A 52,936-nucleotide genomic window follows, 5' to 3' on the forward strand; every position below is an offset into this window, starting at 1 on the left:
GTATTCTTGATAGATTTTCTCAACAGACACAGGATGATCATGGGGGCTTATTATGAAGGAGTCTGAAGAAAACTGAAAACTGTAGTGATGATAAAAAGGCCGGGAAAGTTGCAGTGGGGAATTTTTCCATTACGACAGTGCACCTACTCCTATGAGAATTCCATTGGGCACCCTTAACCCATCCTACAGCCCTGATCTTGTCCCTTCAGAATTGCTAAACAACAAAAAAATTATTTTTAAAAAACATGTAAAATTCACTGAGATTGATCACATTCTTTGAGCTGTACCACACTTCTCATTTTTCTGAGTTGCTTAGCCTTTTTTTTTTTTGACACAAAAGCTTAGTTTAATAGAAATTTTGCTTGTAGTTCTTACATTCTCTGGATTCTACTGCCCCATACAGAAGTGAGTCAGTTCTGGGAGCAGGGGAGAAAGGGATCGGAGGTGGCAGAGCTCAGGTACTAAGAGCCCCATTCTTCCTCAGTGCTGTGGGACTAGGATGTTACCCACTATTCCAGAAAGTAGAGCAGATGGAATCTCAGGCCTGGGCTTCTCTACAGCCCCTGCCCCCAAGCTTTAAAGGAATTAAAGGTTTCAGGGAGAGAAGAGGACAGAGAACAGCGGAAGGAAAAGATGTTGATCACTAAAGATGAGAGACAAGGATGAGGGCTGAAGGACAAAAAATCAAAGACAAAACACCAGTTTAAAAAAAAAGGGGGGGGGGGAGGGTCTTAAATAGGGAAAGACAAATCTGAACCTGCCTGGGAAAAAAAGGAGGAGGCCGAGCAGCAGCGGGAACAGGTAGCAGCATGGCGGGCCGAGGGGCCGGCAGTGCACAGGCCCTTTACGTCAGTTCTCCTGCAGCGGCTCTGCAGTGGGGACTGAGCCATGTTTTTAAATTGCTTTGTGTGTATGTGAAAGCTGGACAGCCAAAAAGGAAGACAGAAGAACTGATACACTTGATTGAATTGGAGTGTTGGCAAAGACTATGGAATACAGCCTGGACTGCCAGAAAAGGAGCAAATTAATCTTCTTCTTCTTGTTTGCCGTGGAGTTGGTTCCGACTCATAGTGACCCCGTACAGGGTTTCCGAGGCTGTAAATCTTTACCGGAGCAGAAAGCCTCATCTTTCTCCCGTGGAACATCTGGTAGTTTCATACTGCTGACCGAGAGATTAGCAACCCAATTCATAACCAGAGGAGAAATAAAACCAAAATGCTCCTTAGAAGTGACGACGGTGACAAGACTTGAGCTAGTTTTCTTGTGCGCTGTTTTGTTCACGGCTTTGTCATATATCTGTTTTTCTGTCACCGATTGTAAACCCTAAGCTGCATGTTAGGGTTTACTTCCTACTTCTGTAGGAAGTGCATTAAGAGCCATGCTTTACTCCTAAATTATTCTGCATTTTTCTAAGAACAGAGACATTCTTAGATAACCAAAGCAAAAATCATTAAATCCAGGAAATCTAACATTGATGAAATACTCAGCTCTCCTTACTCAAAATTTCCCAACTGTTTTTATAACAATTGTCTTTCCAATCCAGGATTATACATTGTGTATATGGGTCGGAACCGACTTGACGGCACTTTAACAACAACAACAACATAGCTGTGTCAAGGACCAGTCCCTGGAGAAGGACATCATGCTTGGTAAAGTAGAGGGTCAGTGAATAAGAGGAAGACTCCCAGTGAGATGGCCTGACACAGTGGCAGCAACAATGGGCTCAATTGTAGCAAAAATTGTGAGGCTGGCACAGGACCGGACAGTGCTTCATTCTGTTGTGCCTAGGGTCCTATGAATTGGGACCAATTCAACGGCACCTAACAACACCAACAAAATGTGTCTTTCTTAAAACAGCTTGATAACCTGGTTTGACCATTTGGTTTTTACTGTCCTATTAAAATCCTCTTTGTAGGTCTCTAAAACCTTTCCCAAATTCAGGTGTCTTGGCTAGTCTAGCCAAAGTGGGAGAACCCTAGGAACATTGCTTGGGGAGGACCAAGTCCTGGAGGGTCACCATTCTTTACCCAACCTTCTGCCCTGTAGGAGAGGCAGTACAGGCAATCGATTTGCCCTTGTAGGATAAGCACTGCACTGCTACCCTCAAGGATGGCAGTTCAAACCCACCAGCTGCTCCTAGGGAAACCTACACTATGAGTTCGAATCAACTTAACAGCAGTTAACAACAGCAACATGCAATTAAAGGAGAGTTGTGGGTCTCTATGATAAGCATTGGACTGCAAACCACAAAGTTGATGGTTTGAGGCCATCATCTGCTCTGTGGAAGAAAGATGAGGCTTTCTGCTCCTATACAGGGTCCCTGTGAGTCAGAACTGACTTGATGGCAGTTAACAACAACACACTAAATTAGGAGCGCCTTTGTGGTGAGGTGGTTATGCATCGGGCCATTAACTAGAGGGCTGGTGGTTTAAATCCAATTGCTGTCGAGCAGGATAAAGGTGAATCTTTCTACTCCCACAGAGATTTATGGTCTCTATGAATCAAAACCGACTCTACTGCCCACAACAACATACTAAATTAGGAGTTTGGGTGTGGTGGAAAAAACACTGGACTGGTAACCAGTGACTGAAGGTTGGTCACTGAAACCCACCAGGCGCTCTCGAGAACCCTATTTTGAGTGGAGTGGGAACGGACTCGATGGCACACACCAACAATACACTAAATGAAGGAGTTCTGGGGTGCTATAGGATAAGAACTGTAACTGTGAAGTCCATTTGAGCCCACCAGCTGCTCCACGGAGGGAAAAGAAGGCTTTCTTCTGTCAAAGTTGGCAGCCTCAGAAACCCCATACCACATGACACTGTGATTCGGAATGGACTGGATGGCAGTGGGTTTTGTTTGTTTGTTGTACTAAATTAAGAACTTGGGGCAAGGCCAAAGCTCAAGTTACCAGAGAATGGGACTGGTTGTAGCTCTGGAAGCATGGAGAAAAGATGGTCCTCGTAACCGTGCCTGCAAGCTATTTTAAGAGTGGGCTGAGGATTTGGGTGTAGGTGTCCTTGGAGCATGTTTCATTGCCAGGGACCTTTTTCTTGAGAGTTGTCATGGAATCATGGGATGGATGGCTCACCTCAAGCTGCAACCTGTGCCTGGAGTTCTGGTGCACACATGGGTTTGATGAGACAACACCCAGAGGCCACTCTGCTGGCTTTATTTAGTATCATGATGCCTGGGTGTCCTTTGGAGCGAGGCCAGCTCCTGCACATTGTGCAGGTAGATATTTTAGGCTTATCTTGAGGTGCCCAACTCTCACATTTACAGTTTTCCTTCAGTTCAGCAGCAGCAGGTATGGACTGGCAGCCTGCTTCCACAGCACTGATGGTGGGAAGAGAATCAGCTCTGCACTGTCCGGTTCCAGATTTTACACAGCAGGGTCACTGAGTGGATGTTACCTAGCAATCTGACCTTCACAACAGCACATAAACTGTCAGGAGTCAAATGGATATAATGCTTTCCCTGCCTGCCTCCCAGCTCATTCATCTGCTCAATAGTTATTAACAAGTATTAACCAAAAGTTTGTTAATTTGATCCTCCCCAGAGGTTCCTTTGAAGAAAGATCTGGTGATCTGCTCCTAAAAGGTCACAGCTTTGAAAACCCTATGGTGTAGTTCTACACTGCACATATGAAGGAGACATAAGTTGGAATCAGCTTGACACAGCTAACAATTATGTGCTAGATGGCGGGATTGCAAAAAGACATATGAATCTCACAGAATGTCAAACTGGAAAACAGTGTCTAATTCAAATTTTAACCCGAGACAAAGAAACCAAGGCCCAAACTGAGGCTCAGAGAAGTAAAATAGCTACCCAGGCACTGACCCAGTAGGTACTAGGATCCTTGTAAGGACCTTCTTACTCATTTCCCTAGTCCGAAATCTTTCCTCTTCATCACTGGCTTTGGGCTAAGCATTAACACACTCACTCAACCAGACCCGGATTTTTACCTGGGACTCCATCAGAGAAGGATTGACCTCCAAGGCACTTCGTTTGTAGCAGAATTCAGATGTTTGAGGTTGTAGGACTGAAGACTTCATTTCGTACTGCATCAGCTGAGGCCATCTTCAGTTCCTCATGGCCACTTACAGTCCTTTGCCATGTGCAAGAGCCCAACATGGTCACTTCCTGAAAACCAACAAAGGGAGATGAGATGGCAGTAAGACCTGGGCAGTGATGTAATGGAATCATATAATCTTGTAATCCACGGTCACACCTGTAGTCATGTACGTCTTATCACGTGGCTTTCTTCTCTTGTTAGATGTAAGTGACAGGTCCTACTCACACTCAAAGGAAAGGGATCTCTCAAGTGTGTGAGCACCAGGAGGCAGGGATCCTGGGAACAGTAAGAGTCTGCCACCACCCATCATTTCTGCTGCCACTCTTTTACTTTGTTCCTTTGAAAGTTATGTCTGTTTTTTTTCCTGTGGCTGCTTTGAAGACTTTTCTCTTTTGCTGGAGCACTTAGAAGTCTTACTTTGATGTACTACGTATGTTTTTCTTTGCACTTCTCTTAATTGGGGTTCATAGAATTTCTTGTATTAGTGTCTTAAAATATTTCATCTGTTTGGAAAAATTCCACCATATCTCTTCAATTATTACTTCTGCTCTATTCTCTTTCTCTTCCCTTTCTAGTTTAACTTGAAAAATACCCACAAAGAAAAATAAGCACATAGAAAAGTTACTGTATAAAAGGTAGGGTTTGGGATTGGGTTCAGGTTCAAGTTAGAGTGCATTACTTTATAATATTGTGAACATGAGAATTGTACTATGTGCCTAATTTTCTGTGTGGGCATTTTTCCATGTGGGTATTTTTCTGTGAGTGCACATTTGGGGTGGGGGGCACATTTATGACTGGGGTGTTTTCTGTTCACAATTTTCGTGTGGGATTTTTCTGTTGGACATTTTCTCATACCCCAATTACCTAGATGTTACGCTTTCTCACTGTGCCTCCATATCTCTTCCAGTTGTTTCTGTATTTTCATTGTTTTTTCTCTATATACTTCAATCAGGTTATTGTCCCCAACCTTCTTGCAGATCATTAATCTTGTTCTAGTTGATCTGTTAAGTTCACATTTGTATTTTTAAGTTTATAATTTCCATATGATTAAAAAAAATTATAAATTCCAGTTCTCTGGTGAAATTATCCAACTTGTCCTCTCTTTTCTTAAAACATTCATCATATTTGTGGCTAACAACTCCAACAACTGTCACCGGGGGCCTGTTGCTGTTTTCATTTTGCTCTTGGCCCTGTCTCATGCCTGCTAATTTCTTGACAGAATATGAAACACTAGTGAGTCTCTAGAGCAGTGGTTCTGAAGGAATGGCATCAGTACCACCCCATCCCCAACCCCGGAACTTAGTAAAAATGCAGATTTTTGGTCCTATCCCAGGCTTACTGAATCACTCTATGTTTAACAAGCCCTCCAGGTGATTCTGATACACGCTAAATTTTGAGAAGCTCTGCACTAGAGTATTATGTGTGACATTATCTTCCTCCACATAAGCCATTTCTTTTTTTTTACTTTTTATTGTGAACTGGGTGAAGGTTTACATAGGCTATTTCTTAAACTCTGGCAGGCAGTTTGAATAGCTGAAGTGAGGCTGGTATTTTGTGAGGTCTGTTTTATTTCCAGTTCACCCTTATTGCTAGCGTCTTTGTCATTCAGGGCTTCCTCCACACGACCCCTCCACCTGAACGCCAATGTTTATGTCCCCAGCACGATGAGACTACTGATACCTCAACTCCTCCACATCTTGGACTGTGCCACTTCCAAGCGGAAGACTGCCTTAAGGAGGAAACACAATTCAGACGGTTGGGTTCATTTTCTGAGCTTCCTTACTGTCTGGTATTCTGGCATCTCACTACTAACTGCTTTGGTTTTCCAGAGCGCCTGATTTTTACTCTGCAGAGTCCCTGCAACTTTTAAGAAGGTCCTGGTGTGTCACTGTGGGTTAATGCACTGGACTGTGAAGTAAGTTTGAACCGCAAAGTCGGAGGTTCATGCTTACCAGCCGCTCCTCAGAAACACTATACAGGATTGCTATGGGCTGGAACCGACTTGACCGCACTTATCAGCAGCAAGAGCATGAGTTGCAGTTATGAGCCAGCATGTTCCTCATGAGGGATGAGGCCTGTCTCCATGAGTGTCTCTTCTCTCTGAATATTGGCTCCACACAATGTTGGCTCCACATGTACTCACTGCCTGGGGTGCTCTCTGATGCCTTTAGACAGGTCCCCATGTTTCCTAAAACAGCTTTCTTAACTGTTTTCACCAAAAGTATCAGTCAATGACAAGGGCTCACATTTATGCTGCCACGTAGATTTCTTGATATCATGCCTCCTGGTCCGAAGTTAATAGCCACAGTTCTCAAACTTTCTATAGGATGATACTGGAGTTCTGGGTGACACTGTGGGATCACTGGACTGCTAGCCACAAAGTTAGTGGTTCAAACTCACCAGCTGCTCCTTGGAAACCGTATATAGGGTCTCTGAGTCAGAACCAACTTCACAACACTTAAAACAACAGCAATGATGGTGGTTGTGCGCCATCCAGTTGGATCCAACTCAGCGACCCTGTATAGAGTTCCAAGGCTGTAAATCTTTATAAGAGCAGAAAGTCTCATTGTTCTCTCTCAGAGTGGTTGGTGGATTCAAACTGACCTTGCAGTAAGCCCAACACATAACCCCCACTGTGGTACCTTGAATTTACCTGACATGACTTTTCTATCAAATGTCGTCTTAATTCCCACCACATGATTGGGGTGGGGGTATTATGCAAATAAGGTATATATACAGGACTGTAAGGCCGCAACTGGTTAGTTTTGCCATCCAGCTAGGTTTAAAAGCAGCTGTCTCAGAAGCAGGAACTGACTATCCCAGGACCCTCAAAAAGGAAGAGCATGGAGGGAGTGTGAGATCCTTAGAAAAACAGTGACTGCAGAGGTGGAGAAACAGAGCAGCTCTGCGCTCTAAGCCTATGGACTGAGTAAAGCTGAGTGCCTATTGGCAGGAGACTGACTTGCAAAATGTGCCCTTTGGGCATTCACAGACTGGCTAAAAGAGCTTTGTAATATTTGCCCAAGCAGAGCAGAGCAGAGGCCAAGGATCCTTCCATATGACTGAGAAGTTGTGTCTGCCATTTGGCAGAGGAGAGGCATTTCTGACTGGAGACTGCTTTGTCCTGAGGGGTTTTCTTTTATCAAGAAAACCATTTAAAATTTTTTTGCAACATTGGTGGTATATAACATTTGTCCTTTTGTGGTTGACTAATTTCACTAAGTAATATCCTTCAGGTTTAGCCATGTTGTGAGGTGTTTCACAGATTCATTATTCTTCTTCAACATTTTATAGTATTCCATTGTGTGTACGTACCAAAGTTTAATTATTCTTCTGTTGATGGGCATTTAGGCTGTCTTCATCTTTTTGATATATCTCCTGTAGGCAGCATATTGAAGGATCCTATTTTCTTATCCATTCTGCTATGTCTTTTGACTGATACATTTAATCCATTTACATTCAATTCAGCATAATTATCAATAGGTCTGAATTGATTGTTGTCATTTTTCTGTGTGGTTTTTTTTTTTGGGTGTGTGTGTGTGTGTGTGTGTGTATGTGGTGCTGCTGGATTCTTTGTTCCATTAATTTTTTATGTTGAGTTCATTTTGTTTGTGGGTTTCCTTTTCATTTTCATTTCTATTATATTAATGTTTACTAAATATTTCTGATTATTCTTTTTATTTTGATGTGAAGGTATATTCATTTTCTTTGAGGTTACCCTGTAACTTATTCATTTTGTTCCCTGCTTAAAACAGTGTTTTATCTTGAAATCTACTTGACTTTCTTGCAGTTTGGAAGAATTGGTATCCTTCTTCTTACTATAGTTTGCTTCATTATTAATGGATACCTCGGGTTCTCTATTTTCAGTCTTGTAGGTTTGTTTTACCTTAAATATTTGTATATATGGATTGAGTTCTGGCTGGTGTTGCCATGTATGGTAATCTCAGAATTATTGTCGGTTACTGGTTCTCAGTCCAAAGAACATCCTTCAGCATTTTTTGTAAAATTAGTCTGGTCATTACAAATTCCTTGAATTTCTGTGTATCAGGAAACATCCTGATTTCACCATTGTGTTTGAGGGACAGCTCCTGCTGGGTGTATGATTTTTGATTGGCAACTTTGTTTTGTATATGTCATCCCATTGCCGTCTCACCTGCATGGTTTCTGCTGAGAAATCAGAGTTTAGTCTTATTGGTTCTCCTTTATAGGTAACTTTCTGATTTTCCCAAGTTGCTCTCAGGATTCTTTCTTTGTCCTTGGTTTTGGAAAGTTTGATTATGATATGTCTTGGTGATTTTTTTTTTTTTTTAATCTGTCCTGTTTGGGGTCTGTTCAGTGTCATGTATGTTTATCTTCTTATTGTTCATGATGTTAGGGAAGTTTTCTTCTAACAACTCTTTGACAATTTTCTCTGTGCTTGTCTCTTCCTGTTCTGGAATTCTGATCACTAGTAAGTTATTCCTCTTCATGGCATCCCACATAACTCTTTAGCTTTCTTCAGATGTTTTCATTCTTTTTCTGATTGTGCTAGCATACTAGCACTAAGAGATTTCTCTTCAAGAGCACTAATTCGGGCTTCTATTGCTTTGCATCTACTTTTTTGTCCTTTCAATGTATTGTCCATTTCTGAGATCTTCATATTAAACTTCTGGCTTTCTAATAGCAGGTTTTGTATTGTTTCAACATTTGCTTTGATTTTGTCTGTTTGTTCTTATAGTGTTTTCCTGAATTCTTCTGAAGTTTTATTGTGTTTCCCTTTCTTTCCTCGATCTTTTTTTCCATCCCTTGAAGGTACCTAATTATCATTCTTTTGAATTATTTTTCAGTTCGTTCCATTACCTTCTCTTCTTCAGAAACATTTTCTGGCTCTGCATCTTGGTCATTTGTTTGAGCCATTCTCTCTTGCTTCTTCATGTGAACAAAAATTGTCTGTTGTCTCTAGGGCATTGTGGGATTGTCTTATTTGTAAAAACAAACAGTGTACTAGTTGTACCCGAAGTAGAGCAATTTCTGGTGAGCTCCTGCATTCAAGGAGCTCACGAGGTGGTTGTGGGATGGATGTGACAACAGAGTTCCTGATCCCGGATGGAGTTCTTATTGGCCTTGGTGTTATCTATGTTTAAGGCCCTGAATCTAGAAGTTGTTCAAGGGGGCCCTTGATGGAAGTGGCTTCAGTGTCTGTTAGGACCACAGGAAAGCTGAAGGCAGGGTGATTGGTTAAATGCTGGTGTGTGAGGCACGATTGGATTATATCTTGAATTTCTCTCTTTTGAGATATAAAAGGAAAGAGATGTGAGCTGCTCTCCATGGGACCTACTACCAAGATAAAAGGGCTGAGAGTGGAGTGCATCCTTTGGAATGGGGTCCTACACTTTAAAGCTCTTAGATCCTGGGAAAGATTGATGCTAAGACATGAAGAGCTCCAAGGAATGCTGGGCCTATAGATGCTGAAAGGAGACAAGGATTTTTCCCAGAGCTGAGAAAGAGAAAGCCTTCTCCAAGAGTCCAAGAGTTAGCACTATGAATTTGAACTGCTGGTCTCCTAAACTAGACCAATAAACAATATCCATATAAATGGAGAAAAGTGTGACAACCACCCCAAAACTTAGTGACATAAAACAATCTCAGATTCTTTGGATAAGAATTTGGTCAAGGCATAGTAGAGATGACTTAGCTTTGCTTCTTAATGTCTGGGGCCTGAAGTTGGGAAGAATCAAAGCTCATGACCCAATAACTGAGGGATAGAATCATCTGGAGATGGCTTCACTTCTAGGTTTGGCAGGTTTTGCTGGCTGTTTGTTGGGACCTCAAACAGAGGCTGTCAGCCTCTGGCTGAAACATTTGTTCATCTTATGAGGAGTCTCTCCACAATGGTTAGTTTAGACTTCTTCACACCTAGGTTCTAAGAGTGAACATCTCAACAAAACAAGGAGGAGGCACATATCATTTCTATGATCTAACCTTGGAAGAGTGTGTCGTTATTGCTGCCAAGTGCTGTTGAGTTGATTCCGACTCATAAAGACTCTGTCTAGGGTTTCCAAAAGGAGCTCTGGTAGTGTAGTGGTAACAAATCGGGCTGCGAACCTCATGGTCAGCAGTTTGAAACTACCAGCTGTTCTACGGACTCCTGTAAAATTTATAGCCTCGGAAACCCTGTGCAGGTGCTCTCTGAGATGGAACTGACTCCACGGCACATAACAACAACAGAGTTTAGGTCTGAACTGCAGACCTTGTAGTTAGCAGTTCAGTGCTAATTCTACAACAGTGTACCAGGACTCCAAAGTGTGTAGGGTGGGAAATATTATTGTGGCTGTCTGCCAAAGTCAATAAAATTGTTGTGTTCTTGAGTTCGCTAGAAACTTCCACTGAAGGGCATTTCTTCTCGAAGGGTTCAAATGTATTTATTCATGATGTCAAAGGAATTTATTGATTTCAGTTTTATTGAGTTATTTAAAAAAATAAATAATGGATGGTGATTTTTTTTTCGAATGCCTTTTCAGCACCTATCACACACCCATCAAGAGGCAGCAAAATAAGGTAAAAATGAATGAATTGTGGTTGCTTCCTTTGAGGCGTGCCTGTCGTTCATTCAATAGAATTATTATTGAGCACTTATGTTGAGCCAGGAACCAACCCTTCAGGTCATGAATAAGTGTTTCAGCACTAATAAGATAAAATGCTGACTGAACCCCAAAAAATAAGTGGTTCCCCATCCTCATAAAGTTTACACTCAAAATAAGCCAAGTCCAATTAATGACCTGATGTCTAATTTTTATGCCAACAAACACATAAAGAGGTATTCATTCCCACCCATCTTCCCATCCCCAGTGTTGCTCCAACTCTATAACTGAATACTGCTCATTCCTGAGACACGGAGTGGTCACATACATAATTTTAGCCACCAGAGGGCAGTCATATTTCCCAAGTATGCTCAAAGGCAAAGTAAAAAGACAAACTCATTTCTTGAAAGGCTATTCCTGGGATCCCCCAGAATAAAGTTAAATCACAAGGTGGGATCTACTTCAACAGGAACACAAGCCCAGTACCCAAACCACTCTCCGGCTGTAGTCCTGGGGATCACACTAATTTATCATGCAACCATAGTCCCTTCAGTAGAGGACTAGTGTGTGTCATAATGAAATAGATCAAAGGGTTTCCCTAACCAAACTCTTCAGAAGAAGTTAACTGTAAGAAACCCCCAAATGGAAAGGCACCCATGGACTAACACCTTTCACTCTGGAGGGCCAGTCAACGAGCCTTTTTTGAAACATATCTACTTAAAAACCATTCTGTATTTGGATGGGGGGGAAATACTTGTCAGGATACAAAGAGAAGTCTAGCTTGCATAACATAATAAGAAAATAATAGACAGCCCAGAGCCAAACGGCATCTTCTGGTCACAATGACCCTTCCCTCCACCCCAGGGGACGCACACTGAGAGGCCACCCAGGACTGCATCTTCTAGAGAGAAGAACCTGCCCAGGAGTGCTTCCAGAAGCTCCCAGCCCTGCTCCTATCTCTCCCTAGCAAAGAGAGACATTCAGGCTGCTCACCTTCCTCCCTGTCCACATCACTGAATGCAGAGCCCACTTGAATGAGAAGAGGGAAAAGAGGACATACAGGGAGGACAGATGATGTCTCAGAACGCTTATCCTCTCCAGGGGTGTGAGGATGAGCATCCTTAGCCCAGGATGGGGAGATGGTTGGATTATGCACAAATTGGAACCTATTCGACCACACTTAACAACAACAGTCTTTCAAGCAGTAGGATAAGAACTAGATGGAAAGGTTGGTTTGAACTACAAGGTGCATGGTTCAAACTCACTAGCTGCTCCTTGGAAACTCTTTACAAGGTGGCTATGAATCAGAACTACTTGACAGAATTTAGTAACAAGTTTTACAGGTTCTAGTTTCTGGAGACTCCGCTGATGAGGCAGATGCTGAGAGCTTTAGTGGTAAGAGAAGAGAGAAGAGCCGAGATGAGTGAAGTGGGAGAGGGCTGTGGGAAGTATTGGTGAAAATGCAGACAGCTGAGTCCCCAATGACCCATCTGCCAGGCTGGACGCTGACCACAACTGGCATTGCTCCTTACTACAGAAGCGATCAGCTTTCATATGCAGGAAAAACAAACATCCTCTTTCCACTGCTCTGTAAGCACGCTTTTCCATGCTGGACACCCCACACCACACCCACTTATCGCTGTTCACTTAAGAGGACGAAGGGTCCATTCTCCTTAATCTTCCTCTTGAGACTCTGAAAACACTGCGGCTGGTGACCTCTGGAACTGACCTGGGGCCTCACGGGAGCTGAGTCAGGGTTCCTGTCAGCTCTCAGCAGAGTTCTGAAGCAGGTGAGCGTGCCTGCCACCAGCCAAGCGGCCTCACCCCCTGCTTCCAGTCCGGTCCGGGAGGTGGAGCATCCAGGATCCACGCTCTGCCTTCCCTCCCCCAAACACTCCTTCCAACGAGGCTGGCATTCTCTTCCGACTGGCTGAATGGATTGTCGCTTATTAAATTCCTTGGGGGATGATCTCATTAAGCCTTATTATGGGTCACTTCTATTTCAAGGAGAATAAATTTGCTGGAATCTTTCTATGGACAACTAGTTAATTGAAACCTGAGGCAGGGGCTGGTTGGGGGTAGGGCAGAGAGCCGGGGAGGGGAGTGACTGGCTGGAAGAAGAAGCTGGAGACACACAGAACGGAAGCTCACCAGCTGCTCCTCGGAAACACTATACAGGGTAGCTATGGGTCGGAACCGACTCGACGGCACTTCACAACAATATGGAGTCCTGCAGCGTAGTGGTTAGGAGTCGGGCTGTAGGGCCGCCAACCTCAAGGTCGGCAATTCGAAACTACCAGCGGCTCCGCGGGAGAAAGATGAGGTGTTCTGCTCCGGTAAAGATTTTCAGCCTCGGAAACCCTGTGCAGGGTCACTATGAGTCGGAACCAACTCCACGGTACTTAACAACAACATATGGAGTCCTGTAGAGTCCTGGTGTGGCGCTGTGGGTTAATAAGCCAGACTGCAAAGCCGTTTGAACTATAAGGTCGGTACTCCTTGGAAATCCTATACAAGGTCGCTATGGCACTTAACAACAATATGGAGTCCTGGTGTGCCTTTGTAGGCTAAAATGCATCAGACTGCAAAGTCGTTTGAATTGCAAGGTCGGTGGTTCAAGCTCACCAGCTGCTTCTGGGAAACCCTATACAGGGTCGCTATGGGTTAGAATCAACTCGACGGCACTTAACAACAACAACATATGGAGTCCTAAGGAGTGGAGTGGTTATGAGTCGGGCTGCTAACCTCAAGGTCAGCAGTTCGAAACTACTATCAGTTGTTCCGCGGGCGTAAGATGAAGCTTTCTGCTCCCATAAAAATTTACAGCCTCGGTAGCCCTGTGCACGGTCGCTATACGGTCGCTATGAGTCGGGTTCTACCGCACACTACCACCAACCACCATATGGAGTCCTGCTGTGGGGTTGTAGAATAAGTACTGGACTGCTAACAATGAGGTCGGTGGTTCAAACCCACCAGTCTCTCCTCTGAAATCCTATGCAGGAAAAAACAAAACAAAACAAAACCCTATACAGGGTCGTCATGAGTTGGAACTACTTAACAACACAAGGTCTGCAGTTCAAAGCCACCCTATACAGGGTCACTATGAGTCAGAATGGACTTAATGGCACTTAACCACAACAACAACATAAACAAGAAATGCAGGTTAGAGAGGGGGTGGGGAGGCGACCAATGCAGCCTAATTGTCTGAGATAGCAGTCTCCCAGATCTCCTCTCTGATGCCCAGATACACGAGTCCAGACCCGCCATGGTGAGATGGGATGTGGCAGCAGAGATGGAAACGAAGGAGATATGAGAGAACTTGGAAACAAATTTGATACAGGAATGAGGCAGAGGAAAGAACTCAAGATGACCTTTAAAGATCCCTGGAGAATGAGGAGAGATTGCCAGAATACAAGTTCAGCAAAGGCCTCAGATCAATGCCAAGTTCATTATTGTCTGAAAAATTGAATCCCTCTTCACTCATTTCTGGAAAAAAGCACCTTTTCCTGTCTCCAGTCTTCTGACTCTTCAACCTTTCATCCAGCTAAGGTGAGCTGAACATGAACAGCTTTCTGGGACTCAACGTAGCCTCATGCAACCCCATGTGTATCAGAGTAGGACTGTGATCTGTACTGTTGGGTTTTGAATTTTATTTTTTAACTTTTTATTATGAACAAATCCGTTTTCAGTTTGAAAATTCATACACATTTGATTTCATCTGACTGATTGCAGTTCCCAGGATGTAACATCATTTATCCCATTTCCTCCCCTAGTTTCCTGTTTTCAGTCCTCCTTTTTTCCTAACCCTTCTGAACTTTGTCCTGGGTAAATTCTGCCCTTTTGATTTCAAATTGTTGATTAGTTTAAGGTGTGAGTACCTGCCAGTTTTGTTTTGTTTTTTTCCTTTTGTTGTTTCATTGTTTTTATTTATTCTTTCTTCTCTTTCAGTTCCTTTGACCACCCCCCCAACCCCCATCATTGGCCTATTGTTAGGCTGAAAATTGAGCAAAGGGAGATGGTGGTGAGCTCATTTCTAGACCTGAAGGGTGACTGAAGGCCAGTTTTCCGATTTCTACAGGATTCCAAGGGTTGATTTTTCTGAAGCAGATCACCAGGACTTTCTTCCAAGGTGCCTCTAGGTGGACTTGAATGTTCAACAGCAAAGGTTATTAACCATGTGTACCCCCCTCCCCCTCTTCCCCCATGAACATTTGGAATGCAAATATAACCAAATACACTTCTTGGGCCAAGGAACTGGAATCCGTTCAGAGCAGTTAGCTGTTCTCAGAATTCAATTTACTTCAATTCCAAAGAAATCAGCAGCATGAAACACAACAAAATGAAACAAAATTACACAGCAAAATGACAGCAATGAATAAATACCAATCAATAATTAGACTGAATATAAATGGATTAAATGCACCAGTCAAGTCAGCAGACTGGATAAGGAAACAAGATCCCTCAATATGCTGTCTACAAGAAATACATCAAAAGATGCAGACAGCCTAACTGCCCATCAACAGAATGGTTAAACAAACTTTGGTACATAGACACAATGGAATACTATGCAACTTGTGAAGAATAATGATGAATCTGAGAAACACTTCACAACATAGATGAACCTGAAGGACATTATGCTGAGTGAAAGCAGTCACTCATAAAAGGACAAGTATTGTATTTGACCAATGTTGTAAGAAATTAAGAAAAGGTTTTCTTAATAAAAGAAATATTCTATGATGGTTACCAGGAGTGGAATCTGTGACGGATACAGGGGAATTATTCGGAGACTAGATGATAGATACATGGATGATGACAGGACAGGTAATATACAACAAGAGGGAAGTTAGCAGAGGAAAGATGAAGGTAGTGGGAGACACAGGAAGAAATACAATAGTTAAAGTGAATAGAGGTAAATGCTGTTAACCATTGGACATGCAGGGGATTGCAATCAAAGTAATGAAGCAAAGTATAGAATTTGATGAATGTGAAACTGATGATTTGCTCTGTAAACAAGTCAATTCACAATAAAAAGTTAAAAAAAAAAAAAAAAAAAAGCCTAAGCTCACTGTATTTCAGGTGTATTGATGGGGTGTGTCGGGGAGTCAACCTTTGGGAGAAGCAATCCTGAGAGCCTGAAAGGGAAGAGAAGTGGTGTCCCTCTCCCGTGCACAATCACACATGATGGAGATCACACATGATGGAGATGGCTAATTCACCCTTGTGGGATGGGGGACCTTTGAGGATCTCAGCCATAGCATAGACTTCTGGTCTCCATATATGGCATGATGACAGTGCACCACACGGTTCTGGCAAATGAGGTAGCTACAAGGATGGAAGATCAGAGCTCTCTCCCCAACTTTCTGGGCACCTGGATTCAGGATTCCTGGATGGTGAAGGGAAAGAGGCTTCAGCAAAGACCAAAATGAACTTTCCTGTCTCGTAGGGGTTGTTAGAGTTGAAATTAAATTGATTGATAGGAAATAAAGAAAACCATGTTCCTTACATATTTGAGTTGTTTGTTGTTATTGTTAAGTGCTGTTGAGTCGGTATTGAGTTGTAGGATTAGATCATTACCCATTATACATGGGAGCTCTGGTAACATTGTTGGTGTTCTTGTGAAGTGCCATTGAGTCGGTTCCAACCCACAGCGACCCTGTAAAGGGTTTCCTAGAGGCAGCTGGTGAGCTTGAACCTCCACCCTTGCACTTCAAACGGCTTTGCAGTCTGGCGCATTAACCCACAGTGCCACACATGTGGTAGTGGCTGTGTGCCGTGAAGTCAGTTCCAACTCATAGCGACTCTGTACAGGGTTTCCGAGGCTGTAAATCTTTACGGGAGCAGAACGCCTCATCTTTCTCCTGTGGAACAGCTGGTGGTTTCGAACTGCTGACCTTTTATTTTATTTAACCACTACGCTACCAGAGCTCCATATTGTTGTTGTCGTCAAGTGCCATCGAGCTCCATATAGTGGGTTATAAATTGGGTAAGGTCAGCAGTTTGAAACTACCACCTGCTCTGCAGAAGGAAGATGAGGCTTTCTGCTCTAATACCATCTCAGAAACCCTATACAGGGTCATTGTGAGTTGGACCAACTCCACAGCACCTAACCACCAACCACACATGAAATCTGGAGTTAAGCTGCTGCTTCTCCACCCCCTTTTCTCCACCAGAAATTTTGCCGAAGCATGCGCTGGTCCAGAATTTATTGTCATTCTATTACCTGTTTCCAGGAATACGGTGTTTTGGGGAGTGAATTGTTTTCCCTTAGACTACCTAGTTATGGGGAGTCCTGGTGGCACTGTAGCACTGGACCGCAAAGTCTGTTTGAACCACAATGGCAGTGGTTCAAACTCACCAGCAGCTCCTCGGAAACCTTATGTTATTGTTAAGTGCTGTTGAGTTGTGACCCTGCATAGGGTTTCTGAAGGAGCAGCTGTTGAGTTTGAACCACCTATCTAATGGTTCAAACCGACCTTGCGGTCCAGTGCTTTGTTCCATAGCGCCACCCTAACCAGGGTTGCTATGAGTTGGACACTACTTATGGTACTTAACACCACCACCAATATAGTGATGAGTCTACATAGCAGGCTGGGGTAGCCCTGATAGAAGGGAAACCCTTTCCAAACTCTCTGCCCTCAAGTTGGTTCCAACTCAGATGACAGACTGGGAAATCCTGTGGGTCTAGTTTTGCTGTGTCCTACAGGGTCACTATGACCCAGAATTTACTCAGGAGCAAAGGGTTTGGTTTTCATTTGGATCCCTAAAAGGAGGCCTAGTAGTGCAATTGCTAAGTACTCAAGCACTCATTGAAAGGCAAGCAATTCACACTTCCCCATTGCTCTGTGGGAGACAGACTTGGCCATCTACTCTCACAAAGATCACAGCTTAGAGAACCCTGTGGGTCACTTTACTCTGTCACAGGGAGTCACTATGAATCAGAATTGATTGTATGGCATTGATAAACAACAGCCTCTCAGAGTAGGGGTTTGTAAGGATTCAACTAAAAAACGTAAATACAAAGTCAAACACACTGCCATCAAATTGACTCTCAGCATCCTTCATAGGGTTTCCAAGGTTGTAAATCTTTACTGGAGCAGAAAGCCTCATCTTTCTCTTGGAGTGGCTGGGAGGTTTGAACTGTTGACCTTGTGCTTAACAATCCAGTGCTTACCCTACAGTGTCACCAGGGCTCCTTAAAAATGTAGCAGATATCCCTGATTGGTGACCACACGCATCGCCGAAGGGGGGAAGTGAGGTAAAAGCAGCAATGAAGCGGCAAGCTAAGCCCTACAATGTTAGGTGGGCTTCTGTGGACCCAGATGGGGACCTGGTTGGCCAGCAGTATGGGGAGACCTGGGGACTCCTGGGCCCAGAGTCAGCAGCATGGCCACAGAGGACTAGATGGAAAGTGAAGCTACCAGCTGATAGGAAGAGAGGGCATACACACAAGAACACCCACACTTGCAGATGGTACCCACGTGACCTGGCCCCGATGAATGGATGATCAGAACTCAACCAGGGGAAGAAAGAAGAGGAAAAAAAAAAGAGTGATCTGATACAATTTGATGAACTTGACCTACACCTATGGATGCAGAAACCCAAAAGAGGGAACAAACCCTTACAGCAAGAAACATTCCCACCCTCTCCACACACAGAGTAGACAGAGATGGGCAACTTGGACAGGTGGCATGGAGGAAGGCAGAATCTCCAGTGAGTACTATCCAGTCTGTCTAGGCGGAGCTGATGAAATGAAACGCAAAAGGGTCACTTGTGATGCAATAGTGAATGATTGTTATCAGGACTGATTGTGAGGGTTGGAAGTGTAAATGTGGATGTTTTGTAGCAAGGAAGGGAGTGATTAATTCACCAGTCTGGGAGCAGAGAGCAGGACCCTACCCAGAGAAGCAGCTAGGCCCGAGATAGAGGCAGAGATGATGACGTGGAGTGATGAAGCGGCTGGGGACTTTGGATCCAGAGAGGGAAAGGGACTGTGTGCTGAAGAGGGGGGTGGGGGGGAAGTGGGGGAGTGTAGGGGGCGGGTTTATAGGATATACCCTTTGGTCGGTTGATGATGCATGGAGGGGATGGAACCTTGGCAATGAAATGATATACAGTGGAATGAATGTAAAACTAGAGTTCTCTCATGTAAAATATCATCATATAATTCACAATAAAACATGAAAAAATGTAGCAAATTTATCATCTTTAAAGCTACACCAGGGCAACTTAGATATTGGCTACCTAAAATGGGGTGTGGGGGCTATAAAGGCACAAAGTAACTGGTTTACAAGTTTTCAAGACAGCGTTTAGTTTCAGAGTATGTGGGGGATGGTAGAATCCCCACTGAATAGTTTTTATCTTGTCTAGACGGGTCTGGTGAAAAGAGTTAGGGATAATATTCTTATGATTCAACAGTAATTGTTATCATAACTAATTGAGACTGTCGTAACAGTAGTTCTGTAACAACAACAACAAAAAAAAAAAAACAACGGGGAGGGCTAGTTAATCTTACAGTCCAGAAACAGAGGACCCTAGGACCATCAAGGGAGAAGAGCACCAATGGAATGTGTGACTCTATCTAGAGAAGCAGTGACACCAGAGATGGAGGCAGAGATGAGGACATGGAGAGAAAGCAGCTAAGGACTCTAGATTCATAGAAAGAGAAAGGTGGCAGGCTTGCAAACTGTGCTCTTTGGTTGTTTAAATGATTATATATTCCTGTTTTTGTGCACATCCAAAAAAACAAAAAGAGAGAGAGAATGATGATTCACAGAGGAGACTGTAATCATTGCAATGAAATGAGTGTAAAATTGATGTTGTAAACAATCACTCCATTCACAATATAAACTTTAAAAATAAATAAATTAGGCTAAAAAAAAAGGTAAATAGTATTTTTGCCTATGACCAGAGATGTTACTGTTGCTCATTACCATCGTGCCAATTCTGACTCATGGCAACCCCAGGTATGTAGGGTAGAACTAATGATTCCATAGGATTTTCTTCAAGGCTGTGACTTTTCTGAAGCAGAGCGCCAGACCTATCATCAGAGAGGTCTTTTTCAGCTAGAGCATTTAACTGTCACACCACCCTGAGCTCTTATGGCCTTGTTGTTGTTAAGTACCATGAAGTCGGTTCCGACTCACAGTAACCCTGCACAGGGTTCCCAAGGCTGTAAATCTTTATGGGAACAGAAAGCCTCATCTTTCTCCCATGGAACGGCTGGTAATTTCCAGGTACCGACCTTGAAGTTAGCAGCCCAATTCATAACCACTACTCTACCAGAGCTCCTTATTATTACCTTTGTTGTTGTTGTTGTTAAGTGCCGTCGAGTCGGTTCCGACCCTTAGCGACCCTTTACAGGGTTTCCGAGGGTGTAAATCTTTACAGGATTAGAAAGCCTCATCTTTCTCCCGCGGAGCAGCTGGTAGTTTCGACCTTAAGGTTCGCAGCCCGACTCGTAACCACTACGCTACCAGAGCTCCTTTGATGGAGAAATTTTACAAATGTTGAGTTTCAACAATTTCCTAAAGTTGTTCAAGTGTCCTCAATGTCTTCCCTCTTCCCTGAAACTTTTTTCTTCAAGCTTAAAAAAAAGATCAGTATAAAATATAATTAGCACACCAATAAAAGCATGTAAGGTCAGACTCACTGGTTGGACAAGGCCCTGGCGGCACTGGACTGCTATACTCAAGGTCAGCAGTTCAAATCCACCAAAAAGTTGAGGTTTGCTCTGGTAAAGACTTGGTGGTGGTAAAGGTTTGATGTGCTGTGGAGTCGGTTCTGACTCATAGCGACCCTGTATAGAATTTCCAAGGCTGTAAATCTTTATGGAAGCAGAAACCCTCATCTTTATTTCGCAGAACGGCTGGTAGTTTCGAACTGCTGACCTAGAGATTAGCAGCCCGACTCATAACCAATAAGCCTCAGAAATCCTACAGAGTCGCTAAGAGTCAGAATCAACTCCAGGGCAGTGAGTGAAGCGTGGCAACGATGGTGAGGTTGGCCCAGGATCGGTTTCGTTCTGCTGTTCTATGAGTCGGTACCGACTCGATGGCACCTAACAACAAATCCCTCAAAGTTTGCTCTCTACTCTGCCCCCTAATGGTGGCTCTAAAACAAACGAGATAACTAAAGAAGTATTTAGGGAAGCTGGACATTAACGAAGTCAGTTAAATTTGCATATCCACAATGCATTGCACAGAACACAACTTTCAGCTTTAAAACTTTAGATGCGCCTTTCGTATGTTCTTAAAATGAGAACACTTTCAAAGAGGAATTGAAGAAAAAGGTAAACGTCACCTACTCTTTCCAGTATATAGTCACCATTAGTGTGTTAGGTGTAACAGTTACCTGAGTAATGTGTCTTACAGTCCAACCGTCTGCTCTGGTTTCTCTTCAAATCGTATAAATCTTTCGCCTTTTACTAAAGATTTCCGTGGAGAGGAACGGTTTGAGTTTCAAGATAATTTTTTGTTAGCCTTCTTAACACAAGGCTTTATAAGTAACCCAAAATAAGATTTGGCTTTGTGGGGGAGCTTGTTGAGATACTGTGATCAAAATAAGATGTGGCTTTGTGGGGGAACTTGTTGAGATACTGTGGTAATAGGTGTTAAGTATGTGCTGCTTCAGGAACCCAATTTTCAGTAATCTTAATGTTTTGCAGCTTTACTTTCCAGTTTTTGCACGCATGTGATATTATTGAAAATACCACTCATTGAGGTAAAGTGCACCTTAATCCTCAAACTGAAGTCTTTGTTTTTCTACATTTTGTGAAGGTCTTGTGCAGCTGATTTGCCTAATGCGGTATGTTCTCTTAAATTTTTGACGGCCTCGGTCCTTTGGTGAGGATTTTTGTTTTCTTTACATTGAGATGTAATCCACACCGAAGGCTGTGCTCTTTGAGCTTCATCAGTAAATGTTTTAAATTCTCTTCACTTTCAGCAAGCAAGGTTGTATCATCTGCATATCACAGGTGGTTAATGAGTCTTCCTCCAATCTTGATGCCCCGTTTCTCATCATAGAACCCAGCTTCTCGGATTATTTGCTCACCATACAGGTTGAGTAAGTATGGTAAAAGAATACAACTCTGTCACACACCTTTTTTGATTTTACACCATTTCAGTGTTCCTATGTTGTGTTTGAACAACTGCTTCTTGGTCCAGGTACAGATTCCTCATGAGCACAATTAAGTGTTCCGGAATGTTGTTGTTAGATGCCATTAAGTTGGTACTGACTCATAGCAACCGTATGCACAACAGAACAAAACACTGCCCGACCCTGGGCCAACCTCACTACTGTTGCCATGCTTGACTCCACCCTACCAAACATGATATCCTTCTCCAGCGACTGGTCCCTCCTGGCATTATGTCCGAAGTATGAGAGACGGAAGTTTGGCCATCCTGACCTCCAAGGAGCACTCTGGCTGCACTTTGAACACAGATCTGTTTGTTCTTTTGGCAGCCTATGGCACTTTCAATATTCTCCTCCAGCACCATAACTCAAATGTGTCGATTCTGATGCTGGAGATAACATGATAGAATTCTGCAAAATCCATGATTTGTTCATTTTAAATACCTTCTTTAGACAGCATAAGAGACGACTATACACATGGACCTCACCAGATGGCATACATAGAAATCAAATTGACTACATCTGCAAAAAGAGATGATGGAAAAGCTCCATATCATCAGTGAAAACAAGGCCAGGTGCAGACTGTGGAACAGACCATCAATTACTTTTATGCAAATTCAAATTGAACCTGAAGAAAGTGAAAACAAGTCCATGAGAGCCAAAATATGACCTTGAATATATCCCACCTGAGTTTAGAGATCATCTGAAGAACAGATTTGATACATTAAACACTCAGGACTGAAGACCAGAAGAGTTGTGGGATGACATCCAGAACATCATACATGAAGAAAGCAAAAAATCATTAAGAAGACAAGAAAGAAGGAAAAGGTCAAAATGTACGTCAGAAGAGACACTGAAACTTGCTCTCCAGCATAGAGATGCTAAAGCAAATGGAAGAAATGAGGAAGTACAAGAGCTGAACAGAAAATTTAAAAGCTCAGCTCGAGAAGATAAAACCAAATATTACCACAAAATATGCAAAGATATGGAATCAGAAAACCAAAAAGGAAGAACACACTCAGCATTTCTCAAGCTGGGGGAACTGAAGAAAAAATTCAAGCCTCGACTTTTGTTATTGAAAGATTATCTGGGCAAATACACAGAGTCATTGTACCAAAAGAAAATGGTTAATGTTCAACTGTTTCAAGAGGTAGCATATGATCAAGAGCCAATGATACTGAAGGAAGAAGTCCAAGGTGCATTGAAGGAATTGGCAAAGAACAAGGCATCAGGAATTGATGGAATAAAAATTGAAATCTTTCAAGAAAGTGAGGTGGCACAGGAGGCACTCACTCATCTATGCCAAGAAATTTGGAAGACAGGTATCTGGACAACTGATTGGAAGAGATCCATATTTGTGCCTATTCCAAAGAGAGGTGACCCAATGGAATGTGGAAATCATCAGACAATCTCTTTGATATCCCATGCGAATAAAGTTTTACTAAAGGTAATACAGAAACAGCTGCAAGCATACATTGACAGAGAACTTCTGGAGGTTCAAGCCGGATTCAGAAGAGACTGTGGTAGGAGGAATATCATTGCTGATGTCTGTTGGATCTTGGCTGAAAGCAGAGAATATCAGAAAGATGTTTACCTGTGCTTTATTGACTACACAAAGGTTTTTGATTGTGTGGATCACGACAAACTATGGACAACATTGTGAAGTATGAGTATTCTGGAACACTTAATTGTGCTCATGAGGAATCTGTGCATGGACCAAGGGGCAGTTTGTACAGAACATGGGAACACTGAATGATTTAAAATTAAGAAAGATGTGCAACAGGGTTGTATTCTTTTACCATACTTATTCAACCTGTATGCTGAGCAAATAATATGAGAAGCTGGGTTCTATGAAGAGAAACGTGGCATCAGGATTGGAGGAAGACTCATTAATATCCTGTGATATGCAGATGATACAATCTTGCTTGCTGAAAGTGAAGAGAACTTAAAACATTTACTGATGAAGATCAAAGATCACAGTCTTCAGTATGGATTACATCTCAATGTAAAGAAAACAAAAATCCTCACCACTGGACCAATTAATAACATTCTTATCAATGGAGAAAAGATTGAAGTTGTCAAGGACTTCATTCTTCTTGCATCAACTATCAACACTCACAGAAAGCAGCAATCAAGAAATCAAAGGACATATTGCATTAGGCAAATCTGCTGCACAAGACCTTTTTAAAGTGTTAAAGAGCAAATATATCAGCTTTAAGACTAAGGTTCACCTGACCCAAGCCATGGTATTTTCAATAACCTCATATGCATGCAAAAGCTGTACAGTAAATACGGAAGACTATAGAAGAATTGACACATTTGAGTGATTATAGTGTTAACTAATTAAAGGTAAAGTGCTGTCAAGTCATACTTCATTTTCTGGTGCAGTGCTGTGTGATAAAAAAACACTGGCCCACAAGGTCAGTGGTTCAAACTCACTAGCTTTATGAACCACAGTTTGCCTCTGATGTCTTTGATGGAGTCATTCCACATCTCAAGTGGTCTTCGGTCATTACATTAGTGTTTAGCCTGTCAAATCTGTTCTTGAGATGGCCTCTAAAATCTGCTGGGATATTTTCAAGGTCATATTTTGACTCTCCTGGACTTGTTTTAATTCTTTTCTGCTTCAACTTGCATTTGCATATGAGCAATTGATAGGTTAGGCAGGAAACAAACAATGAAGTCAGAAGAGGTTCCCAGCATGGAAGAAAGAGCTTGCTAGTACCAACCAGGAGCAGAAAGGGAAGATTTTATATTTTTGTCTTGACATCAGCCATACTGCTTTTACAAATCATAAAAACACCTCGTCAAGGATGGAGTAATGTAACACTCCCCTAAAAGCCTTTCTCCAGATTATGGACATTTGTATTTATCAGTCATCAATTAATGCTTTTTGCATATAAGTGGACCAACAAATTTATTGATTTCAGACTACTCTCTCTTGCCAGTACTATTGTTGTGGGGCTCTGGTGATTATGGGAAGCCATGACTGAATTCCAGACTTGATGTTTATCTTCAATGCTCCATAAACAAAGGCCTTGCTTCTCTGCTCAAGTCCCTTTATCCATAGCCCAGGATAGGGATATGGGAGGAGTTATATGCAATGTTAACATACCTGAACTATGGATTTCAATTTATTCTCTAATGGGAAGAACTATAGACCTCCCCACCCCTCTCCAACCCTTTCATACACCTCAAAGTGAGGCAAGAAGAGGCAAACAGGCAGCTCTTTGCTTAGAGATATATTTGGGCTGTGCTTTGTCCAACCCATACTGTAAGAAAAATGACAGGAGATGTTTGGAAGTTATAAGTATTTGAATAAATACTGTCTTCTTCTTGTAGACCAGTGTTTCTTTCTGAGGTGAGGACTGCAACCTATGTTAGATTCCTTTCCTGAATGGTACAAGCCACTCAAGAAGAGAGACGATGACAGTAGCCAAGGTCGCCAGGAGGGAGTTTAATCAGAATCGACAAGAGTGATGCTGGGGACCATCCAAGGAGCCCTGCTCCCCCCCCCCAGTGTTTATCAGCAGGAGGGGCCTGCCCCTGGGATGCTCTGTTGTCTTCTTGGTTCTATTTTACCTCAAAACTTAAGAGTCTTTGGCTGGAGTTAAGACTCTTCATTGTTTTTATTATTATAGTCATTTTTTTCTGTTGTCGCGAGCATGGATTCTTCATCTCTAGTTTTTGGATTAATACAGTTCAGGAAGTGCTTCATCCTATTTTTGAAGCCCGATTCTGGAGGGCTAGGGTTCTTGTGAGTATGGGCTGTTCTCACTTGTCACTGTGGTATATCACCCTTCAAACTGTGGCTCTGAAAATACTTACACTGAATTAGTGGGCCCAACAAAGGCCGGCCCTGTGAAGTCCAGGGCACCATAGGTTGGGTTGTCCCAGAAATCCCTATTGTCTCAGTGCTGGTTTAATTAAACTCAGCTTGGTTTAATTGTCATTCTTCTCAGATTCTTCCCCTGCAGGGAGTCCAGGAGGTAGCTCTGGGAGCTTCCACTAATGAGAGTGCTTGGCACTCTACTGACAAGGCAAGGTCAAAGCTATGGTTCCTTTTCCTGGGATCTTGGGGTGTCATGTTCAGAGGTGTTCTTGCTGGCCCCTAGTCTTCAGCAGGGTATCTATTTTCTGTGGTTGAGGGGACCTAAGTCCATGGTCCACTACTGGTTTGGATTTTCCTAGGTGTTCTTTGTTCTTTGCCAGCATAGGTACTTGGGCTGAGTCCTTGCTATTGTCGGGCCTTGGGATGAGGCCTTCTCTAGGCTGGTGTTGTTCACTTTGGCTGAACACAAAGCACCTGGGCAGTTGTCATATTTCTAGTGGGCTCTGAGATCTTGGAGATCCATCCACTGGGTAGAAACAGACATTGTGACATTAGCTTGCTTCTGGCTCTACTACAGTGCTTTTAGCTCAATGATCAGCTGTTATTTCATTCTGAATCTGGGGTGTGGAATATTTGGTGGGAAGGGGGAGTTTATAGATGATGCTATTCCTTGGTTAGATTCTCTAGCATGTCCTACTTTGTTATGTACGCTGGGACTGTTACAGTTAGGTCCCTGGATTGCTATGTCTTTATGGGGATTTCTGATATATCTATCTCTAGAATCTTTTTCCTCTGATGAAAATTTAGTTTGGCCAAGATGGATGACCTGAATGATTATGGAATACCAGCATCTGTCTGACTTCTTAGAGGCATTATCACCACTGTTTGCTGCCCCGTGCTTCAGTCTTGTTGACCTCTTACAAGGCTGTCCCTGGACTCACGTATGCTCTTCGCATGAGATCGTCTCCTTCAGAGGCTTTGCTGTGATTTTGCCAGACTCAGGTGTTATTTCTGCAGATTGGTTAGTGATGGTTGGGACCAGGGTGTAGATAGAGCCACAGGCAGCCCTGACAGGAAGGCCAAATACTTGTGTCCAAAAGTAGTCTCTAGTTTCTCGCTGGTTTCCTCAAACAGGGATTGGGACAGCTTAGGGTATATATTCAATGACAGCACCTTGTGAGATCTGTTGGTGCTGATCCTCAGCTGCTGGCATCTAGGGCACAACTTTCTGATGTAGGTCAGGATCAGTGACTGCCTGAAATTCTAGGGACTTGCTTTCTGGAATGTATGCAAAAGGAACCACACTGCCAGGCTGGCAGGATTTGTGCAGTCCCAAGAGAGAAATCTATGGCCAGGGACAGTGTGCTGGTGGATCTGCCAACATTTGGAATCTTGTAACTCTGAAGTATTGTTTGGACCTGGGCGAGCAAGTGTGGCATCAGGAGTGACACAGGGGCTAAGGTGGGTGAGGATAAGTCATAGCCCCATTGATTTCTGTTGCTGTAGGTTGCAGGAGAGTTTCCCTCTACCAGGCTATGTGGTTCCGAGGCAGGGGCTGCTGACCAGCAGAAGGCAGGAACAACAGGATGGACTGCTTGATCTTCTGGGGGCAGACCCCAGTGATGGTAAATCAACCTCTTCTGGAGGTAGATCATGGTGTTTGTGCATGATCCGGGAAGAAGTTCCCAGGAGAGGTCTGAGATGAGCTTTCCTGACATGGAATTTTCCATCATCATCTCAGGAGATTCTGCTGCGTCACAAGGCTCATACTGCGTGAGGCGCTGGGCAAGGCCTCCCAAGGCTGGAGTTGCCTGGGCACCAGGTGCCACTCCAAGGCTTTGCACTCGGCTAGAGTCAGAAATAGGAAACAGATTTGGATTCACTGATGGTCAGATGGAGAGACTCAATTTGGGGTAGACAGAAAAGAAAGTGGCCCTGGCTGGGGTTGGTTACTAGGAAGAAGAGGGAAGAAGGAGAACTCATTTAAGAGAAAAGGAACATTCCAGGAGGGAGGGAACAGGCTCCTGTTCATGGCAAGGCCTTGAGAGTCCATGGTGGTGGGGCAACTAAGGATTCACTGGGTAGACCAAGATCAAATATTGGACTATGTTGCTGGGTCAGATGGACCTCTGAGTCTTGTCTGTCCCCAGGTTTTATATAGTAGTCATTTAGGACTTTAAAGACTGGAGAAAGTAAAATTGAAGCCACAGGATTTGTGACTTTCTGGCAGTGACAGCATTGTGGTGGTTCTATTATGAGCCATTTGGAATCTGAGAAGGCTTGAGGGAGGAGACAAGCATACATGAATCCCAGGTCCCAATGGTTTGGCCACAGGCATCAAAATGATAATTCATGTTGGAAGGAAATGGTTGGCTATTTCCAGGCTGACAGAACAGTATTGAATCTAGCATAAGCTCTCAGGGATTTGATGTGTCTGTGGAACATATCAGACATATATGTACTCCTCTTCCAGAAATGCACCCTTTTTTTGAATTGTACATCAAGGACTTTGAGGACTGAATTGGACACACCCAAAGCCAAAGGATTTGTGGTGTTCTAGCAGTGATGGTTTGGTTCTGGTCCATTATGAACTATTCAGAATCAGAGAAGGCTTGGATGGATGGGAGAAGCTTACATGAACGTCAGATACTGTGGGAAATTGTCACAGGTTTGGCACCACCAGCATTAGAATTATTATTTATGATGGAAGGAACTTGTTGGCTATTTCCATGCTGTACTAACAATGTTGGATCTGGCATAAGCTGTCTCAGAAATGTCTTCACATGTTTTTGGAGTCTCCTCTTCTGGAAATGCACCAGTCTGTGACTTAGGTATCAAGGACATTATAAACTGAAACAGGAAACTCAATAGCCAGAGAATTTGTGATGTTCTGGCAGTGATGGCTTTGTTCTGAGTCTACTATGAACCATTCATAATCATAGAAGTCCTGGATGAATGGGACAAGCATACACGAGCCCCAGGTATTATGGGAAATGGTCACAGTAAACTGGTTGTGTATTCCCAGCATGGTCTACAATGTTGGGTCTGGCATAAGCTGCCTCGGGGATTTCTGGATAGATCTGCAGGGTCTCCTCTTCTGGCTACGCAACCATTTTTTACATTGACCTCAAGAAGCCTGAAGTCTTCAGAACTGAGGAATAAGCCCATAAGATGTTCCAGATTAGTGAGTTCTGTGTTCAGGGACAGCAAAGGGACATGGGATGATCTCAAGGGCTACTGAACTTGACTCCTATGAACAAATGAGTAGTTGTTACTCATGATCTCTTCCTGGTTTACAGGAACCCTAGGTTTCCCAAGGCTTAAAATAGACATAGTCCCGAGATCCCCAGGCACATCTGGCTGTTGAAATCCCTGCTTTGTGCACTCTTGGATGCTGTCCATAACAGATGAATGAGCATCTGTTTGCATTAAGGATTTTTGATTATTCATTGTGATAATGTGGACATTAAATGTCACAGATAAAGCTCTCTGGAGTCCTTGGCACCCATCTGTAGACTCTGCTGAGAGACTTTAGACAAGCAAGCGTAGTGCTGAGATGCCTTCACTGAAGTAGAGGCAATCGGGGTGTTTTTACCTGCCAACAGTTGTTGGATCTTCAAAGTCATGGCAACAGGGTTTGTAGACAGAAACCACAACGTTCTTCGCGCTTGAGGAAACCAGCTTGGTCTGGAAAGGGAAACATGGATGCTGTTAGAGACGCAGTGCCATCTGCTTCCTAGGAGTAGTGTGGTTGGGGGATTGGCCTTGCTCTCCCCTAGGTCTATAAGCCCTGAGCATTCCCTTGGGAAACCACCACTTAGCACTTTAGGTATGGCTTGATCTTCTCTTGTAGGGCAAGATTCAGACAACTGATGGGAGTGCAGGCCTCTAAGAGAAGACTGGGAAGTGGATCAATTCTCCATTGAACTATACTAAGAATTTGAACTAGAAGGAAACCAGGCATGAGAGGCTGTTAGGTATTTGCAGAATAAGCTTCACCAGGCATATCATCCATGTCTGTTACCCATACTCTGGATGAAGCCTTCCTTGTAGGGACAGTGTATTGGTGGGAGTGTGGATTGTCCTGTGTCCAGCACCAGGGGATCTGCTTTCAAAAGAATGTAGCTGCAAAAGAAATATGATCATGGTGACTGATTTATGCCAAATCCAATCTCTGGACTGGATAACTTGTCTCTTAGCTGATTTCCAGTTCAAGTAGAGTCTTTTATACATCACATACTTTTCCAATGTGACACTGGTACTGAGCAGTTTGGGATTCTATTCTCTTCTGGAATGTCTGATTACCTTTGTCCTAGCAACTCTCCCAACTAGTGAACTAGCCGCTCTTCCCATATGTTTGTCTCCCTCCCACATACTATCTCCTCTCCTCATCATGGTCCCTGGTCAAACCAAGATGTCATCACAGGCCAGACTGAGACTAGGGAGACAACAAAGAATAAGAAGTCACCTTGTCATGAGAGAGAGCCACTCTTGCAGTCTCAGAATCTTCCTGGGAAGCTGTTAGCTAAGGAAACAGGAGACAGTGTTAGAAGACAGGCGATCAGGGGCATTCTATAGGACACTGAGTAGTAATTCCTTTGACTCCCAGTAAAGGAGACTGAAGTTTCCTGAAAGTCCTGCTGTAAGGCCCGTATGTGTACAATGTAAACACTTCCAATGTGAAGCTGTCTCATTTCTAATCTCATCTGATAGTCACAATCACAGTGTGAGTGAGGCAGGATCATCAGGGTTATACCAATTTTCTGAAAAACAAGATTGAGACATGGAGATTTCATAGTGTCATTAAAACTAGTGCATAATTACATCTTCATTCCCAGAAAGGTAAGGTAGAGAAATTTAGGTATTCTCAGACTCTGATACCCCATTCTAGGATGATTTGTGGAAAATCATCAATTTGGGCAACTTCAGTATTCAGGACCTCACCTCACCCCTGGCACCAAAGGTTAGAGTAGGTCAGTGTCCATGGGGACCTCACTCAGAGTGAAAGGGAATTAGAGGAGAGATTGGAACTTGACATCTTGCAGTAGCATTTCTAGTCCTTTTGTTGAATCTTCAGTATCACTTAAAAACAGAAAAGTTAGAATGTGAAGTTTTGACATATATTTTTTTTCATGTCCATACATTACAAACAGGTTTAATGAGACAAAGCCTATAAACATTTTATATTAAATTTTTATTTATAATTTCTTATACATTCCCTTACTCTAGTCTCTCTTTTAACCCCTATATTTGCCTACTACACACATTTCTGTTTGTATTTCTAACTCTTCTACGTTCTTCCAAACTCCATGCTTTCCACCCCATCTCTAGGATAATTTTGTGGCATATTCATGATGACATAAGGAGCTTTGGTGGTGTAGTAAGTAGGTGTTAAACTGGCCTTCCAACTAAAAGATGACAGTTTAAACCTTCCAGCCACTCCACATGAGAAAGATATGATGGTCTACTTCCAAAAGGTTTTATGGCCTCAGAAACCCAGTGGAGCAATTTTACTCTGGCCTATAGCATTGGTAGAGTCCTGGTGTGGCACTGTGGGTTAATGTACTGCATGCAGTTTGAACTGCAAAGTTGGCTGTTCAAGCTCACCAGCTGCTCCTTGGAAACCCTATACAGGGTTGCTATGGGTCAGAATCGACTCAATGGCACTCAACAACAACAACAATAGGATTGGTATGATTTGTAATCAACTTGGCGGCATTGGGTTTGGTGTGTTTTTTGGTAGGACGAACAGAAGAAAGAGTGAAACAGATTAATGGATGTGAAGTTCCACTAGGCAAAGGCTTTATAAAGAACCAGCAATGAAGAAACCAGCCCAAACTGGGAGGTCAGTGGGATAGATAAATTTCTCATCTTTGAGGCCTCAACCCTAGTCAGGAGGTGACGTTCTTGACTCAAATTAGAGCATGTTGCATGGAGGCCTGCCTTGAAAGGAATTGTTTCTAGGCTTTAAGAAGTAAACGACTATTCAAGGAAAACTTGTATTGATAATTCTGAGGTGGAGGGATAAGGAGAAAAACTGAGTTTAAAAGCTTCTTGTCTGAGACTTAACAGTTCAATAGTGGTCAGAGTATTTCCTTACCTGGCAATCGCTCCTGTTAGGTTCCAGCATCAATCCGTGGCTTATCTTTTTCATTTGCCTTATAATTAGCACAATGCAGAAGATAGAGCCATAAGTATATATGGGATATCCAAGGTCTATCCAAACAAAAGGAGGAAGCAACATGGTCTAAGCCTCATTATCATGAGGAGACCTAGTCATCCCTCTATGTAGGAGTCCAGGGTCCTGGTGCCTAATGACTCCCAGTGTTAAGCTTTGTCCTCTCTACCTAATAGACAACCAACCAGAGCTTCACAAAACCCTCCTGTGACATGAGACAGGTGTGGTGGCCAAGCTGTTATTATTCTTAGGGAAGACTGATGTGGTGCTTCTGTTTGCAAGTGAGAACCTCTGGTTATCTGTAAAGGTTTCAGAGCATGCAATAAAGGTGCCATGGCCATAGGCAATACCGTCTCTCTCCACTCCCCACACCAGCCTGATAGGGCAGCATTCTGTTACTACAGTCTAATCACTCCTCCCCAGAAACTCATCTGTATAAGAAAGTGTAGCCAGGACAGAGGACTTCCACTTACTGCTACATCTGTACTAGAAAAAGACCTGAAAGACACACAAGAGGTCCAGGGCAGGCAGAGTCTGGTTAAAGTTTGGGAATGGAGAGCTTTGATATTATAAATGATGAGTGATTTAGTAACAAGAAGTACAGGAAGGGAACCAAAGCTGATGTGACAGGTAAAATCAAGGAGTCAGTACCTTTAAATGACATGTAGGAACAAGGAAGGATGCTTGCAGTCTAGTGGAAAGGAAGAGATTGTAAGCACTCCTTCTATGGACACAGGAAAGAGCCTTACCTCTTGCCTGTCCAAGGCCAGGCTTTCCAGTGCTGGTTTTACAGATGTTACGGCTTCTACTTGCTCAGGGAGACTACCTGAAGAGATGGGTGAGTATCCACTTTAGACAAAGGGTCACAAACTAGTTACTTGTGGATGGATTTACTCAGCTTCTCTATATGTATGATGTTTGTTTTGAGAAGTTTTTGTTTTTTTAAAAATTTCTCTAATATTTACTATGTCCTCTGATGATTGTAGGCTTATTTTGCTGGTCTTTTTCTAATTGTTGGAGATGTGTTAATGTGCTGATTTTGGCTCTTCCTTCTTTTTGGATATAAATTGATATAAATTGCCCTCTCAGCACTGCTTCTGCTGTGTCCCAAAGGTTTTGATATGTTGTATTTTCATTCTCATTTGTTTTTAGGAATTTTTAAATTTCATTTATTATTTGCTCTACTACCCAGACTCGATGGCACTTAACAACAACAACAACCCCGTAGCTTTTAAGCAGGGTGTTATTCAGTTTCCCTGTATTTGATTTTGTTTCCTTGATTGTCCTATTGTTGATTTCTAATCCTATAGCATTGTGATCTGAGAAGATGTTTTGTAGTATTTTGATGTTTTAAAATTTATTGAGATTTGCTTTGTGGCCTAACACATGCTCAATTCTGGAGAATGTTCCATGGGTATTGGAAAAAAATGTGTATTGTGCTGTTGTTGGGTTGAGTGCTTTGTACAAATCTATAAGATCAAGTTGATTGATTGTGTTCAGTTCTTCTGTGTCTTTGTTGAGTTTCTTTCTGATTGATCTATCCTTTGCCAGAAGTGGAGTATTAAAATCTCCCACTATTATTGTAGAGTTGCCTATTTCTTTCTTCAATTCTATTAGGATTTAATTTATGTATTTTGGGGATCTTTCATTGGAAGCATAGATGTTTATTATGGTTATGTCCTCTTGTTCAATTGACCCTTTAATCATAAGATAATGTCCTTCTTTGTCTCTTATTCTGGTTTTTGCCTTCAAGTTTATTTTATCTGAGATTAATATTGCCACTGCTACTCATTTTTTATTGCAATTAGCGTGATACCATCTTTTAATTTTTAATCTCTTTAATTTTTAATCTTTGTGCATAAGGTGTGTCTCTCGCAGACAGCATATTGAAGGATCCTGTTTTCTTATCCATTCTGCTACTCTTCGTCTCTTGACTGGTACATTTAATCCATTGATTTCAGGGTAATTATTGATAGGTATGGATTGATTACAGTCATTTTGCTATTTGTTTTTTGTGTAGTGCTACTGGTTTCTTTATTCTATATGCCTTCCTGTGCTGAATTCACTTTTCGGGTGCTTTTTCTTGTCAATTTCTTCATAGTTTGAATGCTTCCAAAATCTTCCTGGATTTTCCTTTTCTTGATTTGATATGAATGGTGTATTATTTTGAGGTTACCCTTTACTTTATTCATTTCTTTCTCATTTGAAAACAGTCTGTTTTAACCTGAAATCTACCTGACCCATTTACCACATGAAACACTGTAATTATAGTTTTCTCTCCTTTTACTTTGTAGTTGTCCTGATCATAGACTGACATCCCAGATTCTCTATTTTCAGTCTGGTAGTTTTGTTCTACTCTGGACACTTCTATATCTGGATTGGATTTTAGGTAGTATTGCCATAGATGTCAATCTCTAGTTGTTGTCTGCCCTTGTTGGTTCTCAGTCCAAAGAAGTCCCTTTAGTATATTTTGGAGCATTGGCTTGGCTTTTACAAAGTCCTTTAATTTTTGTTTATCCTGAAATGTTCTAATTTCACCATCATATTTGATGGACAGTTTTGCTGGGTATATGATTCTTGGTTGGAAGTTTCTTTCTTCCAGAATTTTGTATGTCTCCCCATTGCCTTCAGAGCTTAATTTTATTGGTTTTCCTTTGTAGGTAATGTTTCACTTTTCCTTAACTGCTTTCAAGAATATTTCCTTATCTTTGGTTTTGGAGAATTTGATTATGATAGATCTTGGTGATTTTCTTTTGGGAGGTCTGTCCTGCCAGGAGTCCTGGTGTGGCACTGTGGGCTAATGCATCAGACTGCAAAGTCGTTTGAATTGCAGGATCAGTGGTTCAAGCTCGTCAGCTGCTCCTTGGAAACTCTATACAAGGTTGCTATGGGTTGGAATTGACTCGACAGCACTTAACAACAACAACAATCTTGCCTGGGGTTAATTCAGCTTCTTGAATGCGTCTCATCCTTCATGATGTTTGGGAAATTTTCTTCCAGCATTTCTTTGAGTATCTTTATCTTTTCTGTGCTTTTTTTTTTTTTTTTAATATATCTTTCTGCTCTGGAATTCCAATACCCCAATAGCCATAGGATATTCCTCTTCATGTTGTCCCACATGAATCATAGACTTTCTTCAGATCTTTTTTGTTCTTTTTTTCTGATTCTTCTTCTTCTTATTGAGAGATTTATCTTCAACCTTTCTAATTGTAGCTTCCATTGATTCAGTCCTATTCCTTTGCCCTTTCAGTGTATTGTCAATTTCTGCTATATTAGTACTGAGCATCTGGACTTCTGTTTGGAGGTTTTGTATTGTCTCCAATGCTGTATCTATTTTGTTTGATTGTTCCTGTAGTGCTCTTCTGAATTTTTCCTTGTTTTCCTCAATCTTTCCATGAAACATTTAAATGTACCTCAATAGCATTCTCCTGAATTCTTTTTCAGATAGGTCCAATGCCTTTTCTTCCTCAAAAGCAATTTTTAGCTCTTTCTCTTGGTTGTTTGAGGTACTCTGTCTTGTTTCTGTGTGCGAATAGAAAATTTCTGCAGCTTTTTAGGCATTGTGGTGTAGTTATATTTGTATTAAATTGATGAATGTATGTTGGTGTATTCTTAGGCACTTACTAATTGCCTCCTGGTGGGTGTGATCAGGAGATGAGCATCTCTGTTCACTGTTCATACAGTTGAATTCAGAGTGGTTTAAACAGATGTTGGTTGTTGTCATTGCTGTGGTATATAGCAGCTGGTATTGGCTCTCGCCCAATTGGTAGGGTTGTAGAGAGTATGGTTGTGGCTTGAGTATATGACCATATTTGTTGTCCTCTTTTGTGTTATGTAAGAAGGGAAACAAAGAAACAAAACAAAATTTAAAAAGCCCTTACAGTGAAGAAAAAAAACACAGCAAAAACTGAATGGCTTTCTCTCCATCAATAGGCGATGTGCTCTGCCACCTACTGGGCTCTTGCCTTCACAGCCACCTGGGAAAGTTCAAATTGGCCTTGCTGTGTCTGGTAGGCCCACACAGATTGCCTGCCTCCTTCCCCCTCCTCCCCCACTTTTTTTTTAATCTACCCCAAGTGTCCATTCAGTCCCTCTCCTAGTGAGAGCCAGTCCAGGGCTGGCCACAGTCAACTTTGCAGATTTGCATCAGAGTCGGTCCTAGTGGAGTTATTGTATAACTCCTTCCTGGGGTTTACAACCTCTAAGTGGTTCCAACAGCCTGGAAAGCAGGCGTTTTCCTGGGGTTGTACGCTAGTGGGGGAGGGGGGGAGAAAGAGAGAGCTAGAGAGCGAGAGAGCGAGAGCGAGAGAGCGAGAGCGAGAGCGAAATAAATTGCACCTTTGATTCCTAGGTTTCTGCAATGCAGGTTCTGTAGGCTGCGACTGCTCATCAGTCACCTTCTCTCTTGCTGTGTCTATTCAGCTCTGTCTCCTAGTAAGCCCTCAATCACTTTTCTAGCTGTTTCTTTGGAGCACAGAATTCTGGGGCTGTCTTCTGTATATGTCTTGTCTGGTTGTCTGTATCTTTACTGCAGAAAGCCTAAACAGTCTCTCTGCCTAGTCTGCCATCTTTTTTTCCCCATTCTTGAGGAGTTTTTTTGTTCTGCTTTTTTCTTGCTCTAAACCTGGAATTTGGAAACTATTAGACCTGGTAGATGTTTTCCTATTCATTCTCAGAACTCAGCATTTCTACTCACCACCCTTATTTTGCACATTTATGTTTTGTGCTTGGTTTCTGAGATTATGATAACATGATCCTAACAACTCAAGATGTCTGAATTTTGTTTAAAAGGTCTTGTTTTGTTAAGAGTGGACTCACAGTTAGAACAATTCTTGGGATGATAATCAATGAAAAGATTGCTTTTTCCTTCCTCCAGCCTTCAGTCCTCCACCAGCTGGCATGGTAAGCAGTTATTTTCAGATGTCAAACCAACTTCCATTTCTGTGATAACCTTATTTAGTCATGAATTGTATTTGCTAAAGTTTGGCTCTTGAATCAGCACTAGATTGCAAACCACAAGGTTGGTGGTTGAAACCCACCAGCTGCTCCTTGGAAACCTTATAACAGGTTGCTATGAGTCAGAGCTGACTCAACAGCACTCAACAACAACAACAATTCAAAAGGAGAAAATGATGAAGTAAAAATGCTTAACAGTTCTAACTGACAGGGACGGAGTTTTCACATTAAGGATCAAGCCCATCCCCTCAGTACACAGGGTTGATAGGGATGGGCACCTTAGACATTGGCTACCAAAAATGGGTGGCTGGCTTCCAAGAGTGTGCTTAGTTTCAGAATGAGGGGGTAAGGCAGAATCCCCACTGAATAGTTTTTCTCTAGATGAATCTAATGAAAGGGGATGGGGGAAGATAGGGGTAGGATTCATTTGAATCAATAGTGAGTAATTGTTATCATGATGATTTGAGATTGTTACAGCTATAAAGGTAGAAGATGTGAAAGAAAAATGGGGAAGTAGTTAATCTTTCATTTCAGGAACAGACAACCCCATCAAGAAAGAAGAGCATCAGTGGAGCATGAGATCCTGCCTAGAAAAGCGGTGCCAGCGGAAGCAATGGCATGGAGAGATAGAGCAGCTGCAGGCTCTAGTCCCATGGATGGAATAAGGCTGTGTGCCTGCAGGCAGGAGACTGACTTGCAGAATATGTCCTTAGGATATTCAAATGAATATATATTTTTTGTTTTGTATGTGCACATCAAATCTTTTGCTATGTTCATTTGTGAGATATAAGATGTAAAAGGGAAGTCACAAGGAGGAAGTAGGATAACCATTGTTTCAGGGAGGGATTTATAATCATTGAGATGATTGAATGTAAAGCTAATGATCTTGTCTGTTAACTTTCACTCAATTCACAATAAAATGTTTTTTTTTTTAAATGCTCTCTATAAGAGACATATCTTACACATAAAACCAGAAATCAACTAAAAATCAAAAATTGGAAAAAATATATCAAGTTAATGGCAATCAAAAAATGAGAAGGAACGGAGATAGGACTCTTGTGGTACAATAGTGAATAATTGCTATCAGGACTGACTGTGAGGGTTGGAAATGTAAAGGTAGACGTTTTGTAGCAAAAGGAGGGGAGTGGTTGACTTTGCAGTCCAGGAGCAGAGGTCCCTCGGACCATCAAAGGAGAAGAGTGAGTGCGGGACTCTTCCCAGAGAATCCATGATGCCAGAGATGGAGGCAGAGACGATGAAGTGAAGAAATTGAGCAGCTGGGGACTCTAGACCCAGAGAGGGAGAGAGGCTGTGTGCTGATGACCGAGGGGCAGGCTTGCAGGGTATATACACTTTGGTTGTTTGATGATGCATGGAGGAGACCGTAACCATGGCAATGAAATGATATACGATAGGATGAGTGTAAAGCTAATGTTCTCCCATGTAAACTATCACATCATTCACAATAAAACATTTTTTAATAATACAAGTAGATACATGGACAGATAAACATATACACAGGCTGAATGGGTATGGTAAGTAGAGTGGGAGCTTGACCACAAATATTTAAGGGCTAGACAGAAAATGTTTGTACATGGGTATTGACTTTTGTCACTAATCGTTTGTAAGTTTGTTGTACTATGGTGGCTTGCTTGTTCCTGTGATGCTGGAAGCTATTTGAAATATAGCAGGGTCCCACCTAATGGAAAGGTTTCAGGGGAGCTTCCCAACTAACAAAGATAAAGAAGGAGAGGCAAACTACTTCTGAATGTTTAGCCAATATGATAGTCTTATGAATAGCAGTAGAACAATGTGACAAATTAAAAAAAAAAAAAGATCAGGAGTGGCAGTTTTAATCTCTGATGATATATATATAGCTGGGAAAGCAAAAACCAGCATAAGAGACAAAGAAGGACATTATACAATGATAAAGGGTTCAATTGAACAAGAGGGTATAACCATAATAAATATTTATGACCCCAATTAAAGAATCTCAAAATACATTAACTCTAGTAGAACTGAAGAAGGAACTAGACAACTATGCAATAATAAGGAGATTTTAATGCATCACTTTTGATGAAGGACAGAACAACTAGAAAGTAACTCAACAAAGACACAGAAGAACTAAATACTATAAGCAAACAACCTGACCTCAAAAACATACAGAGCACTCAACGCAACAACAGCACAACATACATTCTTTTCCAGTGTATATGGGACATTCTCCAGAATAGACCACATATTAGGTCATAAAATAAACCTCAAAAATTTTAAAACATCAAAATACTCCAAAGCTGCTTCTCAGATCACAACACTATAAAATTAGAAATCAACAATAGGAAAATCAAGAGGAAAAAAATCAAATATATGGAAACTGAACAACACCCTGCTTAAGAGTTACTGGGTAGGGGAGGGTAGAGCATGGGCTTCTAGGATATGCCCTTTGGTCGGAAGACGAGGCATGGAGGGAATTGGAACCATGGCAATGTAATGATATACGATGGAATGAATATGGAACTGAGGTTCTCTCATGTAAACTATCATATAATTCACAATAAAGCATTTAAAAAAAAAAAAGAGTTACTGGGTAATAGATCAAATAAAAAAATGAAATGAAAAGATTTCTAGAATAAAGAGAATAAAACAAAACATACCAAAACCTTTGGGACACAACAAAAGCAGTGCTCAGAGGTCAATTTATAGCAACAAATGCAAACATCCAAATAAAAGTAAAAAGCAAATTTAACACTTTAACCCAACATCTTCAACAATTAGAAAATGAAGAGCAAAGTAAGACTGCTGTCACCAGAAGAAAAGAAATAATGATTGTTGTTGCTTTGTTGTTAGGTGCCATCGAGTAGGTACCGACCCATAGCGACCTTATGTACAACAGAATGAAACACTGCCTGATACTGGGCCAACCTCACTACTGTTTACACGCTAGAGTCCATCAATGCTGCCACTTGGCCAATCCATCTCATTGGGGTCTTCCTCTTTTTCTCTGACCCTCTACCTTAAAAACATGATAGCCTTCTCCAGTGACTGGTCCCTCCTGACAATATGTCTGAAGTATGAGAGACGAAGTTTGGCCATCTTGGCCTCCAAGGAGCACTCTGGCTGCACTTATTCCAAAATTGATCTATTGGTTCTTTTGGCAGCCCGTGACACTTTAGGGCAGACATAAATAATAAAAAACAAAAGCAAAAGAAAGAATGAATAAGACAGGAAGTTGGTTATTTGAAAGAATTAATAAAAAAACAATAACAACAACAAAAATGGGCAATTCTAACAAAAGAAAAGGAGAAGATAAAAATAACAGCAAAAAGAAATTATATGGGTGATATCACCACAAAACCAATGGAAATAAAAAGGATAATGCCAGAATACTATGAAGACTTGTACTCCAACAAATTTGAATAGCTAAAAGAAATGGACAAGTTTCTAGAAAAACACAACCTACCTAAACTAACATAGACTGAAGTAGAAAACTTGAAAGGTCTAAAAAGAACACCACTACTTATCTATCAGTTTGTCTACTGTGGTGGTTTGTGTGTTGCTGTGATTCTGGAAGCTATGTCACTAGTATTTTAAATACCAGCAGGGTCACCCATGATGGACAGGTTTCAGCTGAGCTTCCAGACTAAGACAGACTAGGAAGGAGAGATGGACTATTTCTAAATATTTAGTCACTGAAAACCTTATAAATAGCAGTGGAACACTGTCAGATAGCACTAGAATATTGAATATTAAAACATGATGAAGAGCACCAGAATATTGTCAGATATAGTGCCGGATCGCTATGGGTCGGAACCGACTCGACGGCACTTAACAACAACAACAACATAGTGCCGGAAGATGAGCCCTTCAGTTTGGAAAACACTCAAAATATGACTGGGAAAGAGCAGCCTCCTCAAGGTAGAGTTGACTGTGATGACATGAAAGGAGTAAATCTTTTGGAACCTTCATTTTCAAATGGAACACAATTCAAAGTGGGGACAAACAGCTGTACACATCCATTAATATCAGAACATTGAATGTATGAAGTATCTAGGAAAATTGGAAGTTGTCATAAATGATATGGAACATAAACATTGATATTCTAGACATTAGTGAGTTGAAATGGACCATTTTGAATCTGACAATCATTTGGTTTACTATGCCGGAAATGACAAGCTGAAGAGGAATGGCATCATATTCATCATTAAAAAGAACATTTCATTATCTATCTTGAAGTATAATGCTGTCTATGATAACATAAGATCCATATGCCTACAAGGAAGACGAGTTAATACAACTATTATTCAAATTTATGCACCAACCACTAAAGTCAATGATGCTGAAATTGAAGAATGCTATTCACTTCCTCAGTCTGAATTGAACAAACATGCAATTAGATGTATTGATAATTACTGACGATTGGAATGCAAAGGTTGGAAACAAAGAGGAAGGATCAGTAGTTGGAAAATATGGCCTTAATGATAGAAATAATGCTGGATACCACATGATAGAATTTTACGAGACCAATGACTTTGCAAATACCTGTTTTAAACAACATAAAAGATGATTATACACATGGACTTGACCAGATGGAATTCACAGAAGTCAAATTGACTTCTTGTTGTTTCGTGCCATCAAGTCGGTACCGACTCATAGTGACCCTATGCACAACAGAATGAAACACTGCCTGGTCCTGGGCCAACCTCACAATGCTTGCTACACCTGAGCCCATTGCTTTTACCACTGTTCCAATCCATCTCATTGGGGGTCTTATTCTTTTTCTTTGACCCTCATCTTTACCAAACATGAGATCCTTCTCCAGAGACTGGTCCCTTCTGATAACATGTCTGAAGTATGAGAGTTGAAGCTGGCCATCCTGGCTTCTAAGGAACACTCTGGCTATACGTCCTCCAACACAGATTTGTTTGTTCTTCTGACAGTCCTTGGTACTTTTAATATTCTTCTCCAACACCATAATTCAACTGCAAATGAGGTTATTGAAACCCTAATGGATAGTCTGCTCTGTCCTATAGAGTTGCTATGAGTTGGAATCAATTTGGTAGCAGTGGGTTTGGCATTTTGGTTTAGGCCAGTTAAAATGAGGCTTATAAAAAGAAGAGCAGGTGTAAAACTAATGTTCTCTCATATAAACTATCATTTCACAATAAAACATAATTCACAATAAAACATTAAAAAAAAAAAGAGCAGGGATAACATACTCCACAAAGACAGTGTTTGTTCTACATCCTACTTGGGTGAGTAGCGACTGGGATCTTAAAAGTTCATGAGCAGCCATTTAAGGTGCAATCGTTGGTCTCTCCATATGTAGAAGAAAGAAGACTGATGAAAATTTGAAGATACTTGGAATCAACTATGGATCAGTGGAGCAGGTGAACAACAATCACCATGACTCTGAGACTAAAAGACCTCGAAGGTACCACATTGCCACAAACCAGCTGTTCTGAAAGAGACCACATTAGAAGGTCTTGGATAGAGTGGGACAAAATGTGTAACAAAACTCAAAATTAAAATAAAAAGACTGGGCTTACTTGTCAGAAAGAGCTTGGAGGAACCTGAGACTATGGCCCTCAACCACCCTGCAGGTTTGGGATGGAACTCACCCTTGTGGCAAAATTTTCAGCCAAGTAGTAGATCGGTATATAGGAGGGGACAACAACACTAGTAATGTATGCTTACCATGGAACGGTCAGCCATTCAAGGTCAAAAGGGAAATATTTGCCTAAGGACACAGTAGAGGAGGGTTGGGACGGAGAAATAAAAACCACAGGGAAGAAGTGGATAAGTGTTGTTACATGGAAGGAATTGCAATCATTGGGATGAACCAAAGTATGTTATTTGTTGAATGCAAAAATGATGTTCTTTTCTATAAACCTTTACTCAAAATAAAAAATGATGTTCTTTTCTATAAACCTTTACTCAAAATAAAAAATGATGTTCTTTTCTATAAACCTTTACTCAAAATAAAAAATTTCCAGGAATTAAAAAAAAAAGAAGAAGAAGAAGAAGAAGAGCAGGAAAAAGAAGATCAACCATCAGCTAATCTTAACATGATTAACTGACCCCTGTCCTCCCCCTTTTACTGAGATCACCTGAGGTGAGATCACAGGTCTCTGGTTCTCCATCCACCTGCAGCCATGATACCTTTAGAAAATTCAATTAAATAAGCCAGGTTTTCTTAATTTAAATACAAAAGAAAAGATTAGAAATTTTGGGTGTAAGAAGCAGTTAGCTGAATTAATTTTGGGTCAGGAATTTTTCACAGTTTGTATTTGGCTTTGTGGGTAAGAGGGAAAAAAATCTTAAAATAAAAATGTCTGTTACTAATTTTTCTCTTTGTCACACTAATAATTCACAGCATAGCTTTAGCTTTCTGTTGTCTCTGTTCTTTCCCTTTGGGTTATGAATTATTATTGTCTTCTTGCATTGTTAATTCTAGATCTTCTTGGTATTTCACAGATTGCTGGTATTTTCCAGGCTGGGAAAGAGTTGGAACTCAGTAAGAAGTAACAGATGAATGTGTGCTAGACTGGACCTCCCAGGTAACTAGGATGTTGTGACTTAAGGAGTTTGAAATATCTGGCTGACCAAAAATACTTCCCTCTCCCCAGCTGACCTTGGTTGCTCTCTGAAATTCCGACTCTGTATTCCTGACAGCTACTTGCAAAATGTTTATTTTAGTTGGACAGAAATATTCTATCACCTGGGAGGGGCAATTTATTAGTCAGCTACCACTCTAGTAAGAAATCACTTCCTTAATGAACTTTTGTTAAAACTTGAAGATTGAGTGCCTCAGAGATTGAGTCCTAGGCCAGGGAGGTTTGGTTGTTGGAAGGAAGACGGAAGTCCTGGAGGACAGGTGATGAGGCACGAGAGTACTGATTGAATCAAGGAGGGTCCTGAGGGTAGTGTGGGGGGAGCACCTTAAGTGCTCTACTCACCTGCAGTGGAGATGTCTCATTTAGGGGACAGTGTTCTGCACTTTTCTTTTAATTCTGAGGGTAGGGGCTAACACTTGTACACCCTAAACAGCCCTCAGTCTGACCCAGAGTGTGTGAGTATGGGCTCTCCTGGATTTGGGGAATGGGGCCAGCTTTGCAGGCTTCCTGGCTTTGCCTAGCAAGACCTCTGTCACACTAGGGAAGGATTTCAAGATATCTCCCTGCAGAGCTTGCCTTCTGCCCTTCTGGGGACTTAAGAAACTAATGACTGGAACCACATGCAGAATTAAAAGTCCAACAGAGCTCTACAAAGCATTGCAGGACTGCACTTCTCCAAAACAGAAAATTAGTAAGACGTACCATTACTCTAGTCCTGGGAGTCCCTGAGTAGCCCACATTGTAAAGTGCTGGACTATTAATAAAAGAGTTGGTGGTTTGAACTCACTCTGAGGGGCCTTGGAAGAAAGGCCTCTTTCCAAAAGGCCTTGAAAGTCCTGTGAACTCACAGGAGAACATAAATGAGGGATGTCATTGATGTCAGATGGATCTTAGCTAAAAGCAGAAAATACCAGAAAAATATTTACCTGTGTTTTATTGAGTATACAAAAACATTAGACTATGGGGATCATGACAAACTATGGATAAAGTTTTGAAGAATGGGTATTGAAAATGCTTCATTATGCTCATAAGGAAAGAGGCAGTTGTTTGAACAGAACAAGGGGATACTGAATGCTTTTAAATCAGGAAACGTGTGTGTCAGGGTTATATCCTGTCATTATTTTGTACGTTGAGCAAATATTCTGAGAAGTTGGATTATATGAAGAAGAATGTGGCATCAGGATTGGAGGAAAACTCATTAACAATCTTCAATATGCAGTTGATACAACCTTGCTTGCTGGATGCCACGAGGACTTGAAATACTTATTGATGAAGATTAAAAACTACAGCCTTCAGTATGGGTTGTACCTCAATGTAAAGAAAACAAAATTCTCCAAATAGGACCAATAAATAACATTATGATAAATGGAGAAAAGACTGAAGTTGTCAAAAACTTCAATTTGCTTGGATCCACAATCAACACTCATGGAAGCTATTCAGATGCTGTTGAGTTGGTTCCAACTCATAGTGACATCATGCACATCAGAAACACTGCCAGATCCTGCACCATCCTCACATTGGTGTTAAGTTTGAGCACATTGCTGCTGCCACGGTGCCAATCCAGCTCATTGGGGGTCTTCCTCTTTTTCATGGACTCTCCACTTTATGAAGCATGTCTTTCTCCAGGGTCTGGTCTCTCTTAATAATATGTCTGAAGTATGAGAGATGAAGTCTGACCATCATGGCTTCTAAGGAGCATTCTGGTTGTACTTCTTCCAACACAGATTTGTATATTCTTCTGGCAGTCCATGGCACTTTTAATATTCTTCTCTAACACCATAACTCAAATGGATCAATTCTTCCACATTCTTCTTTATTCACTGTCAAATTTTCACATATATATGAGGTAAATGAAAATACTACAGCTTTGGTCAGGTACACCTTAGCCCTCAAATGGTCATCTTTAGTCTTGAACACATTAAAGAGGTCTTGTGCATCAGATTTGCCTAATGTAATACATTGTTTGATTTCTTGAATGCTGCTTCCATGAGTGTTGGTAGTGGATCCAAGCAAAATAAAGTCTTTGACAACTTCAATCTTTTCTCCATTTATCATGATGTTATTTATTGGTCCAGTGGTGAGGATTTTTGTTTTCTTCACATTGAGGTGCAACCCATACTGAAGGCTGTGGTCTTTGGTCTGCATTAATAATAAATATTTGAGTCCGCTTCACTTTCAGCAAACAAGGTTGTATCATCTGCATATCACAGGTTGTTAATAAGTCATCTCCAATCCTGATGCCACATTCTTTTTCATATAATCCAGCTTCTCGGATTATTTGCTCAGCATACAGATTGAATAAGTATGGTGAAAGAACACAACCTTTATGCACACCTTTCCTAATATTATATCAATCAGTGTCCCCTTGTTATGTTGGAATGACTGCCTCTTGGTCTATGTAGGTTCCTCAAGAGCACAATTAAGTGTTCTGGAATACCTATTCTTTGCACAATTGTCCACGGCTTGTCATGATCTACACAGTTAAAAGCCTTTGCATACTCAAGAAAGCACAGGTATTCTCTACTTTTAGCTAAGATCCATCTGACGTCAGCAATGATATCTCTTCATCTGAATCCTCATCTGAATCCTGCTTGAACATTTGGCAGTTCACTGTCAATGTATTATTTCAGCCATTTTTAAATCATTTTTAGCAAATTTTTACTTGCACGTGCTATTGATGATATTGTCAGGTGATTCCTGCATTCCGTTGGGTAATTTTCTTTGGAATGGGCACAAATGTTGATCTCTTCCAATCAGTTGGTCTTCAGATTTCTTGGCATAGATGAATGAATGCCTCCAGTGCTACATCAGTTTGTTGGAAAATTTCAATTTTATTCCATGAATCCCCAGAGACTTGTTCTTTGCCAATGCCCTAAGTGCATTTAGGCTTCTTCCTTCAGTACCATTGGCTCTTGATCATATGCACCTCTTGAAATGAAATGGTTGAACATGGACCATTTCTTTTTGGTACAGTGAGTTTGTGCATTCCTTCCATTTTCTTTTGATGCTTTCTGCATATTCAATATTCAACATTCAATATTTTGCCCATAGAATCCTTCAATATTACAAGTTAAAGCTTGAATTTTTTCTTCAGTTATTTCAGATCGAGAAATGTTGAACGTATTCTTTCCTTTTGGTGTTCTAACTCTAGGTCTTCGCATATTTCATTATAATACTTGCTTTGTCTTTTCAAGTTGTCCTTTGAAATTTTCTCCTCATATCTTTTATCATTTACCTTTGCATTTCTTCCATTTGCTTTAGCATCTCTGCTCTGAAGAGCAAGTTTCAGAGTCTCTTCTCTTCTGACATACATTTTTATCTTTTCCTTCTTCTTGTCTTTTTAATGACCTTCAGCTTTCTTCCTGTCTGATGTTCTTGATATCATTCTACAACTTTTCTAGTCTTCAGCCATTAGTATCTAATGCATCAAATCTGTTCTTGAGATGATCTCTAAACTCTCGTGGGATATGTTCAAGGTCAGATTTTGGCTCTTGTGGACTTATTTTAACTTTCTTCAGCTTCAGCCTTCATAGGTACAATTGATGGTCTTTTCCACCATCTGTCTCTGGCCTGTTTTTGCTGATGTTATTGAGCTTTTCCATTGTTTCTTTCCACAGATGTAGCCAATTTGATTCCTGTGTATTCCATCTGGTAAGGTCTAGGTGTATAGTTGCCTTTTATGTTGTCGAAAAATGTATTTGCAATGAATTGGTCTTACAAAATTCTATCATGTAATCTCCAGCATTACTTCTATCATCAGGGCCATATTTTCCAACTACTGATCCTTCTTTGTTTCCAATTTTTACATTCCAGTCACCAGTAATTATCAATGCATCTTGATTACATGTTTGATCAATTTCAGACCGTAAGCTGGTGGAATCCTTCCATTCCATCAATACTGACTTTAGTGGTTGGTGTGCAAATTTAAATAATAATGGTATTAACTGTAGGCATATAATTGGGAAAGGGTTGTTGTTAAGTGTGGGAGTGTCAGTTCTGACTTCTAGCAAACTTGTATAGGGTTTCCAAGGAGCAGTTAGTGCGTTTGAACCACTGACCTTGTGGTTTACAATCCAGTATTTATCCTACAAGCGCCATACCAGAACATCAGGAAATAGTTAGAGAGATGGAAACACTCCCTTAAGAAGTATATAGGCCTAGATGGAAGATACGTTGAGAATCAATAGCTTCACATTTTGATTTTTTTTTAAACAAAAGTTTCTATCATTTTATAGCAGTGCTTTTTGGCTTGTTGTTGTTAAGTGCCATTGAATCAGTTCCAGCTCATTGTAACCCTGTATAGGGTTTTTGAGAAGCATCTGGTGGATTTGAACTGCCGGTCTTGCAGTTAGCACTCCAGTACTTATTCTATAGCACCACACCAGGACCTTTTGACTTGCCCCGGTATAAAAGGAGTCCTGGTGTGGCGTTGTAGGATATGCACTAGATTACAACCACAAGGTCAGTGGTTCAAACCCATCAGTTGCTCCTTGGAAACCCTCTGTCCTATAGGGTTGCTATAAGTTAAAACCGACTTCACATCACTTAGCAACAACCACTAGTGTAATAAACTAAACCCACTGCCATCAAGCCAATTTCTACTCATAACAACCTGGTAGGACAAAGTAGAACTGCTCTTTAGGATTTACTGAGAGGACTGCCTCATTAATCTCTCAAGAAGGGGATGGTAGGTTTGAACCAACAACCTTCAGTTAGCCCAATGTTTAAATCTCTGCACCACCAAGTCTCTTTCCTGGTATAATGTTGTTGTTGTTGGTAAGTGCTGTCAAGTTGGTTCCAACTCGTAGTGACCCTATATAGGGTTTCTAAGGAGCAGCTGGTGGGTTTGAACTGCCGACCTTGTGGTTCGCAGTCCAGCACTTACCCACTGGGGGAAAAAAAAAAAAACCAATTGTTTATTTTTTGACTTTACTTAAAATAATAAGTTGACAAATTGAGAAAAATAATATAATAAAAATATACACAGACCCTTACCAACGAATGTTTCCTGAGCGCTTCCACTGCCTGTGTGGAGCAACCTTGTGGTGACCACTTCCTTCTGTCCAAGTTGCCTTCTGGGCCGCTCACAGGGCTCACACTTGAAAGGCAGTCTCTTGCATTGCCTGGAGTCTCCCAAACATTGTGATGAACAGTCACTGCACAATTAAGACAGTAATTCATTTCTTAACTATCAGAACAGTAGAGTTTCATGCACCCTACTTATATCTGTAAGGAGCTCTGGTAATGTGGTGGTTACAAATTGTGCTACTAATGTCAAGGGCAAGGAGCTCTGGTAGTGTCGTGGTTATGAATCAGGCTACGAACCTTAGGGACAGCAGTTCGAAACTACCAGCTGTTCTGCAGGAGGAAGATGAGGCTTTCTGCTCCCGTAAAGATTTACAGCCTCAGAAACCCTGTAAAGGGTCGCTATGAGTTGGAACCGACTCCACGGCACATAACAACAACAACAATCTCAAGGGCAGCAGTTCAAAACTCCCAGCGGTTCTGCAGAAGAAAGATGAGGTTTTCTGCTTCTGTAAAGACTTAAAGCCTCGGAAACCCTATGAGTCGGAACTGACTCCACGGCACATAACCACTTATGTCTGTGACTCAGGGCACAGTGGCTTAAAGGTTGGGCTGTTAACCTAAATGTCAGTTGTTCAAACCCACCAGCCACTTCCTGGAGAAAGATGAGGCTGTCTGTTCCCATAAAGATTTACAACAGTGGAAACCCTAAGGAGCAGATGTATACTGTCCTTCAGACACGAGTCATAATTGAATTGATGGTTTGGTTTTTGTTTATACAAATTTATGTTAATTATTTGATATTTAATTTATTTTGATAACATTTGAGTCAAATACCAATAAGCTTAGCACCCCTGGGGGCAGCCTGTAGAGCTCATGCTTTAATTTGGAGCTATTCTTGAGGTGGATGACCATGACCTATGCCAGAAATCCTGGCTATGTTCCTATGAGCCATGTGGACTTTTGAGTGACACTGAACTGCAGGTATCATGTGTTGGCTCTCTGAATACATAAGCAGAAGAGGCGGTCACCTAATATGTGCAATTGAGGAATGTTAGGGCGGTCCCTGCCCTGTCATATTTTCTCCACCCAGGATTTGTACCTGAAATGTAACCAGGAAAGATGAATTCCTGTGGATTCCCCTTCCGAGGCACTCCTGTGTGTTTACATGCCGCCGGGAGTGGCAAAGCATTAATCCAATTCACCTTCCGGAGACTGGGTAATGGCAGCATTGACTGCCAACTCAGAGGTTGAGAAAAATCACAGGGGAGGAGAGTGATAGTCTTACAGAGAGGTCGAGCAACCTAACAGATTTATTAAAAATGAAATATTACTTATTTATTTTAAAACAGAGTTTTAGGATCCCCTGATGTTGTTTTGAAGCTCCCTTGATGGGGCAGTTTGCACTCTACCCAGTTGCACTGTGAAAGAAAGGCTTGGTGATCCGCATCAGTATGGATTGCAGTCAGAAAATCCTATGGAGCTCAGTTGTAACACATGGGGTGGTCATGAGTTGAAATCAACTCAGTGGCAACAGGTTTGATCTTTTGGGTTGAATGTTGTTCTTAGTTAAATACAATAGGAGTCCTGATGTGGCACTGTGGAATAAAGCACTGGACTGTAAAGTTTGAACCACAAGGTCGGCAATTCAAACTCACCAGCCATTCCTTGGAGATCCTAGACAGGGCTGCCATGAATTGGAACTGACTTGACGGTGCTTCACGACAACAACAACCCTGGAGAAGGGAAGGTGGAGGCATTCTCTGTAGAGCTCGTGTTCTGGAGACTTGACTGTGTTCTTTCTTCACAAACAGTGTCCCTGAGAAGGTTCCCAGGGCTGGAGGCCTGTCCCTCCTCTCTTAGTCTTTTCCCTAAGCCCACTTGCCCTTGGTCTTATTGGTATAGGGCCATTCATTCCTTCTTCTCCAAGGTATCATGGGGCCAGGGAAGGATTTGTTTTTCTGCAGGTTTTGACTATAAAATCCAGGAGAAGTCTAGGTGAGAATATATACCTTGCTTCCCTGAATGCTTTTCCTCCTCGAGGCCTGTTCCCTGTTCAGTCAGCTTTTCTGACACAAGCTCAGTCACAAACACCAATGGAACATGTCCTATCTGCTAGGCCCTGGTTGGATATAAAGGGCATTACAAGGAGAATGACTTGAACGCTGCCCACAAGGCACTGACTGTCTTTCTCCTTGTTAATCTTCGTGCCAGTTCCAGATCCTCCTGAAGGCATTCCCCAATTGCCTCCCTCTACCAGACTCACCCGCCTCTCAGCCTCTTACCCATTTGGCACCTGGTACCAGTTTCTGGTTTTGACATCTTTCCAGGATTTGGTGGCTCCCCAGCTACATGCTTAGCTCTACTTCCTCCACTCAACACAAGTGGTGGATGGAGTGTGTCTGGAGACCCTGGTGTGGGGACCATAGTGGTGAGGCACTGAGGTAATAAGCTCTACTCTCTGATGTGGCAGATAGAAGAGAAGGGTGCATACAGGAGGAACAAAAGATGGCAAGTGTTATAAGGAAACAAACAGCTGCTGGGAAGGAGTGCAAGGGTGCTGGCTTAGATGGGGCATCAGAGGAACACCCCACCACCTAGGGGTTCACACAGGTCAGATATGAGTCCTTCAGAGCAATTGTTCTTATTAAAATAAAACCAAACCAGTTGCTGTCAAGTTGAAACTGACTTTTGGTGAGCTCATGAGTGGAAGAGTTGTTGTTGTTGAGTGGGTTCTGACCCTGTATAGGGTTTCCAAGGAGGAACTGGTGGGTTTGAACTGCTGAACTTGTGGTTGAAACAGACCTTGCGTTCTGGCACATTATCCTGCAGCGCCACACCAGGATTCTCAATAGGGTTTTTAAGGTTGTGATCTTTTGGGAGCAGATTGCCAGACCTTTATTCTGAGGCTCCTCTGGATTGAGTTCAAATCGCCAACCTGTTGGTTAGTAGTTGAGCGCTTAACCATTGCTGCCATCCAGGGAATCCTTTCATTGAAAAACTAGGCATCAATACAAATGGAAATCTTTCAACACAATGATGCAACGCTTCAGGTACTCACTCATCTTTGCCAAGAAGTTTGGAAGACAGCTACCTGGTCACCTGATTGGAATAAATCCATATTGGGGCCCATTCCAAAGACAGGTGACCAGTGGAATATGAAAATCACTGGACAATGTTATTAATATCACATGCAAGTAAATTTTTGCTAAAGATAATATAAAAATTGCTGCAACCACAACCATACATTGACAGAGAACGTCCAGAGGTTCAAGCCAGATTCAGAAGAGGATATGGAAACAAGGATATCATTGCTGATGTCTGATGGATCTTGGCTGAAAGCAAAGACTTTTGAATATGTGGACCATGACAAGCTATGGACAACATTGTGGAGGATGAGTATTCCAGAACATTTAATTGTGCTCACAAGGAACCTGTAAATAGACTAAGAGGCAGTTGTTTAAACAGAACAAGGGAACACCAAATGGCTTAAAACTAGGAAAGATGTGCATCAGGGTTGTATTTTTTCACCATAATCAGTCTGTATGCTGAGCAAATAATTCAAGAAGCTGCATTATATGAAGAAAAATGTGGCTTCAGGTTTGGAGAGAGTCTCATTAACCCATGATATGCTGGTACCTTGCTTGCTAAAAGCAAAGAGGACTTAAAATATTTATTGATGAAGATCAAAGACCATAGCTTTTGGTATGGGTTGTACATTAATGTCAGGAAAACAAAAATCCTCACCACTGGACCAATGAATAACATCATGATACATGGGGAAAAGATTGAAGTTGTCAATGATTTCATTTTGCTTGGATCAAACATTAACTCTCATGGAAGCAGCATTCAAGAAATTAAACTACATATTGCATTAGGCAAATCTGCTGCACAAGACTTCTTGAAAGTGTTCAAGAGGAAAGATGTCAGTTTAATGACTGGGGTGTGCCTGACTTAAGCCATGGTCTTTTGAATAATTTCAAATGCATGTGAAAGTTGGACATTGAATACGGAAAACCGTAGAAGAATTGATGCATTTGATTTATGGTGTTTGAGGACAATATTGAAAGTACCACAGACTGCCAAAAGAGAAAAACAATCTGTTTTGGAAGAAGTACAGCCAGAGCGCTCTTTGAAAGCCAGGATGGCCAGACTTTGTCTCTCATACTTTGGACATATTATCAGGAGGACCAGTCGCTGAAGAAGGACATCATGTGTAGTAAACTGAAGGGTTGGAGAAAAATAGGAAGACACCCCTCCCCACCCCCCACCCCCCCATGAGATGGATTAGCACAATGGCAGCAGAAGTGGGCTAAACATAACCAAGATTGTGAGTTGTTTCAGTCTATTGTGCACAGGTTGTTATGAGTTGGTACTGACTCTATGGCACCCAACAGCAATATATAGAAGAATTTGTTGATACACTTAAGACTCTTCTTTGCATTTACTTATACTATTTTACAAGTTAGGGAATCACCTGAATTGAGATTTGGAGGTGGGTCAAATGACAATTTACCCAAACCAATTTACTCAGTCAATGACGGCAAAGCTGCTGCTCTCAACAAT

At 41.7% G+C, this 52,936-nt stretch overlaps 1 pseudogene; it reads right to left on the minus strand.

Annotated features, from left to right (window-relative positions):
* Positions 1 to 25,375: 25,375 nt before the first annotated feature.
* On the minus strand, positions 25,376 to 31,841 carry LOC102824780 (annotated as a pseudogene).
* Positions 31,842 to 52,936: the final 21,095 nt, after the last annotated feature.

This window comes from Chrysochloris asiatica, unplaced genomic scaffold (assembly GCF_000296735.1).
Source record: "Chrysochloris asiatica unplaced genomic scaffold, ChrAsi1.0 scaffold00015, whole genome shotgun sequence".
Taxonomy (NCBI): domain Eukaryota; kingdom Metazoa; phylum Chordata; class Mammalia; order Afrosoricida; family Chrysochloridae; genus Chrysochloris; species Chrysochloris asiatica.